General features: G+C 32.2%; 5 protein-coding genes across 6 annotated transcripts; 4 read left to right on the top strand and 1 right to left on the bottom strand.

The window, feature by feature from the left end:
* Window positions 1-1,587: 1,587 nt before the first annotated feature.
* On the bottom strand, window positions 1,588-3,683 carry LOC125591237. Its single transcript, XM_048765048.1, has 2 exons — window positions 2,013-3,683; window positions 1,588-1,930 (listed from the first exon to the last, which is right to left on the bottom strand). The coding sequence occupies exon 1, from the start codon at window positions 3,634-3,636 to the stop codon at window positions 2,560-2,562; it is 1,077 nt and encodes a 358-aa protein (XP_048621005.1). The 5' UTR covers window positions 3,637-3,683; the 3' UTR covers window positions 1,588-1,930; window positions 2,013-2,559.
* A 6,149-nt stretch (window positions 3,684-9,832) lies between these two features.
* LOC106414479 (transcription factor bHLH18-like) lies at window positions 9,833-13,251 on the top strand. The gene is made up of 4 exons (XM_022707515.2): window positions 9,833-11,477; window positions 11,620-12,099; window positions 12,258-12,635; window positions 12,934-13,251. Exons 1-4 carry the CDS (start codon window positions 11,430-11,432, stop codon window positions 12,997-12,999), a joined length of 972 nt encoding a protein of 323 aa, XP_022563236.1. The 5' UTR covers window positions 9,833-11,429; the 3' UTR covers window positions 13,000-13,251.
* Window positions 13,252-23,083: 9,832 nt separating this feature from the next.
* Window positions 23,084-28,575, top strand: LOC106415013 (putative ion channel POLLUX-like 2). Its single transcript, XM_048765047.1, has 22 exons — window positions 23,084-23,314; window positions 23,435-23,490; window positions 23,570-23,664; window positions 23,854-24,083; window positions 24,457-24,528; window positions 24,766-24,841; window positions 24,960-25,058; window positions 25,142-25,296; window positions 25,384-25,488; window positions 25,564-25,650; window positions 25,775-25,859; window positions 25,931-26,078; window positions 26,159-26,235; window positions 26,303-26,536; window positions 26,644-26,853; window positions 26,935-27,064; window positions 27,134-27,210; window positions 27,278-27,325; window positions 27,409-27,478; window positions 27,861-27,934; window positions 28,010-28,120; window positions 28,208-28,575. Exons 1-22 carry the CDS (start codon window positions 23,226-23,228, stop codon window positions 28,307-28,309), a joined length of 2,430 nt encoding a protein of 809 aa, XP_048621004.1. The 5' UTR covers window positions 23,084-23,225; the 3' UTR covers window positions 28,310-28,575.
* A 2,526-nt stretch (window positions 28,576-31,101) lies between these two features.
* LOC106415016 (transcription factor bHLH19-like) lies at window positions 31,102-34,231 on the top strand. The gene is made up of 3 exons (XM_013855615.3): window positions 31,102-32,018; window positions 32,180-32,560; window positions 32,901-34,231. The coding sequence occupies exons 1-3, from the start codon at window positions 31,599-31,601 to the stop codon at window positions 32,967-32,969; spliced, it is 870 nt and encodes a 289-aa protein (XP_013711069.1). The 5' UTR covers window positions 31,102-31,598; the 3' UTR covers window positions 32,970-34,231.
* Window positions 34,232-60,848: 26,617 nt separating this feature from the next.
* Window positions 60,849-62,955, top strand: LOC106412047 (transcription factor NAI1-like). Of its 2 annotated transcripts, none has more exons than XM_013852932.3 (4): window positions 60,849-60,979; window positions 61,129-61,613; window positions 61,947-62,360; window positions 62,655-62,955. In XM_013852932.3, the coding sequence occupies exons 2-4, from the start codon at window positions 61,134-61,136 to the stop codon at window positions 62,721-62,723; spliced, it is 963 nt and encodes a 320-aa protein (XP_013708386.1). In that variant the 5' UTR covers window positions 60,849-60,979; window positions 61,129-61,133; the 3' UTR covers window positions 62,724-62,955. The 2 variants fall into 2 exon arrangements, with proteins under 2 accessions (XP_013708386.1, XP_022564231.1); XM_022708510.2 differs by having other exon boundaries at window positions 60,850-60,979; window positions 61,112-61,613.
* The last annotated feature ends 7,369 nt before the right edge of the window (window positions 62,956-70,324 follow it).

Below are 70,324 nucleotides of genomic sequence, written 5' to 3'. Positions count from 1 at the left end.
GTCCAAGACATACTGTTTGCGGAAGTCGTCAACAGCTTGGTCGGTGATGCCTGACATATGAGGTGCTGGGTCTCCAAGAGCGTGCATCTCCAGAAACTTCATGCTGACGGGGCCGCAATCACCGGATCTGAAGTTGTTGTAGAGATCAGGTATGCGTTTCCAGACAAACTTTTTAACTCCACGGAACTGAGTAAGCACACACATAGCCACTTTCCTTACTAGATAAGGGAGTATGGTAACCAATGGTAGCATGAAGCGCTCGACACGACTATCTGCATACAAAGCGGGCAGAGGATCTAGGATCTCAATATACCCCATGTCAAGGTTGATGGCTAGGCCGACCCAATGTTTACAGTCCCAAAGCATCGGAGTGTAGATGGTGTGTACGTCCTCCATCCATTTCATCCCTTGGTGAAGAACAATGTCGACAATACGCTCATCCCACAGGAAGGTTGATCTCTTTCTGCAAGGAGCAAAATCGGGCCAAATGTCGGTGATATAAGCTGGTAAGAGGGGTGTGGTGAATGCGGACTTTTCAGTGAGAAGATGTGTTGAGTGTATGGCACCGAGCATGTGGATTAAAACTTCCATGTGCTGGATGAAATAAACAAGAATGTGTTATAAAGTTAGTGGTCGTAGGTACGTTGCGTATAGTTGAGAGGAATTAGAAAAGAGAGAATTCTTACGCGGGTGGAAGTCCATTGCTTTGGTTTAGCGAGGTCGAGAAGAAATTTGTTGGAGAAGTCAAAAGAAGACGGTGTGGAGTGGTAGCTGCAACATAAAGGTGTAAGGAATCAAATAGATTGGAAAACTGTAAATTGGGAAATAGCTTGGAAACTTACACGTCCATCTTAGTAGAGACTGTGTTGTAGAATAGATCCCACTCGAGACCTGGAAGTGGCGAGATGAGTGTAACCGCAGGGATTAATGGAGATTTGGACAATTCATTAGCAAGGTGGCTCTCCTCCAAAGAGGGAACGTGGCTCTCCACATCTTTTGTCGCCGTTAGGTCGACAACTCCATGGGCGTTTTGATCCTGAAAATGGCGACCATATTTGCTTCAACTATTTTAGAGAGAGCATCAAATCAATTCACATTATGTAGGGTGTGGTTTACCTTAAAAGGAAGAGAGGGTGGAGACTCGGTTACCTTAAAAGGAAGAGAGGGTGGAGACTCAGAGGAAGTTGTAGCTGTGAAAGCATTGACGGTAGTCGCATGAACAGCGAAGCCTGGCATAGTGTCATTGCTCTTAGTGGGTGATGTAAGTATTATCTTAGGCTGCGGTGACGGTAATAGGAGACTCCGAGGAATAGATGAATCGAAGATTGGTGGATCTGGATTGATGGGATCGTAAATCCTCACGCCATGATAGAGGATGTGATTAATCTCCGGGCTGTTGGGGTGATCACTCTTATCGTAGACTACTGAGTTGAGCTCATCCCAAGGAGGTTGCACGCTGACTGGTGTACGAGGTGGCCCGTCGTAGTCATTTGTATCATCGTTGGGGTGGGTGCACCTGACTAGGCTGAGGAGTTTTATTAAAAACCGGGGAGACTTGTCTGCTGTCATCGTTGTGGTCAGGAGATGTGTGGACACATGCGTTTATGTGGTTAGGTGAAACGTGGACACTCTGAATGTGGATTAAGTGGTCGCTCGTATGTGAGCTAGCAAGAGACAGATGACTGAGTGGAGGAGTGGCGTAAACGGGGGAGAGTTGACTAGGGTGAACATTGTGGTCGGGGGATGGGTGGGCACATGTGTTGTTGTGGTTAGGTGAAACGTGGACACTCTCTGTGTGGATGCAGTGGTCGGTTACAGGGGAACTAGCAAGATGATCATCTGCAGAATCGCGATGTAGCTGAGCTTCGTATTGACTGATTATAGGGGATGTCGTTTGAGGCATGTCATCTGTCTCCATTGGGGCATCATCCTGCAGCCAAAAATGAATTCTTTGTTAGTGGTGAAAACACAAAGCTATTTATGTGGCAAAAAGTGTGTTCTTTGCGATTCACCTGATTATGACTTGGTTCTGGAGTGTGGGGTGGTGTGTTGGACTGCTTGCGACGAGATAAAAGTTTGTTGAAAGATGATAGCCTTGCATGAGATCGCTTCTTCCTACGTTTCATCTCGCGTTTGAGCTGCTTCACTTGCGTTGAAAGTTGGATCACCATCTCTGTAAGTTGAACGTTGGTGAAGCTTTGGGTGGTTGAACCTGTAAAGTAGGAACTTATACGCCTTTGCTTCTTTGCAGACGGCTGTCTTGTTTGTAGAGATTGCTTAATAGTAGCAGCCTTCTTCTTGACACGGATCTTTGGCTTTTTGATGATAGGCTCAGATGTAACCCCGCCATGCCACATATGTTTGTTGAAGGAATGTTGACCAGCTATAAGTTGTTCCAAGTAGAGAACACTGTCGTCCTTCGCATCGTCTGGAAACATACCCCATCCTGGTTGTGGCTGACTTTCGATGGGTATAATAGGAGTGACTACCAGCTGAGAAAATTCAAAAGCATCTTAGTTTTGTAAAATTATTAGATTAAAAAATACATTTTGGAGTTATTTAATACAAAAGTTTTAGACTTACATTGGGGTCAAATTCGACGCGTCGGATGTGGATGGCATTGATTGACTTGTGCTGTGGTAGAGTACCATCTTCCAAGTCCATCAAGGTGAGGTTGTTTAATGGAGCCGGTATATAATCCAGAAGCAGGGGGATGGCACGAAATGCTACAAGCTGAAGTGAAAGTGGGAAGCCTTGTAATCTGAAACTGCCCTGCTTGAGCGTCTTGACAAGTGTAGCAACAGGATCTTCACATTTCTTGGGGACAAAACTCGGCGGTTTCATGCATGAGATGGTCTTGAGGAAAGACTCTCTACCCCATGGGAAAGCAAGAAAGGTTTTGAGGTTTTCAACCATCCTAACATAACGAGGAGTGGGGCGTGCTTCTTGTTTGTGAGCGATGAGAACGCCGTCGACGATTATAATGAGAGCAATCCGTATCTTTTTCCACCCATCCATATCTTTGTCGGTCTCAAGCATCCGACAAAGATCAGCAATCGTCACAAATTTTTTCTTCCCAAAAAGTCTCTTCCATACTCTATCTTTGCCGGCGACAATAGCTTTAGCGGTTTTGGGATTGTATCTTTCAGGGTATGAACCACAAGGGAGGCTCGTGACAGTGCCAAATTCCTCAAGACCATATCGGAAAGGAAAACCACCAAATGCGGACCAAAGCGTGTTCTTTGGAAGACAAACAAGCTGACGAGTGAGAAACGCGTGGATCAGCTTACACGACACATGGCATTGACGAGCAGGGAGGTCGAAGAGTTTCCCGAAACAGGACCTACGGATGGTTTCAAATTCCGGCGTGTCGCGAAGGACGTTGCGAATAAAAGGGAGTAGATCCGGAGAGGAATAGATGTTATGACGTCTGGTGGGGAACCGGTCCGTCGCGAAAAGTAGAGGAGGTAGACGGAGGTCCGGTGAAGATGGATCTACATATATAAAACAAATCAGATTCTGGGATTTTGGAAAAAACGAGAGCAACGGGAAGAGTGAAATACCTCCGACTTCGTATTGTTGTGGCGTTTCCTCGTCCTCCACTAAGACCTTCTTCTTTGACTTTGGTTTCCTCATGGTTCACGGCGGAGGCGAAGAGAGGGAGTGTTGACGGCTTAAGATTCGAGACGGAGAGTATGAGGCGGAGAAGAAGGAATTGAAGATAAATTAGGTTTTGTGATTTGGAAAAAAGAGGTAGTGTTGATACGCTTTTGATTTTTTTTTCAAAAAAAATTGATGACACCCTTGGTTAAAGGCAAACTCTGGTTGGATTAGTTTAGAGGGTATATGTGACATTGCAGGCAGATAAAGTGTGTCACATGACTATTGTGTCTGATTGTGTAATATGAAAGACAAAAAGTGTCTTAGAATGTAAAAATTTGAAAGAAAAAAAGGATTCCCGAGTCAGATATGTTGCTTATTTTATCCAAAAGTCTGTCTTATTGATTCCAAATTAAACCGGCCCTCATCCAAAAATCTAATATTGTCAACATAGTCAGTTTAGATTGAAGTTCACGATTAACTACATATATATAAACGCTATATTGAAGTTTAAAACTTAAAAACATACGTTAAAATTGATGCTTGCAGCTTACATGCATAAAAAGTTATTATGCTTTGACCGAACCTAACTATCAATCGTAACCTACTCCTTCCGTTCCAGTTCCAAAAACACGTTTTAAAATTTTCACGCTTTTTAATAAAATATATTAAAATTTAGTTATAAATGCATAGTTTTTTATAATTTTATATTTTCTATATTTTTAAATCAATAAAATTTTAAAAGATGCAATTAATATTCTTGAACTTCACAATTTCTCATTATTAATTGACAAAAATTACATTAAAAATATAAAATATGTATTTTTTTGAAACAAAAGTTTTCTCTAGAATATGAATATTTAAAAAACGGATGGAGTATAATTTTTTGAGTTTTAACTATATAGTTTTTCCCCCATAATTAAATTATATTTTTTTGGTTTGACTCTCTATTCATTTTCTTTGGATCCAACGCTACCTAGCTCTTGATAATAGACGCTAATCACCAACCTAACTACGCTTGGATGATAGGTTAATAAAAATTGATTATGACCAGTAGGTAGTAGGTACCAGGTACCACATGTTACTTTCTGTAAATATAAGATGAGAAATACAAATTGCAATATCTTTTTACTCACGTTACACCGTACAGATGGATCCATCATACTATTCCACCATGGAGATTTGACTCTTGAAGATAAAGTTGTGACTGGTAAATTCCAGCTCAAGACAGAATAAATAAAAAAGTAAAAATTGGAGTAAAACAAAATAGGTGGAAAGACGAAAGAGAATAGGAAGGTAGGAGTGTTTCAAAAAAATAGGAAATCAGGAGTAAAACATTTCTCTGACAAATATAAGAGTAAATTGTAATGTTTTTTCATCTTTTCTATAGTACACATAGTAAACATGACATGATGATTGTTTACCTGATTGGTAACTTTGTAGCTGAATATGGAGTAAATTAAATTTTAGAATAAAAATTTACTCTATAAATACCATTCAATTACACACAGAAATATGTTTATACCTTAGTTATGTGCACATATACATATACCCCCTTAAGGCTTCCTACAATGAATTAAATACTGTAATAACATACTTTTTTCGGAAAACCCTTAAGGCTTCCTACAATGAATTAAATACTGTAATAACATACTTTTTTTGTTTTCCAAAAGTAAAAAAAATTAGATTTTTTTCTTGTTCCACGTAGAATATATTTTATATTGTTAAGGTATCTTTTTATATTTTTGAAAAATATTAATTGAAAGTATTTGGATTGATTAAATTTCATTGGTAGAAAATTATTGAAAAATGTATAATAAAATAAAAAATAAATTAATTATAAATATTTATTAAATTTTTAATAAATATGTGTATTCTAAAAAATCTTACTTTTGAGAATGATTTATACTATTTGTATCTTGATTTCGAGATGCTTCCATCTTGGGGCGAGGTAATAAAGGGATCGATAAATTAGTTGACAAAAAAAAATTAGTTGTCTCTTACCTGTCATTTCTCAAATATTAGATTATCGCATTAACCCAAGTGTTTTTTATTTCATTTTGAAAGGCTGAGTACTCGAACAATTCCAATAAAACTTTATGCCTATATTTTAGGTATAACTAGTTTTCTTAACCCAATAGAAAACATGCTTCAATATTTAACGTACAGACCGTAAGAAGCTAATTGCAATGATAAAAGAACCTCATGCCTGGTCAAGCTTTGCGACGGAATTGGAAAGGATAGAGGCGCTACAGATATGCTTCCCGGATTTCAATATCATTCATGTTTCACGAGCGTGCAATCAGACTTTAAACTTTTTAGCTAAGACTGCTAGATCCTTCCGTAAAGAGTTACTTTATATTGATTGTTCTATTCTGGTCTGATTACCCAGACCACCTCAAATTTAAGCAATAGAATGATTTTTTGACGTTAAAAAAAAAACTAATGACTATATATGATTGGAGATAAATATCTTTTAGTCTGTATGTCGGTTCAAGTTTAGTTTATAATTTTCTGTAAAAACGACTCTTCAGATCAAAATTAAATTTTGAACCCTACGTATCTGCTAGATTAGAAAAAATCATAATATTTTATATAATAATCTAAAGTTTAGACAACAATTTTGGATTTTTATTTTCAGTTATCAATACTTCTTGTAATATTTTCTCTTTGTTTTAAAATTTAGACCATCTGAGACCCCTCTACCATCGTGTGTACTGTGTTTTAATCTTAACGCTGATGCTCTTTTTACAAGAAATCTACCTCTTACGAAATAAAAGAAACCTTAAAACAATATATATGCTGCATATAGAATACCACGGTTGTACGAGACACTATAAAAACCCATTAAAAGAGTTAGATGTGTCTCCTCGACAACTATTTACGACCATTTTATTTTCCTTGTTTTTCTTTATTAAACTAAGGTATCCTGAATTTATGAAAAAAAATCAGATTAATTCTCAAATAGAGGTGCATTCACAGATTAATTTTTTTTTTTAGATATTCAAATAAGATCCAAAGCAATGTTAAATATTCATGTGATCATACATATTTAATATTGTGGGTTTACTTCGAACTTGGATCACTTTATTTTCCTTGTTTATACCTAAATCTTTAGATAAGGCCATGCATATTATTGTTCACTTAATTAAACCTCTGAATATGGTTTATAAAGTAACATTTTCTTAAAGCAAAGAAAAGTAAATTTCTAATTGATGGGTGTGAAACTGAATTTGACTGTTAAATCCACCAAAAGGTTGTAACAATGCGATAATAACCAACAGTCCAATACTTTAGAAAGAAAAATCAAGGGGAGATCTTAGGTTGGTGCCATACTAAATTGTAAACAACAAAGAGAAAATTAATGAACTTTTAATGAACAACTAGATTTTGACCCGCGCTTTAGAAGCGCGGGTTTATTTTAGAATTAAATAAATTATTTTTACACAATTTTTTATATAAGATAAAATATCGGAAACCAAGAAACTGAACCGTACCATAAAAAAACAAAATTAAACTGAATTTCATATATAACCGAACGGATCGAATATCTCTAGAACCAAAAAACCAGGACAGAATCAAAAACTAAGAGTATCTAATTTTTTTACAATACAAATTATATACCAACAAATATTTGTTATATTTAATTTTGAAATAGCCAAATATCTAAAAATATTATTTATAAACCGACTTACCCAAAAAAATGAATTACCCAATTTTTTATTAGAAATATTAAAAATTATCTGAATTATTCGTATTTTTGTCCAAACAACCTGAATAACCCGATATTTAAACGAACCAACCCGAATTATCCAATATTTTTATTATAAATCTGAAATTACCAAAAACCATATCGAACTGGAAACAAATTGGACCCGAATTTATTTTGGATATTAACTGGTTCCTAACTTTGATACCCGAACCAAAGCAGAAACCAAAATAACTTAACTGAAACCGAACTATACTTTGTAAGTACCTTAAGAATTTCTAAATTTCTAGAAACACAACACCAAAAACCAAAAAAAAAAAAAACTGAAACCAAATGTTGATGACTAATAATGCACTACATTTAGATGGCGTGAAAAATTATGGTACTTTTACAAAGTATTTAACTCCTTTTAGTTGGGTATATATGTGGTTTATAGACGACTTAAGATATAAGCAGTGTTTTCATACACGATTTAACCCGCAGTCGAAACGGTAAATTTGGTAACCATATATAATATGGTTTCGATTTAATGAAAAAAACTTTTTAACTAAAAATGCAATAAAACCTAAAAACCCGCAATTAACCCGTGAACCGACACATGTTGATCCAGTAAAATCCCAGAAAAATGTGATTAAACTTTTCATATACTTTTTATTAGTATAAAAAATTAAATAAACTATTTGATTTGTCATATAAAGTAAATACATTGTATTTATGTTATACATTTTAGTTTATGAGTTTTGTAATGATCATATTAAAGTTACATTTGTGAGTTTTGAAATTAATATGAGATTTTAATAATTTTAGTTATATTATTATAATATAACTATGTAAATAGATGAAATCTCTTTTTTTAAGTGAAATAGGATTCTCTTACACTCTCAGATTTTATGTATATATATATATACACTAACGTGTGTTGTGCACTATTAGTCTATTATAAATGTATTTGTTAATGTCACACACTGAAGGTTAGCCAAATAAAAATGTCACACGGTTAAACCATTTTGTAACGGTTCCTCGTTTTAATGAATAATTATATATATGTCATAAGAATCAAAACAATCGGTAATGTTTTGTTTGAATTAATTGTAGGACCAAAATAATAATTAATAGTAATAAATAGGCCAAACAACTTTTTAAGTAGATTTATTAAAACTTCTTCCCTTTTAATAGTATTGATGATTGGACCCACCATTTGTTGTGGACGAGTGTAAAATCTTTGTTTATCTCTGATAATTAATTAAATAGAGAGCGTTGTTTACAAAAGCCCTTTACAAAATACATAAGATTTTAATTATTTGAATACATTCTTGTTGGCAAATGACAATACATTTCGAAAATAAATATGATATTATTAAGTCTTCTCGAAGATTTTCGTTATATTATTCCTATACCCTACATTAATTTTAGTATTCGACCAAAAAATGGGAATATTACCTAATCATAAGTCGGTGTTAAATTAACTATTAAAAATGGATGGTTAATCACAGTTGATATATGTAACAAAATAATAACAAATTATTTGATATTCTTTTGGCTTGTATTTGGTATGATTTTTTTTTTTTGAAAAAAAATTAATATGAATTTTTTTCTTAGAATTAAGTAGTGGGTCAAATCTCTTAGAATTTGGAACGTACATATATCAGTCACGAATTTGATTTTTTCTATGAAATTAATTATTACTATTTGGCTAATTTGGGTAGTGGTTAACATGGTGGATTAATGAAAGGTTCTCCTCACATTATTCAGACAATATTCAAAACTCGAATCAATCGTGTAACAGACATTCCTCTCTATACCACTAAATGTGTTTTCCTTAAGCTGACTGGATAGCCGATAAGGATATATCAAAAACAAATAACATAAACGGGAAAATCGTATTTTAAATTCTGAGAGTGTCACATTCTCGCACTTTAAACACTGAACGTTTTTGACTAGCATTTTAAACTTTGAAAGTGATATTTTTATCATAACAAACCTCCAATGAGGTTTACTTGTTTTTCAAGTCAACTAGGTGACCTGTACTGTTCATTTTGTGATAACGTGTCAGTTTTAGTTAAATAATAATAAAATACATAGAAAATTCGAAAAAATCGAATAAATCGAAAAATTCAAAAAAATCTAAAAATTAAAAAAGAATTAATAAGTTAATTATATTTCAAACTAACTTACAAAATTTTAGTTAAGGTCAAAAACATTTTAAGTGGTTTATGAGATTTTTTCTAGTTTCACAAAAAATTAATAAGTTAAGTATTAATAAAAAAAATTAAAAAAAAATCAAAAACCAAAAAATAGAATTTAGAATCACCATTAAAGTTATTATATTATATATATTTATTGGTTTAAAATTGGATTAACTTTCAATTTTTTGGTTTTTTTTTCAAATTTCCTATGTATTTTATTATTATTATTTTTTTAAAGAAAAAATCGACACATCATCACAAAATGAACAATACATGTCATTTAGTTGACTTGGAAAACAAGTAAACCTCATCCGAGGTTTGTTATGATAAAAATGTCATTTTCAAAGTTTAAAGTGCTAGTCAAAAACGTTTAGTGTTTAAAGTGCAAGAATGTGATACTTTCGGAGTTTAAAATACCATTTTTTCCTAACATAAACTAGTTATCTTTTGAAATACGTATGTATATCAAAGTTGTTTGTTTGGGAAGTTGGATTTATATTTATTTATTATGTTTAGTGGCAACAATAATATTTTCATGAACCATATGACTGGAAGATAAAGATTGGATAGCAAAGTTACAAACACGAAATATATAGTTCACAATCTAGCTGCCTCTCTTCAAGTCCTTAAAAATTCCATTCGCCATTTAAAGTTTCTTCTTTTAGTTTTGGTCCAACACTTTAACACTTACCTGTTTTTTTTTTATTTTAAGTTGTTTATCTACTACTCCCTCCGTTTTTAATATAAATCGTTCTAGAAAAATTTTTATGTTCTAAATTATATGACATTTTCGATTTTCTATGTAAAATTTATTAACATTTAATGTTATATGACCAATGATAATATACCTTCTATTTTATTATTGGTCGAGTTATGGTTAGGTAAATAATTAATGATGTTTTTGCTTAGAAAATATAAAAAATTAATGATTTCTTAATCTATGTGCACAATTCTGAAACTATTTATATTAAAAAACAGATGAAGTACTGAATACTGGAGTATTTAAAGCAATAACTTTTTTTCTGAATTTACGTGCAAGTGTATATAGAAACAAATACTATACAACCCAACTTTGTAGACTTTAAAGTACTAGAAATTATATTCTCTCCGTTACTTTCCGTTCCCGAAAGTAAGAATTTTTAGATCTTCTTCTTGTTTCACAAAGATAGATTTTCTATATTTTTAAGAAACATTAATTACAAATATTTGAATTGATTAGATTTAATTGGTGGAGAGTAATTGGAAAGTGTATAGAAAAATAAATAATAAATTAAACTGTTAATATTTATTATATTCTTAATAAACTTCAAATCTCTAGAAAATTTTATTTTCGGGAACGGATGTAGTATTTCATTCTTTGTGAAAAGAAAATATTTTATGCATATTATTGTCAATATAAGTCAACAAAAATTTAAAATATAGCAGTTTCCAATCTTATAAAATTCGCACAATTTATTCACTATATCTCTTACAATCGTATTTTCGATCTTAAATCTTCATATTTTGTAATAGATACACATTTGGTATTAAGATCTCTTACAGTGTTAAATATTAATTGTTTTTATTTAATTAACATTACCAGCTAATTATGTCTGATTGTATTTGATCCCCTTTCACACGTACGTACACATGATGACTTCAGAGTTCTATATATGTATCTATATCTTGGTCAGCCATTAGCAAACCCCAATATCTCTCTCTCCTCTCTCTCATAAGAAGGTACGCTTCAATTTCATTTTTTTTAGACAGCACTAATTTTTTCAAATTCTTTGAAGCTTTTAGACAAAACGTTTAGAATTCAAGAAAGTTGTTTTTTTTTTTTTTTGGTTCAAGAAAGTTGTTGTTCACATATTTTCATTTTCTTTGTTAGTTAATAATGTTCTTCTCATGCTTACCTATTTTCAGATTCTTGATTACTTAAGCAGCTAGCAAAAATGGCCACAACGATGAACGTATGGTCTACCAAATGGACCTCCGGATTGGTATGTTATACATATGCATACATACAGATCTATATGTGTCTCTTTTTTCATCTCATGATGTTGTATATCATTTATATTCATGTTATTTTCTCCTCTCTGATTGGCAAATTTTATGAATCTTAATTATTTGGTTTTTCTATAGGATATTGAAGAGTACAATATCATCCACCAATACCACATGAACTCACTCTTAGGAGATTTTCCACAATCTCTTTCATCTCTTGATGATACTACCACTTGTTATAACTTTGGTGCTTCTTGTAATGATGATTTGGTTGAAGAGAAACCTTCAAAGATCCTCAAGACCACTCACGAATCACCAAATTTACATCTTTATCCTTTTCCCAATTCTACTTCTCCACACCCTCAGCCATCTTCTAGAATTCTTTCTTTCGAAAAGACGGGATTAAAAGTTATGAACCACAAGTCTCCAAACTTAATATTTAGCCCCATGGAAAAAGTTGGATCAGCAGATCTGATAAGAAGAGAGACAAAGAAGGCTCAACCTTTAACTCGAAGCCCATCAAATGCTCAAGAACACATATTGGCCGAAAGAAAACGGAGAGAAAAACTTACTCAAAGATTTGTAGCTCTTTCCGCCCTAATTCCTGGTCTAAAGAAGGTACATATATATAAAATCTTTGTAAATCCTCTTTTTTTTTGTAACTAAAACATTCTTGATTAAATTTTATAAATCTCATTTGGAGTTTTATAAACTTTGACCGAGTCTAAATATGTTTACGTGCTATTGAAATATATTATTATATATGTGTGTTTTAGATGGACAAGGCTTCCGTGTTGGGAGATGCAATAAAGCATATAAAGTACCTCCAAGAGAGTGTGAACGAGTATGAAAAACAAAAGAAAGGAAGAACATTGGAATCAGTTGTTCTTGTGAATAAATCTCAGCTGGTTTTGGATGAGCTTCATAAATTATCACCATCTTTCTCAGATGGAAATCGTGACTACTCAAGCTCGAATCTTCCAGAGATCGAAGTTAGGGTTTCGGGAAAAGATGTTCTTATTAAAATCATATGCGAGAAGCAAAAGGGTAATTTGATCAAGATTATGGGTGAGATTGAGAAGCTTGGATTATCGATCACCAACAGCAGTCTCTTGCCATTTGGACCAACTTCCGACATCTCTATTATCGCTCAGGTAACTATATTCGCATATTAGTCATAAAGTTCTTTTCATACTGTATATATATATATATATATATATATATTAAACTCTAGCATGTATGTTTTAGAGGAAATAGGTTGAACTTGTTTATTTTGTGAATATATGACCAATAATTTCAGGAATCTGATTCTATAGAGCATTCATAGTTTGAGTTTATTTTTGATGATCATTATTGTGTTATGGCACAAACATGCTTCAAAATTAGTACAGTTTTAGACTTGAAAATCTCAGTAGTCAAAATATCTAAATAATATTGTGTAATATTTTGCAGAAGACAGGCGATTTTGATATGAAAGTTGAGGACGTTGTGAAGAGCTTGAGTTATGGTTTATCATAGTTCATGACAATGGTTTCACATTCTTCAGCGATTTCTCTTATCCAAGAAGCTAAAGTTGATTTTCTTCCATCAAAATGCTTTTTAGCTGATAAATTTGTTGTATGGATCCTAAGTCATTTGTAGAAACCTTGTTCTTGTTGTATAAGTTTCCCGAAGACACATATCATCAATGTTTAGTATACGGATTTTTGTTCGCAGCTACTTGATTGTTTCTTGCGTTGTAAAACATTCCGTTAGTTATTAAATGACATTTTCTTAGATATATAAGTTGAGCGTTTCACAGTTAACTAAACCTCTTTAGTTACAAAATTTTATATGATCATTAAATGCTGTAAAAATGGTTCAGTAATTTACGTAATACTAATTGTATTTTCCAAACTCTACAGCCAATAAGCATATATATATATATATATATATATATAGATAGATATATCAAGAATATGGGTTTCTATAGTTATGATATTCTAATCTGTAAGTGAAAAACTTATATAGATTTTCCGATTATTTAGCTAAAATTGCAAGATATTTCTACAGAAATTTGTGTATTGTTGGTTGTTCTATTTTGGTCTGGTTGCTCGGATCATTTCAAATCTGAGTAATAGAATAATTGTTTGATGTAAAAAAGAATCTATAAGTGAAAAACAACAAAAGAAATAATTATATGTTGTACAACGAGGTACAAAATTAAAAACTTTAAGTTAGGTAGATTAAATTTTAAAGTCAAAAGACAGACAACTTGAACCAAATCATTGAAGGAGTGTTTGAGGATCCTTTGTTGTTATTTTTGCAAGATGATTTGATTTATTTTAAGGCACTAGTGATCTTTCTAAAGGTATACTAAACTCGTCAGAAAATGTAATTAAAGTCTATCTTATCAATCCACATCATTTCCTAGTAATTTATTGAAAACACCAAAAACTTAATAGATTAAATTTTTAGTTATAGTTTTAAATAAATATGATAACATTCAGCCATTCTGAGAATGTACATATATATATATAATATACTAGAAAGTGTAGCAATTAAAATGAAGGAAAAAGTAAAACCATACAATAGTCATATAAATATTCAATACCTGATTTCAATTAAATTTGTTAGTAATATCAACTCATATGGCTTTATTCTCATCCTAAAGAAAATAAACATAAAAGATGAAAAGCAAAAGTAGGTTAACATAATTGCGATATTCCTTTTTTTTTTTTGGGTCTAAATGTTAAGGTTGCGATATTCCTTGAAAACAGGCTACCAAAGACGACAATGTATTGGTTATTAAATTGAATTGAAAACGTGGGATTTTTCTTTGTTCTTGGAAACCGTTTCAGGAGAAGGTTCCTTCAAAATATGTCAAATAAATGTGAAGACTGAATAGTGAATACCAATAGTGTTCAAAACGTCGTATAAACCTAACAACAATCTTAGTGTTTCAAAAAAAAAGAAAAACCTAACAACAATCTTAATTACATAATGTCCTGAATATTTGGAAGAGAAGGTTACATTTCTTTTGTCAACAGAGAAGATATATGTGACGTTTTCCCCTGCAACAACGCAAAGATGATTTTATCTTTTCAAAAGTGGTCGTATTTTTATTTTCCATAACTAGTACGAGTATTTGAAAGTTGCTTGATCCATTAACAAAAAGCATTTGTAATGTATTATTTTATTCCTTTTCAAAAGTGTAATCTCATTATAAAGTTGATAATTCTATTTTATTTTGGAGTGGAAAATATGATAATAATTTTTTTCATTATATTTATAAAGTAATTTTATTTTTATTCAGGTGTGGAGTAAAAGGTAAAATAAAATTTCAAAACATTTTATTTTAAACTTTATTTTGGAATACAAAATAGAACAGAGCTGAAGATGTTCTAATAATATTCAGACGTGAGATCAATATATATATATATATATATATATATATATTATCAATGTTAGTTAAGAATAGGCACAATTTTCTCGTATTCTTATTTAGTATGTTATTTGGTCTATATTTGATCCGTAAAGTCGGGTATTGATTTTACAAAGTGGAGTATCAAATAATCTATTTAAATTATTTGTAAATATTAATCAAATATCAAATATTAAAATAATAATAACTATTTGGCTTTGTTATTCGCTTTTATTAATGAAAAGATATATTTTTTTTCTCTCTCAATCATAATATAATAACTCGTTTATATTTCTATTTTCACCAGTGAATTAAACATAGGATATATATTTATATAAGCATGTTCGAGTTATCTCTTTCTTATATATTTTATTTATCTAATTGACTAAAACATAAGAAAGCAATAATATCCTTTATAAAGAAAATGTTATTTAGATTTGCATTTCAACAAATTATTAAATAACTTACTAATAATTATCAAGTAATTTACAAGTAATTCACAAGTAACAAATAACAAAATAAGTGACTTGCAATTCCGTTATTTTTGCCAAGTATTTGAAACTAGAAATACTTACTTTTAACAAATCAATTATAAATCCAAAATTTTATTATTCGTCTAAGTTAAATTGTATATCATTTATACCAAAAATACCAAGTACTCGGCTTGTACCTACTTCTAAATTATTAGTTGTACACATTGGAATTATGACGAGGAAAATGACGAAACTGGAAAGTCCCATGACAGTGAGAATAAGACAACGATGATTAACTTAATCCGATAAGTCTTCTATAAAAAGTTGAATTTCTTACAAACTTCAGTCAATTGCAAAACTAACCTATTTATTCGAAAATAATTTTCTCTGGGATTTTCAGTTTTTTTTTTCTTAATAAAAGAAAGTTAGAAGACTTCTATGGAAGTCTTTTTGATGGAGAACACATCTAGCAAAGTCTTCTGAAAGTCTTCCCGAAGTCTTCTGAAAATCTTTCCGAAGTCTTATGAAAGTCTTCACGAACAGATTTGAGAAAAAAATGATTTTATACCTTGAGCCTGTGAGATTACCTACTTTGCTTCTCCAAGCACCCATAACTTCACTACAAAAGCTACCAAGTCGTTAATGGCCACTAATCATGAGCTTCAATGTTTCTATGAACCTTACAAAGCTTGGAATCAAAATCTTAGTTTTTTGGATAAATTTAAAGAGAGAGTGAATCGAAACTTTGGTGCATTAAGAGTTTCAAATTGGTTGTTCATGGTGGTTAGTGTATTGATGGCAATGACAATATTGTAAATACTTTGTGAAAATGAGGATGATAAGGTAAAATAATCATTTTCAAAAAAAGAAAAAAAATGTAATAGCATTTTCGTGAATAATTCAAATTTCTAGGGTGAATAGAGAAAAAAAAAGTATAAAAAAACATGAGTTATTTTTGTGTTTGACTTGAAATTTTAGGTCAAATTTGAAAAAAGCCCATATTTTATTGATGATAGAAAATTAGTTTAGAATTATATGCTAATTATATTTTGATTAATTAATTAGTTACTAAATTGATAAATTAACAATTTATTAATTAAAATTTATCAATGTAAAACTAAAAAATTTGATATACAATAAACTATTATTTAGAAAATTATATATAGCCTAATAAATCATAATTAAAAACTATAGTTATATGTAGATACAAGCCCACTAAAATATAATTCTGTTGGAGCTGATTTTCTGATCAAATTTACGTCCACCACTTTTTTTTTTTTGTGAAACACGTCCACCACATTAACATCAGAAGAATGGCCGATATGCAAAATATATTTAAAATATAACAAACATCGTAAAATTCAAATGACTAATAATTGCAGAAATTGTTTATAATCTTTTGGTAATTTATAAATTATTTTTATTAAATGTCTACCTTTGGTACATAAAGTATTAACTTGGCAACTAGTATCCACCAAATTAACCTATTATTTAATTAAAAATTATTAACAAATCTTTTTCTACGATTTCGAATTTACTTCCAAATTATACTGTTTGTAAACGGTGGTAAGATATTTTTCAGTCTAAAAAAATTTAGGTCTTGGTTTGTTTTCCCACTAAACCAAAATTTACAAGATTTATGTTTTTCTAGGAGCAGAGGAGAAGCGAATTTCATTAACATTTATTTATGATATCAAGTTATTTTATATGTGTAAGTAAGTATGGAGATTGGTTGATTATCAAAATTATTTATGATATTTTCGGCGGCATATCCCGTCCACACCGCACCACCAACCGTACGTAAGGTCCGTAACCAAGCATACACATTTGTCGCACTTTCTATCATATTTTAAATAATATATATTATCACACAGATTTCGTGCATATATAAATATATCATCCAGAAACTTGCTTACAAAATCTCCATTTATATAACAATTAAACTTTGAAAATGTACTCAATTATGGCTTCATTTAAATAGGTACGTACCAATGTGTGATTATATTTCATTTCAACCGAGAAGATAGACATGTAGAGTGTAGACACATACATATCATAATAGTACGGAAAGAAGCTTCCATGACAATCATATTGTATGTCTGCACGCGTATTTCAGCTGCAAGGAAGCTATTACTTTTGGATATCAGGAGTAAAGTGCATTCAGGATATGAGATCAATGTATGGCAGGATCCATGGATTCCCTCAACACCAACAAGGCCGGTACGTCCCAGGGCCCCAGTAGTAAATCCGAAGATGATTGTAAGTAGCCTTATTAACTTTGAATCAAAAGAGTGGGACGCTCGACTACTGGCACAATATAGTAGATCAAGAGGACATACCGATGATTCTGAGTATGGCCATAAGCCCTACTCATCGACGGGATACCTTTTGTTGGAGCTACACCAAAAATGGCCAATACACTGTTAAGTCTGGATACTGGGTTGCTACAAATATATTGACAGCGGAGGAGGAAAAAGAAGTTATACGGCCTAGCATAACTGAACTCCAAGCATTTGCTTGGAAAGTGAATGCACCACAAAAGATTTGCCATCTTCTATGGCAATTAATCTCAGGGCAGGTAGCGGTAACAAGGAATCTAATACGTCGCAATATGCGATGTGATAATTACTGTCCAAGATGTGGAGAGCCAGATGAAAATGTTACTCACACGATCTTCGAATGCCCACCAGCATTAAAAGTATGGGCATTATCATCAACGCCGTCAAGTTCTGAAACCTTCCTTATATCAAATATGTACGCCAATATGGACTATCTATTTTGGAGAAATAATACTATTAGGAAGCCAGAAGATGATAGAGACTCTTATCCCTGGATAATCTGGTATATTTGGAAGGCAAAGAATGATAAGCTATTCAGGGGTATAGATAGGGATCCATTGGAATTAGTCAGATATGCAGAGAGTGAGTGCCAGGCTTGATACAACGCAAGAGATTCTATACCTATTCCTCCACATGCACCAATTGTTGAAGAAACACAAGCTTTAAGCTTGGATAATATTTGTATGGTGGATGGTTCATGGATCTCCACAAATCAATTCAGCAGCATTGCATGGGTTTGGAAGGATAACACGGAAAAGATCCAACTTATGGGGACACGGAACTTAAGAAGGCGTGAAACATCATTAATTACACTCGGAACTGGAAGCGCTAAAATGGACATTGGAGAGCATGCTTCAGCATTCAACCTGTCAAAGATTTGGGACATATTGCAAGGACCTGATTACAATGATAAAGGACCCCCGAGCTTGGCCAAACTTCTCAACGGAACTGGAGGTCATTCAAATTCTTCAGATGTGCTATTCGGACTTCAAGATCAGCTACGTGCCCAGAGCGCATAATGAAATTGCTGATTCTCTAACTAGGAATGCTCGTAATTTTCATAGATCGCTTTGCTTTATTGGTTGTTCTATTGCGGTCTAGTTATCCAGATCACTTCATGTTTGAGTAATAGAATAGCCGTTTGTTGCCACAAAAAAAATATATTGTTATTTTACTAGTAACGGTGTAATCACGTCTTTGAATATGTTTTCACATACAAAAAATGTAAAAAGATATTCCAAGCAGTTTCAGTTCGATTTTGTTCCTGTATGTATGTAATTTCTTACCGTATTCGTTCACAATGGTTGGGAGTTTTTTTTTGTTTTTTGGGTTGAAAGTTAATTATGAATCTAATAGACTGATGACGTCAGTGTCAAATATTTACAATAGGGCAAGCAGAGCAAATGGAGTTGGCCTGAAACAAATGTTAAATGGTCATTTAGAAAATAGACAGTACTTATGTACTTGGATTAGATGTTCACTTATAAATTTTAACCTCGTGATATTGAGAATACGTGTCTGATGGGAGTAAATAAGCCTAATATATACGATATGGTGTGTACTTATGTATTTGGATTAGATGTTCCCTTATAAAATTTAACCTCGTGATATTGAGAATACTGTGTACTTTATGTATGGTGTGTGTGCCAAAGACATTCCAACGTCCAAGTCCGCGCATCTCGGATTGTCTTCTAATAAAATTCCAAAATCAGTGACCAAACATTTTGTGATTCTCACATGGAGAATTTAAATAGGACATGAGTAATATATAAAAATTTGATCAATCTACTTATCACTAATTAATTTTAGGTTGAAAGCTTGTAACAAACCCGAATTTAACATGGTATCAAAGCCCGAATACACTCTTCCCAACTGAATTAAAATCGATCCGACACATTGAAAGAGGCACGATCAATCTTAAACCGATATGACCCAAATGGTCCGGCAGTCTGATCGAACTGAATTCTAGACGGTGATATTTTCGAGATTAATGGTTATAACAACCATCATCATCTGATGTGAGAATATAAGCTCAGAGATCGCAAAGCTGAAGAAAGTCTCCCAACATGTTCAAGGGAAAAGGTTGACTTAGGTGTGGTAAGAGGGACATCAGAAAAAGAAATGTCCGCGTAAAAACAAAAGCAAACCAATGGATTCTACTAATATAGTCACGTAAATCAAGGAGCTGATAATTCTTATTGCAAGTATCCATGATTCTAAGGATGAATCATTTTTGGACTCATGTTGTAGTTTCCATAAACTCTCCCAACAAAATTGTGTTGATTTGAAAGGATTCAAAGGAGAAAAAGTGTTGATGGGCAACAAAACATAGATAAATAAGGAAAATCAAGATATCAGACCGTGATTTCTTATAAAGTAAGGTACATGCCAACTATTAATCTAAATCTGGCCTATGACTGTCTCAACTATTTTGATAAACCATGTCAAACAATCAACATGAACTATGTAGAGCGTAAGTATATAATTTAACAATTTCAATTTTCAATGAATACATACAAACAACATCTATGATCTATGTTTATTGGTTTATATATGAGCAATTTTTAAAACCACTAGTTTAAAATTTTTGTTTCAAAAATATCATGATTTTCTAAAATAATATTTATTTATTTTTCAAGAATAATCAGTAGTAAAAAAATAATCCTAAAAGTAGACATTATAAATGCAAATCCAAAATTTTAATTATAAACTGTTAAATATATTTTGTGTGTCTTAAATTTTAGTAAAAAACCTATATTGATACTTTTTGGCCCTAACAGTTGCATTTTTAAAACCAAAGAAGAACTTTATTTTGTGGTATTGTAATAATGTTTCATTACATATTAATTAAGGTGTGTTTGTGTCATTAAAAACCGTGTAATGAATCACTTACATAGTCTGGACCCTTCCATAAGCAAAAAAAAAAGATACGCTATGTGATAAGGTGATCTAAGGATGTAACAATTTCACATAAAATTAGATAAGATTTTCCTTATCCGAACGTGTCTTTGTAGTTGATGCGAAAGCCATCATTATTGTATTTAAAATTTCCGGAATCAAGAGGAGACCTCCTATGTTATCTGGAATTCCCATATAGCATCGGCTGAGGTTGATTAGATCCACCAAAACACTATGATCTTAACCATTCATTAATGTCTGTTACAGCAATCTCCGAAGTTGTACGAGCTGATGTTGCTTGTTTCTTAAAAATGGATGAATTCTTTGGAGTTTTGAAAATATTAAATAACAAACGAAATTTAGAAATATAATATTTTCAGGCTGATATATCCTGTGATATATATATATATCGTCGATATTTTTTTCCAAATTATTGTAGTTTATATCGACTTATATTGGACAACAATAAGCTTTTGTGATTTGGTTGTGAGGATATCTAAAAGATATTAAATCAAGTTCGGGAATATAATATTTTTTCCCAGTTAAAAAAAAAATAATATTTTTTCATACACCAACAAAGTTAGTTAGCAAAAAAAAACACACAAAAAAGTTCAGCCATAAGATGTAAAACATTATCCTTTGGCTCTAAAGCGTTTGTGCCCACATGGAAGTCCATTTCAAGATTTTGATCGTCACATGTCAATAACAAATATGACAACTTACAAAAACAAGCCAAGATAATATGGTACATAAAAGATATTTTGGTGAAAGTATGCACATAAAAGATATTTTTATACGTATTATAATACTTTTTTTTTTTTTGATCAAACCAAAGTTGCATTTATCTTAAAAGAGTTTAAATTCCATTAGAGGAGGATACAACAAGGCTACAAAGAGCCAACCAAAATGATAAACTGATAAAATAAAAGATAGAATTGATACAAATCACAAAAAGAAACCATAATAATCGCATGACAACGATTTCATAAGCTTCTTGAATAACTGTACCAAGTGTAATCCAAAAGATCACAGACACTGCATCAACAGCAGAGGAGAGCATTAGCTGGGAGGAAAATCCTTTCAGTACCAGCAACTCTTGAGCTTCCAATTCACTCCACACAAGAGGAAATATTGGGAAGATACACAACTCCAAATAGGAGACAACCGGGAAAACAATATTCGTCAAGATCATATTCAATAGGTAACATATGTCACTAGGTTTTTCTTCCAGCTGCCACAAAGAAGAGAAACACAAGATAACAGCACCAAAGACCAGACTGAATACAATGAATGACCTACATACTGCAGGAAGAAATCGCTCCAAGGCGACAAAGATAGAACCGACGGAAACTCTGTCCATCGAAACATTAACAACTAAAACCATTGACCCCAAGTTCAAAGTCCCCCATACAACTCGCGTTCCAACCAATTCAACAGAATAAAAGCAAGAGGAGAGAGGGAAGCTATGATGAACCTGGAGGACTGTAACAGGAGGGTGGGGTGGAAGGTCGGGACAAGATCTGAGAATAGACCCTTCAACGACCTGACAAGGAGACGACCTGCACACAACAGGAAATAAGCGTCCACAGGGGAAGGGAGAGTCACTGGAGGGCACAAGAGGGACGACGTCTGGAGGGTCTGGAGGTTCCGGTGGAGCGACGGGAGAGAGAGCTTCAAGCGGAGGATACTCGTACGGCGACGGATCTGGAGGAGGTCTGGAAAACGACGAAGGAGGAGCGTTCACCATAAGGGCCATGGAGGAGGAGCAGAGCTGCTTCAAAGGGAGTCTGAAGGAGCGACGGAGCTGGAACGGAGGAGATCCATCCGAAACGGCGCACCTCGGGATACGGGTCCGAGAGAAAATTTAGGGCGACTTTTTTTATACGTATTATAATACATATAAGTATATATCAGTATATGTACATAAAATCGAGAAAGGGATGTCGAAGAAAGATACAAAAAGTAAGTAGGATAGTGATGAAGCAAATATTGAAAGCGTGATTGATTTGGTATGATAACCGAAATTGTGGTTTCTATAGTGAGAGTCAGTCAGTCAAATGATGACAAAGCTTTTATTTAATAAATTTAACCCCGAACATATGTACAAAAACACTAACGATTTATTCAGAAACTCAGTTAAGCCTTTCACCTAAAACCATTAATCAATAACAATGACATACAAAACATAAATTGATGTTATGCATTCAATTATAAAAATATATATTACGAAAACCACAACTATTAAAATCAACCCTTAAATTCTTATTGATAAAAAAACAAATTTCAATAAAAACAACAACACACTAGAGTTTTTAGTATCAATTTAGATGATAATATGAATTAATTTGTAAGTAAGCATCAGAAAGCGCATTTTACCAAGTGTAAATAGTCCTACTGGTAGTTGATCTTTCTCCAAAGGAAAGAAACGTTCAGAACCAATGAATGGGTTCAAAACTTCAAATGCTTATCTAAATACGCTCATGTCTTCGGTTAATTTTTTTATTTTATCCAAATAACCGAAAATAAAAATAAAAAATGGCCATTTTCCCTCGGATAAAAAAATGTAGAGTTTAAATCATAGTCTTTTAAAACCATGGGAGCAAAATCAAAGGAAGAGAGAAGATAAATCAAATGGTGGCTGTTCAGTTGTTTAGCTGGAAGACATTGATTCTTCTACCTTCACAAGCTTCAAGACATGATGGTTTCACTTCTTTTAACAGGTTTTAAATTTGTTTTCTTCTTTTTCTTCGTCTTATAGTTTCAACTTTCTGAAAAACAATTGCTTCCATGCTGGTGCCTGTGTGTTTACAAGATATATCTCTCAAAATTCTTTGTTGCAGAAGATTGAGTTTGCACTCTCTGCCTTCAAGTAGAATTGATTCTTTTAGATCCCGGGGTGAGGAGGCTCTGAAACTGAAACATATTCCACGTCTCAATGTCCCTCTCAACAAGGACTCATACTTTCATTATTACAGGAACCTTCAGAGTCAAATGTCAAAAGACAGGAGACAGAGAGTCGTCTAGTTTCAACTTGAATCTACCTAATGATTTCAAATCCAAAATCCATAAGGTGAAGAAGCTAAACCATGTCTAGTGTTCAATGCTTCATGTCATGTCTTTGTCTTTTTGTGTTCAATGCTTTAGCTTTCTTGTTAAATTATCAAGAAGAAAATCTCCATATCCAAAAAAAAAAATCCATATACATATATATATATATGCTTTATGGTATAATCTTTCTTAATATATATATATATTGCAGAGTCTCCAATATAAACTTGTACTAGGATGCATCCCACTGTATGTGATGTCGAGAATTGTGCAAAAGATCATCCATGAGCTTCCACGCCACATTCAGAACTCAGTAGGGGTTGGCTTGCCTTTTGCTTGTGCATCAAACTCTCTAAATAAACCTTCTTTAAGTGGTATCAAATGGAGTCTTGCAAGGTTCTTTTTCCTGTTCAATATTCGGCTCGAGAAGAACGTTGCTACGTATGTGTTTCCTCAACCATTACTTCTATAATCTGTGAGATTTAGTTGAAGCATCTCCCTTGGTTTAGTATATTTGTATGTACAAATGGTACTAATAGAGTTTGTTGAAATGTTATATAGATAATGTTAATGTGAGCTGGACTAACCGAAATAACTACTTTTAACAGAATACCAGACTCTGTTTCAGTTACTAACTAAAGAAAACATTTTGTTTTACTTTTACATAGTCAGGATCGCAAAATGTAATACATAGATTTTTGCTGACTATTATTGTCAGTTTCACTGTGCTTAGGATAAGCATTATATTCATAATTAGTTTGTATTTTCTTTCTTTCTTTGTGAATATTGACATTCACTCTGATGGCTATATAAGGTCCCTGGTGGTGCTTGTGATAGCATGCCTATCGTTTGTCATGATCGGAGGAATCCTATTTTTCAAATTCAGGTAACCTACCATATGGTTTTTGTCAACAGTTCACATATACTAGACTATATTTTCCATTCTGTGGTTTTGATATATTCTGGAATTTACCACTTTCTAACATGGTTTCAATAGTGCTTATGAGACTTTTCGAAGTCTTTTTTGTCTTGATTTAAAGTATTTATAGGCTTATTACTTCGATCAGATCTATCCAGGTTTCATGTACAACCTTCAATGCTATTGCCTTTTTGTTTTGTGAAGGAAAGAGGATCAATCCTTCGAAGACTGCCTCTGGGATGCTTGGGCATGCCTTGTTTGTGCTGATTCACATCTAGAGGTTCAAGATTTATCTTCTTTAACGTCTCCAAAATATATTGATTATAACTTATGCTATGGAGTTCTTCTATGCAACTAAAAGGCCTTATGATGTTTTTTCTGGAAAAAAAAAACTGCAGCAAAAGTCGCGTGTTGAGAAAGTCATTGGATTTGTCCTAGCCATTTGGGGGATATTGTTTTATTCTCAGCTTTTAAGCACCATGACAGAACAACTTCGGGTATATAAGTTCTTGAGATAGACACTTAGATACTATTGAGAAATTAAAGTTGCAAGTTCCTTGATGGATTTGTCTCTGAGCAGGATAATATGCAAAGGCTAAGAGAAGGTGCACAGATTCAAGTCATAGACACTGATCATATCATCATTTGTGGAATCAGCAGTCATCTTCCTTTCATACTAAAGCAACTCAACAGTCATCATCAGCATGCTGTCCGCTTAGGTACTGCCACAGCTAGGTAAGTTTGTTCACTCTATATATATATATATCTTCCAAGTGATAGTAACTTTTGTCTGATTAGTTTCCTTGTTACATGATCTTACAGTAAGCAGACACTTGTGCTTCTGTCTGATACTCCAAGGGATCAGATGGAAAAACTAGCTGATGAATTCAACACAGATTTTAATCATATTGACATACTTACAAAGAGGTAAAGTAGTCAGCTGATCTTGTTGGCTTGCAGTTTATCTTATACAGAGCTGATTGTATGCTTCAACCAGTGCAGTTGTAATCTTAAAATGACGAAATCATTTGAGAGGGCTTCCGCCTCTACGGCCCGTGCCATCATCATACTACCAACCAAAAGTGATGGGTAAGGACATTTTTTTGAAGTGTCAGAAAGTAACATGTGACTGAGGAAAATATAAAGAATCTATACCAATGATCTAATGTACTTTGTAAAAGAGTAATCAAACAAGTTAAACATTGTATTTCAGGTACCACATTGATACAGAAGCATTTCTTTCTGTATTAGCCCTACAACCTATACGAAGAATCGAATCCATCCCAACTATTGTAGAGGTAAATTAGCCTACTGAAGATGATATATTGTTGTTTTATTCTGTTAATAGTGCTTGTGGAAATGAATGTAGGTATCAAGCTCTAGTATGCATGATCTCCTCAAGTCCATTTCAGGAATGAAAGTTGAACCGGTTGAAAATATTACCTCTAAGTTGTTTGTCCAATGTTCACGTCAAAAAGACCTCATAAAGATCTACAGACACCTACTCAATTACTCAAGTACAGTCCTGCTTACATTGTTTTGGTTTTTTTTTTTTGTATTCAAGATCTAATGCTAATACAAAGTTTAATGATTGCAGAAAATGTATTTAATCTTTCTAGTTTCCCAAATCTAGCTGGGATGAAGTATAGACAGATAAGACTTGGGTGCCAGGAGGTATGAATTGACTATATCATTGATATTTTGGTCTTTTACCAACTTAATGTATTATTGTTCTTTTTAGGTTGTGGTCTGTGGTCTTTTTCGAGATGGTAAAGTGAATTTCCACCCGGACGATGACGAAAAGCTCATGGAAACAGACAAAGTATTGTTCATTGCACCTCTCAGTTGGAGAAAGAAGCAACTTTTATCTAAAGACATTGAAATTGAGAACATTTCAGTAGATGATGAGCACGAAACTCGTAAGCAATCACGGCCAGAAAAGATTATAAAGCGTTCTAAGATGTTCTTATCAAAGGTCTGACTCTCAAAACTGCCCTCCCTCACCACACAATGCTTGGACAATATAATATTCTTGAAATTTTGAGAGTTTTGCCTTTTCATTTCTATGGTTTTGGGACATAGGGATCATCAGATTCCGTGGAAGGACCAAGAGAAACTATACTTCTACTTGGTTGGCGTGAGGATGTTGTAGATATGATTGAAGAGTTTGATAACTATCTTGGTCCAGGAAGTTCATTGGAAATATTGTCTGATGTATCAATAGAGGACAGAGGAAGAGTGAGTGATGGTATCGGTTCAGGGAAAATCAAGAACATACAAGTTTCCCATAGGGTAAAATATCAATTTTTAGCTGCATGTAACAAGAAGATAGCTTCAAAATTTATTTGATATGTCTTTTGAATTCTTCTGCAGGTTGGGAATCCGATGAACTATGATACATTAAAGGAAACTATAATGCATATGCAAACTAAATACCGAAAAGACGAAGAACCTATTCCTCTGTCTATCCTTGTAATATCTGATAAAGAATGGCTTCTTGGAGGTAATCAAGAACATACAAGTTTGAAGTAGTGTCTTCTTGATGCTAACAAATATTGTTCTGTCCTTTTAGATCCATCTAGAGCAGACACACAATCCGCTTACTCTCTTCTTCTTGCTGAAAGCATCTGCAACAAGCTTGGAGTAAATGTAATCTACTGATTTTTTTCATTACATCCTAATGCAATCTTTGCTAAAAGGGATTTTGTTTCTCTAGGTACAAAATCTTGCCTCTGAAATCGTTGATTCGAAACTCGGCAAGCAGGTAATCAGTTGAAATGGTTTTGCATCTGTTACGGATTAAGCTCATTTAGCTGAAAACATTATACAAATTAAAAACATTTGCAGATAACAAGAATCAAACCGTCTCTAACTTACATAGCAGTAGAGGAAGTGATGAGCCTTGTAACAGCACAAGGTTATATACATTTCATTCTTGTGTGTTTTAACTAACCAAAGTCCAAACAATTTGATAAGAACAAGTATGTTTATTGAAGAGTATCCTCCCAACCACCCACTCTTAATCTCCACACCCGGAGAGTTAAGTCATTTACACACCAATCTATGAATGAATCTTTCTGTTGACTCTAGAGACCTTTTATAGTTCAAGGTCTTCTTTATCCAATATCTGTAACAAACTCATTTTGAATATACTACTAGTTGACTAAGTCAACTCACTTCACACTTCAGTCTTCTCTTCTTTACTGTATAACTTCTCTATTCACTGCTCTCTTCCTTCTCGTAGTGTATACTCGTAGTGGCATATCACAATAGCAATACTATTCTTCTTTTATATTCAGTTGCTGGAAACAGCGAATTGAACGAGGTGTGGAAGGACATTCTAAACGCAGAAGGCGATGAGATTTACATAAAGGTGAAAAAACACGTCTCTTCTTCCCTAAAAAAATATTGTAGTTCTGAAAATAACTAATGTACTTGAGACACACAGGACATTGAGCTATACATGAAAGATGGAGAGAACCCTTCATTCACTGAGCTAACAGAGCGAGCATGGTTAAGGAGAGAAGTCGCTATAGGCTACATAAAAGGCGGTAAAAAGGTGAATCTGAAACAAAAAAATAAAACATATTTCTTTCCACTAACATTTATGTAACTGTTTGTTTTATATAATTTGTGGTGTTGCAAGGTAATCAATCCAGTTCCAAAGACAGAACCTATCTCACTCGAAATGACAGACTCGTTGATTGTTATATCGGAGCTTGAAGGAGACCAACCCATCACACTATGATGTATCCACTCTCTTATATATCTTATGGTTTCTTACTCACCAGCGATATTGGACAAGGAGACTCAACTCACAATTAGCATGCTTCAAACAAGGAAGATTTTAATTCTTTCTTTGCCACCAAATAATTTCACTCTTTGTAATAATGTCTCCAAGACTCAAACTTCATTTATGTCTACATATGTTATCAACGCAATGGGGCCATGATGTATGTAATGTAAAATGGTTTTTGTTCCTCCCACTAATTCAGTTTTAATATTTTATCGTTAGATTTTTTCTACAAAAAAATTATCTGAAAATTTAGAAGATGTGAATATCAAAAACATACAAGAATGCAAATAAATGGTGTGAATGTCATAATGACAATGGTCACAAAATGAAGAGTGCAGCTCATTAAAAATAGGGGAGGTCAACAAGTTGAATAAAAAAGGACACCTCAGATAATTCCTCTCGGAGAGCCATGAAACTGATGAATAACAAAGAAGAAAACAATTAGCTTGTTCGAATTACTTATACTTGTCACGCACAGATATGCTAAGAAGAGAACCATAGGTGCCAAAAATGGTGCTAGTTTTTCTTAGCCCGTGGCGTCAAGTACATCGTGTAATCTTAGCTTACGCTCGGTTCTAATCTTTCTTAGACAAAATCTGGTGAAAGTACAAGGGGAGTCTAGTGATCAGATTGGTGATTCAGAAGCGAACCTTACTTTTGTGGTTGTCAGTGGATTCACCAATACCATCATCTAAGACCTTCTCTATGAAAAGTGTCATCTCTCCTGCTATAAAGCAGATGAAGTTGTCAAAATCTCTAACCGTTTTGTTATCTTGTGGAGCGGTTCGTACAGGACCTGAAGATGCAACGGATTTCGTTTCGACGATATTCCAAGGTGTAGATTGGCTATCAACGTCACTATTTAATGTGACTAAGTTTCAACTATCAGGCTTTGCCATGAACTTTATTTCAACGCATTCAAGCCTTACTCAGAATTCGCCATCAATTTATCCTAGAGGTTTCTCTACTCTTATCATTTATGTTGTATTTTCTCTTGTAATGTTGGTAGAACCAGGATTATTCCTGCTTGAAAGTGTAGTCCGAATGTTTTAAGTATTAGCGAAAGTAGTGTTACAATAATAATAAAAAAAGATTGCCTACGCTTTATCATTAAACAGCATTGAGTGATAAGCATAATTTTTTCTAATTATCAAGTTTATTATCTAATCAAGTTTTAATTTATAGAATGTACTGTAGTTATATATACATACCCCATTGATTTTACCATTTATAGTTGCAAATAATTTCTTGTAGAGCTCTCGAATAATAAATAATACAAACTCTTTTATATTTGATGATAATATATAAAATATATTATTTTACAAATAGTTAACCAATTCCTGAATAACCATCACTTCGGTTTAAAAATCTTAATTTGAAGATTTTCAGCTCAGTTTAATCGGGTTTACTCCAAATTCATCACCTCATATGGAAAAACCTCCTATTTTTTCTTATAAGACCATGTAATGGAGGTGTTGAAAACCTTCCAATGAGGTTGTTGAAACATTGTGTCTATCTACGTGGATTCAACAAGTTGTTGTAAGGTTTCAACTGTTGAAAAAAAATTGTGGTCCCGCGCTGCCACATGTCACTTCATGATTGGGCAAAAAAATTTATCATTGACTATGTAGATTTCTTTTGATTTTTATTTTCACTCAATAATTTGAAAGCATTTATTATATAATAAAACATTTTCTAAAAATATTAAAACTATATTAAAATTTAAGATTTTTTTTATCTATAAATAGAAACTATTCTCATTTCATTTGGATACTAGAAAAAAACGTCATTTTTCATTATAATCAACTATTTTAATGTTTTAACCTTGTTAAATGGATCTCAATAATAATCTTTATACGTTATTTTAGTTTTTAAAGTTATTGATATATAATTTTTATGTTTTAAAAAATAAATATATAAATTAAAAATAATAGGATAGGGTGTTGAATTTTTTAAAACAAATCATTGTAGAGAGTTAAAAAGAAATGAATGTTGAATAAATGAGATGAAAGAAAGAAGATCGGATGTGAAATTTTAAAAAGGGAAAAATAGGGTGTTGATAACGAAATGAGAGTTGAAACCATGTACGTGGCCTAACATTTGGACAAAATTTCAACATTCACTCATTAGCTCAGTCAGCAGAACATGGACCTTACACTATATGGAGTCATGGACTATACGTGTTTTAAGCATGTGTTCATATTTATGAAAATAAGATCAAAACCAAATCTATTATTAAAATTCGACATATATGTTTTCAAAATACTGATGCCGTTTTTTTTTCCTTGCTCGTTGACGCAGCAAACATGGTGATGATGTCGGACCTTTTTTTTTTAACACCAAACTTATATTAAAAAGCTCAGAGAGCATAAAAGTTTACAACTGAAACAGAAGATCCCGTAGACATGTTCAACGGTAGAATGAAACTAGAAAGCATTACAAAACAACTAAAGATAGAATTATCTAGGGGCGAATCATACTCAGCGAAACAAAGAAACCCAAAGGGAAGCTCCACTTTTGTTCCATGGCGATTGCTCGAAAGAACAATTGATAGCCGAAAACGACGTTGATACACCTATAAGAAGATGTTGGAATGCTGAATGGCAAGAACCTTAGGTGAGAAGCTCCAGAACCGTAGGCAATATTAAAAGTATGAAGTCCTATCTGACTTGATATGGCGATGAAACAAGCACAATCAATTTTAAACCCAACAAAACTTATCAAAGAGACTAGGTGAATCTCAGGCTCTAACTTTGCCTCCAAAGAGGCGCCTAGGATGAAGTTTGATGACTGAGCTGATGGTTTAATTGGGTCCAAACTTCGGAACTCAACATTACCGTATCGAGCTCAATAATTTGTAACCGAAAGAAACCTAAGCATACAGTCATCACACTCGTTCAACCAGGACGTGTGTGAGCGAACATCGGATCTCGGACCTCTAGAAGCCAACAAATTATACGAAAGAAGACTTCTAATTTCGACCATAATTATTTACATAGGACATTAACGTCACGTGTTATGCATTATACACCAATCTGGTCAACGTTATTACGGAGTGGAGAAAGAAAAAAACAAAGCCGCGTCTGTTGTCAATATATAAAGTATAGCACCTGGAAACACTTTCTTCTCATGAACCTTTTTGGACAAATAACACAATACATATCTCTAGATTTGTGTTTAAAATCTTTTCTTTATCAGGAAATATTTTATTTTTTCTACATCGGTCTTTCTCAATTCGGACATGGATGAAGACTTCTTCTTAACCGACTTCTCACTCGAAGACATTGATTTCGATTTTAATATTTATGAAGAAACTAATGTATCGCCTGTTGAAGCGAGCATACATACAGAAAGAGCTCAGTTTATTGAGCATCAAGTTCCTCTTAATTACCTCAATGAGAAACCGAAGCCTGTGGTGAAGATCAATAACAAGCCACGAGTGATTTCTTTTGATTTTTCTAGTAATGTTTCTTCTTCTCCAGCTAGGGAAGATATCATTATGGATCAATTGGCCAGACGTGGAACCAAAAGAAAATCATGTTCTCCTGCCAAAAGATCTCCAGTTTTCGCCAAAGAACATGTTATAGCCGAGAGAAAGCGTCGTGAGAAGCTTTCCGAAAAATTCATTGCCCTCTCAGCACTTCTTCCTGGTCTTAAGAAGGTACTATCTGATACCAAATTTAAAATTTCTAATGTAATTGACAGTTTAGTGCAAAAATAATAATATAATTGATAATTATTTTTAAATTCCACAGTGAAAATGTAATTTTATAAGTTATTGTCAATTGATTTTGAGATAATTCAACATCTTTGTTTTTTCAGGCGGACAAGATTACGGTTCTTGATGACGCAATTTCACGTTTGAAACAACTCCAAGAACAAATAAGAAAGCTCAAGGAAGAGAAAGAAGCAACAAGACATATGGAATCCATGATTCTTGTGAAGAAATCTAAAGTGTTTTTCGACGAAGGAACTTTCCTATCATCATCTTCTTCTTCAGATCATGAACAGTTTGGTCAACCGTTGCCAGAAATAGAGGCTAAAGTATCCCAAAAAGAAGTTCTAATCCGAATCCACTGCGAGAAAAGCAAAGGGAGCATGATTGACATACTAAACACGATCGAGAATTTTCAACTGCGTGTCGAAAATAGTATTGTATTGCCATTCGGGGACTCGATTCTTGACATCACCATCCTTGCACAGGTAATCATTCAATAACAATTCTCATTTGCAATTGATATATATTGAATATCAAAGGGAATATTTTATCACTCATTTATATTGATGTTTATATGAAATATTACTAAATACTGATAATTAACAAATGGAGAAATATTCTCAAATAGTTCCAAATCAAACTTTTTGACACAAAATAAAACACAAGGGTAAAAATCACAAAATAGTACAACTCCATTTATAATTTCAAGATTAATGATTTCTTTTGTTTAATAAATGTTATTTTCTGTTTTTTTTTCACATTGTGTGCTATTCTGTGACAAAATACAGTGTTATTGATGAGAATTTGACTAAATTTTAATTGCAGATGGGGAAAGACTTTTCAGTAAGTGCACTTGAGGATTTTGTAAGGAACCTGAGACTCGCAATGGTTTAAGCCTTCTTTGAAGTTTCAGTATCTGTAGAGACTGAAACGACACCATTTTCTTGGATTTGCTGTCGTTTTCATTATAGGATTTTTTTTCACACATGCACTACTACCACGTGTGTTCGGTGCTTGATGTATTTCGTAGCGAAGTTCTTGTCTCAATCAGTGGTTGAGACTAAAGGGGATAACAACGACCGTTGATCATTAATGTAAATTGATATCTTGTTGAATATTAATTTTCCCATTTGTTAATCAAAAGAGGCAAAAAAAGTGAAGCAAAAAATATCTAGGCCATCTTTTTCTTCTTCTTTCAAACACAACTTTTTCATTAACTTCAACTTGCTTGATTACAAATAATAGAGGAAATTGTCCATTCTCTTTGATTGAAACCATAAACTATAACAGCATAAGATAAAAAAAGATAAATCTTCAAAAGAAGAAGATGACATCGAACTCAAGACGGTGCTTGAATGCGTCATTGTAGCTTTCACCACATGGTCGGACATCATAGAAACACCTTAAATTGTGACGTTGACATCAAATCCGCACCTCGGAAACTCGTCGAAATGAATCCCGCTGCATCTTCAGGCCCCAAACGGACCGCTCCACAAGATAGCAAGATGGTTATAGATATGGACGAACACCTCCGCAACATTGGAGGAAAAGCACTCCATCTATTAATTTATCGGAAGATCAAAGATTACAAGGAAAAAACCAATGAAATAAGAAAATGAATTTGGCAAGAACAAAGTAAATCTATGTTAACTCTAATTCGGTGTGTTCGTAAATGTTTTTATTTTCTCTTTTCGAGCTTTTTTATAGTTGAACTCGCTAACTTTTTTCTTCTTTTTCTTTAGCCGATGTGGTTTTCTTTGCCTGCATATTTCTCTATTGGGCTCGGCGTTATGCATCCTTCAAAGTATGTGTTTTTTTTTTCCGAGTTGCCATCTCGGCTTGCAAGGGTTACGATTTCGGTTAAACCAGAAATTTGATTTAGTATGAACCGATGTTCAGGTTAAATGTCAAACCCTTTTTCCGGTTTCCTGGGAAGTGGAATTGTTTCCTCCTCGAAATGCAAAATGTTGAGGTTTCTTTGTGCATGTTATGTTCAAATTCGATTAGGATTGCTTAGACTTATGCATACTTTGTGTAGGTGATTCAATCGTCAAAAATCATGTAAGACAACGAGATTTTATTCACCATGTGTTCACCGTAAGGTTACTCATATAGGAGGGAATCAGTGTCCCTCAACTGCATCCACTGTAAGGTCTGGAGCTAAGTTCTCTCTCTCTCTCTCTCTCTCTCTCTCTCTCTCTCTCTCTCTCTCTCTCTCTCTCTCTCTCTCTCTCTCTCTCTCTCTCTCTCTCTCTTTCTCTCTCTCTCGAGCAAATGTAATTGTTATAGTTATAACAAACTAATTTTATCTTGTTGCAAAATGCAACACTTCATTGCTCTCAGCATGGGCTGTGACTCAGCTTTGGGCTGTGACTCAGCTTTTAAGAGAATAGAGATTTGGTATTCAACGTCCACTTGAAGTTTGGCTGACCTAAATCCACAATCTCAACCTAGTAGACATAACTCTTACTTCTTCTCTCTTCAAGAAAAAACCCTAACCTCCATTCTCTCTCTTCTCCTCTCTCTGTGTCTACCTTCCACTTGTCTGCAAACCCTCAAATATATAGTGCAGCTCTTCCAGTTCAAAGATTCTTTCTTTTGCCAACTATCAGGTATCCTCAAACTTCATTGTTTTTTATTTCAACCTAAACCTTAGATGTTCCTTTAACAAACTAACCCTTTTTCTTTTCCTTGTTGACCGTGAAGAGACTCATCATCCCCAAGACACTTAAACCTCTGCATGTTTCCAATCTATTCAGACGATCTCAGATCTGACTCAAAGGTCTCAACTTTCCTCAGTCCCTCCACCTACTGAACACTAAGAAGGTAACTAGCTGAACCATTATCTTTGTTTTACTCTGAATCTATATTCAGACGTAAAGAACCTGTTCAACTATTAACTCTTGTTTCTTTTACTATTTCAGAAGCTGATGCAACTCCACATGAAACCAACATCATGAGTCTTACACCTTACACCAATATTGGGTAGTAACTTAACCTCTTCTCTTGTTGATTATTTATTTTTCGATTTGGAGCAATAGCATAACGATCTGATCTTTCTTTCCTTTTATTTTGCAAGGTAATTATTATCAACGAGGTTGTTACCCATAGCCCATCCTCCTTATAGCACACATTCACCAGATCTGAGCATAGCTGGAACTCATACCCATGTAAAGCCTTTGTTAAAAAAGTTGCAGGATTTTTGCTAACATGAATCTTGTGTTGAGTTATATCGCCTTGAGATACAATATGAATAAAATCATACTTTGTAGCAACATGTTTAGTAACTTCGTGAAACACATAGTTCTTTGCAAGGTGCAAAACACTCAATGAATCGCGATGTAGTTTAGCAATTCTTGTTTGAGTACCCAATACTTCAGAAATACCTTTTAACCAAATACCTTATTTGGTTGCTGAGGAGAGTGTCGTCTACTCTGCCTCAGTGGCCAATAGTGCTACTAATGACTGTAAATGTGATCTCTATGACACTGTATTTCCTCACACCTTGAAAACGTATCCTCAATGCTCTTCTTTTGTCTAAATTAGTAACATAATTAGAATCACAAAACCCTTCAATAACATAACTTGAACCTTTAACAAATATTAGACTTGATTAGACTCCCCTCTCAAATATTATTGAATTCACTTCACAGCTAACCAATGATCCATTTCCGTTTTTGACATGAATCTGCTAACAACTATCATGTATTTCCCCACACCTTGAAAAGATATCTTGTAATGGACCTTCTTGTAATTGAACTTCAATAACAAAATTTGAACCTTTAACAAAAGTAAAACTAGCTTTCAATTTCCCTATCAGATATCTTAGAATCCACTTAACATCTGACCAATGATCCATTCTCAGTTTTGACATGAATATGCTAACAATCCCTACTGCATATGCTAAGTTGGGTCTAGACATATATTAGACTACCTACAACACTAGCATATGGTATTGATTCCATTTGTTTAACCACTTCTAAAGTTGATGCCATAGTTAACTTTTCAATTTGAAATGAGAAGTGGAGTATTTACATGTTTATCGTCTTCCATGCCAAAGCTTTTAAGAAAATTTGCAACTTAACTTTCATGTGATAGGTGTTCCAAAAAAAAAAAAAAACTTTCATGTGATAACCCCAGAATGTCATTCTTTCTGTCACATTTAATATTCATTCTTAAAATCCTTGATGCTCTTCCCAAATATTTCATTTCAAATTTCATGTTCAAGCTGTCTTTCGTTTTTGTATTCTCTACCAAATTTCTTGATATAACAGAAGGTAGATGGCTTGACTTATATTCAAATTCCTCGTGTAAACACATGAATCAAAGTTGCTTTTCAAAAAAAAATTCCCTTTTCACAAAACTATCATATTTAATTTCATTGCCTAGGAGACTGTTTCAAACCATATTTAGATTATTATAAAAGACACACTTTATTCTTATCTCTGGTTTAACAAACCCTTAAGGCTGATATACCGCTATGTATAGCCGCCACATGCTCCATCGACTCCAAACCCTCCATTCATCACATTTTGCTTGTTTTCCTTCTCCAAATGGCTTTATTCACCTAAGTACTTGCTCCAAAGGTTTTACAAAGCAAATTCGTATGCTGAGACTCTAAATTCACATTCACTTAAATGTAAGCTAACTAGAAGGAAAACGTGGGAAATTGAATTTATTTATTATGATCTAACTTCTCAAAACTTTCAACTAATTTATCTTTGATTCAGCCAATTTAAATTTATTTATCATATTTGATCTAACTTCTCAAAAAATATTTTAAAATTATGTATTATGAATTTTCAAATTAGTAATTTTGTTTTAAAAAAAAATCAATGAATAAAGAAAAATGTTAAAAACCAACTATAGGAAAATGGGCATTAGGATATGGAAAGAAAAGATTGATGATAGACTGGTAGGCATAAATGATTATGGATTCAAAATAAAGCAATTAACTTAATAAAAGTGGTCGAGTATTGAATTATTAATACGTCGTCCGTCCACCTAATCTTGATTTCATTCACATTTCTTGATTTTCGATCTTACATCGTTGCAAGGTCAACCTTATCCCATTCTTCGTAATTATAGATCAGATTGACACACGTGGGATATCTCTATTAAATACTTATCCTCAGTCTCCTCTGGTATCGATAAAGGCAAACCACAAGAATCACGTGTACAATATAAGACGTGGAAAATCCTCTACCTTTTTTGTTTGCCGTTTGAACTTAAGTTTACTTTGCGTGTAAAAGTCGTCCAAAGGAGATGGCAAACGAAGACATGTCTTGTTGGGATCATGTGTATTATATACTACAACGCTCTCGGTTTCTTGGAAAAGAACCTATTTATATGCTCAAATTAATCTTAACAAGACTTTACAATTTTAGAGGTGCAATGTATTATTTAGGGATCATATTCGCATAGATTCATATTATTCAATAGACTTTTTGTTTCGAGTTAAAATGGACAAGTAAATAGCACTAAATAAAATGGTCTGTAAACAATTAGGAAAGGCACTGGATTCAAAGAAACTCGTCCGTAAATCAGAATTTTGCAGATCAACAATTGCCAAAAGTTTATGAAAAATAGTTCTAGAACTCAAATCACACCGATCAACTCTCCTTGTAGAGATAATCTATGTTTAGATCATACAGTTCCAAATCTATTTGCGATTTCAGTCAATTAAGACAAGCGATAAGATCATGTTTGATAAGTTCATGAAATCCCTAAACAAAATCTCTTTGAAAATAGATATTTAGCTCATCAAGATTAATTCAGGCATTCAATAATGCTTTTGCATCAATTAATTATCTTAAGATCTAAATTTCATAGATGCCAATTCAAATCTAGCATTAAGAATCATCAAGATGAAGAATATAAATAATCTTAACAATTCAATTTAATAATTATTCACTTCTTTGAAGAACCCTATATCTAACCAAATGATTTATTCATAAATGATCAATGAAACATAAATCATAATTTGAATAAATTGCATAAATAAATCTAATAAAGAGATAAATGAGTTTGAAAGCTTCTCTATGAAAGAATCATGACTTGTCTCTCCAAAGCTCTATAAGATAAAAACGAATTATCGCCTAAACAATGGCTTTAGAATAGTTAGTATAGGGTAAAAACACGAATTGACTCCTTTATAAATAATGAAATTTTTTTGGACCAAACTACAATTTTTTAAAACTTCATTAAAGATTCGTTGGTTGCTAGGTCAGGTTGGGTGTCGACCCACACTACCTTGAGTCGATTGAAACTAGGTTGAAAGTTAACACCGAGTTCAATTTTTCAGCTCCATTTCTCTTCATGTTCTAATTTTCTTGAGGATTTCCAAACTTGTCTAAACGTATTTGAACCAGCAAAGATTCTAAAACCGACTCGAATAATATACTCCATATGTTTCTTAATGTATGTAGTTTTATCCAAAAGCACAAAGATTAAAAAAAGCTATTATTTAAAAAAAATATTATTTAATATATAGATAAAATGATTTAACCGACCATAAATAAGTATATTTAGTTTGATTGGTCGCACTATACCCAATAAATATAAAAGTTATCTAGAAATACGAAGACTACTTGCATTTTGAAAAAAAAAAAATTCTTAAAACTACTTACAAAATGAAATGGAGGAAATAATAGAGACTTTAAAATAGGATTTATATCATGGTAAAAATCCCATAGAAACCATGATATATCACTTATCTTCTTCGAGAAAATTCTTTCTAGAAGAGGGTCCAGCTGTTGCCCTAAAGAAACCTCCCAGGTCCGATTCCCTAGGAGAGCCGCCTCCATGGATCTTCATCGCTTCACCAATCAACCTTCTCCTCTCTGAGGCTTCAGCTCCTCTCCTCCATGACTTCGAAGGTCATAGCTGCTCCACCGTCATGGTCCAGACCTCCTCCCGACCCTCCGCCGCAAAAGCTTCCTCTGCTTGGTTCTCTCTCTCCGCTTGAACCGCTGGAACCACCCGGCCCCTCGGACCCTCCAGACGCATCTCTCGTCTGTTATTCTTTGGTTCATCTTTACCTCGCCTCTCCTCCGCCGCCTCTCCTCCGCCTTTTCCATCTCGCTGTTCTTTTGTGTCTTTCTTGCATCTGGTTTGTCCATGAGTCTCTTATGTTGTTGGGTTTCTTAACTTCTTTCACCGTCGCTAGCTGCGAGAGATGGTGTCTCTGCAGTCTCTTAATACTTTGGCTCTTGTGTAGCCCTTGCCCATCTCTTATGACTTCACTAGTTCCAGATCTGTTTTCTACGGCATGGAGTTCTTCTCGCGGAGATGGCTCTTGTCAAACCTCAGATCTGAAGACGTTACGTCGTGCGTTACCTTTCTCGTTTCTTAGGACGATGACCATTCTCCCTTCGGGGAAGATTTACTCTACCTGGTTCTGGTCGATGAACCTCCTCTCCGATGATCAACTGACCCCTTCTCTGTTCACCACAACCACCGCTTGTATCGGCTCTTTCTGACCACAATGACCAATGGCTCAGCTTTGACTCCCGCAAATCTCTATGGGTCCATCACGGTAATGCTGGAGTCTACAAGTTTTGCTGGGAATTAAGGTATGTTCCTTCGGATATTGGGGTCAAGCCTATCTTACTGTTCACTGGTGTGGAGGAGTCAAGTTCTTTAATGTCCAATTCATTTCAGGAGATTTCTCATTTCACTCCTTTGGCCATCACTATCCACGTCCATCAGGTCTTAAACATGCTATATTCACTGCTCTCATGCTCTTACCTGTCTTACTACATATGTTGTGGATTTGAAGATGGAAATCCCATCAAGTGAAGCTTACGTATCGGGCATAGTTGGATTGTCTTATATTGTATAATGCAGTCGACAGTGTTTTTACACCGATGTCAAGTAAATTTCATCATCAACCGGTATCTCCGACAAGTACAAATATTCATGCCCGTCTCATTAAAAGTTTAGCTCGGAGCCATTCAGTGCTTGAAGATTGCAGTCACGTAGCCTTACAACAAAAGGCTAATCAAACCTCTTCATGCTGTGGGGCCATGAGAGATCGTTTTCCCCCTTCCCTCTCTACTGCGTTCTCTATTCCAATCCTTACACGGGATTTCATCAAGCGCACATACAAAGACCAGTTTCCTCCTTTTTGGAGAGACCACTTTCACACTTTCCTCCATTCTAGGGAGAACTCTTCCATCAACCTTCTCGTTAGAGAAAGTCTTTCAACGCTCAGCTGTACAAGCATCAGGAGCTACACGTTTTCTTCATTCGCATATATTGGCAGAAGATCAGATCGACTTGCAGTCGATCAGCTTAGAAGCCCTTTTGAAGAAGCTTCCGGTTTTTATCTACAGTTCAAACCGTTTAACCTATCCTTTTAATGCTTTAATGTTCGTTTAAGTAACAAGTGAGTTTCACTTTCTAGCAATGAGGCCTCTGCTTATAATCATCAGTTGAGTTTAATATAATCTTTGGTGTCACAAAAATAAACTTCCTTCTAGAAAATCTCTGAGATAACCACTCGGGGTTTGTAGACGTGGAGAAACTCTTAAAAGTCTGCACCTTGGCTGCATGTTTCATAAAAATCTAAGTATATGAATGTTATATGCCAACAAATTTAAAAGCTTGATACAAAATTTTAATATTTTACCCCAAAAAAAGTTTGGATTTGTCAAACGAAATTTAATTATATATGTTAGATTAATATATTATACTAGTTGATGTCATGCACCTTGTATGGACTAATATATATGTATATATACACCTAACAGTTCTTAATTCTAATGTTTATTTTTATTAAAATTATTAAATTAGATACAACTTTAAATTAATATTATAAATAGATAACTTCAATATTCATATTGGTAATCAGTGTATTAAGTTATGTTCTTTGTTTCACAGTTTTATGTATGTGATGTGAATTTTGGATCAAAAAATTATCTATTGTAATAATCAAATTAGGAAATTTGGATTTGAAATTAAACTTGTATTTGGATTGAAAACAAATCCGGTGGTATTGAAAGTATTATAAACAATTACAACTCGTGAAACGTCAACAAAATAATAATAGCCTAGGAGTGTTCAATCCGGTAAAACTGAACTATTTGAAATCGAACTGAACTGAAATAGAGACAATAGTTTGGATTTTTTTAGTACCGAAGAAACCGAATAGATGGTATTTTAAAAAACATCAGTATATAGATCTGGTTTAGTACGTATATTAACCGATCAACCGAAGAAACTGATTAACTAAAATATATTAACATACTTATATATATATATATTATAATAATTTGTATTTGGATCAATATTTCCTATATGAATCAGAGAAACTGGTTATAAGCCATTAAAATTATAAACTAAATATAAGATAAATGTAATAATTATGATATTATTGGTATATATTGTTAATATCAATTGTTAATATCTACTTATTAATTAAATGTTCTAAATATCATAATAATTATATATTAAAATATATTTTTAGACAATAATAGTATATATATTTTTTACATATTAATTAAACTAATGATTTATCCTAAAATTATGGAAAATATGATAAATAAGTAAGTTCATTAAAATTATGGAGAATATAATAAATAAACAAAATTATTTCTCAAATAATAGTTTAGATAGCACGTGTACGGTGCCTCCGTGACAAATAAACTGATTATCAACCAGAAAATTTTCAATAGCCTTGCCAATCAAAAATATACCTGTGTACGTGTCACATAAGTACAGATTACTGTATTTAAATAGAAATCATACAGATATTCAAACAATTACATGGATACAAACAAAAAAAATGACTAGATATAACTTTTCTAGCCAAATAATTTCAGTATCATGCAGAAAAGTCAAAACCAACTCGAGCCCTTTGTGTCTGCCACTTTATGTATTTAAGAAAGTACTATATCTTTTAAACAAAAGAAAAAGAAAAAAAAAGAAAGTGCTATATATATATATATATATATATATATATATATAGTTTTAGGTATTCTTCTATTTTGGGTCTATTTGATGAACTGGAGTTTATCTAAACAAGTTTTAGCTAATTAAGTTGGCTATAATATCATTTTCTTGTGAACTTTTTTTCTTGTGAACGGCAATAATATCATTCTAACTATTTAATATAGTTGATTTTCCAAAGAATTTTAGTTTTGTTTAAGATGAGATGATATTCTCAATTCTCAACACAAATGTTATTAACTTTTTATATTATTAATGACTATTTATATTTAGAGTTTGTTTTACTATGGATAAATTATATAGATAAAAATTATATGATGTTAACTTCCCTCTCTTTCAAAATGTTACACATTTTAGAAATTTTAGAAATATTAAAAAATATCTTAAATTTTAATCATAAATGTATTATTTATATTTAACCATTTTCCATAACTTTTAGACAATTGATATCTTGCATATTCACATTGTTTTATCCATTTATTCATGTGCATTTTCATCATATAGATTAGGATTAAGCCATGTCTAGGTTGCATTTTGCATACATATGTCTCCATTAGGTATTGGAGTACCACATGGAGTTCCTGGAGACATTTGGGTACATTTGGAGCTCAAGGGAGGTGATTAGAGGTGATTAGAGTGATCATTGGACGAGCAATGCATGGGAGCGACCTACCGGAGCGACGCCATGAACTCGCTCGCCATCTACGCTTCGGAGCGACCTCCTAGAGCGACAAGGCGAAGTCGCTCCAGCTCCTAGAGCGACCTCACCGCAGCGACACCCAGAGGTCGCTCGGGTTGTGTCGATTTGAGAGCGACGAACAAGCCGGGAGCGACCTCCTAGAGCGACACCCTAAGGTCGCTCGCATCTATGGTTTCTGAGAAAGCCGGGAGCGACATCTTCGGAGCGACATAGCCAGGTCGCTCGCGAGGAAACGACCCGGGAGCGACCTCTCGCAGCGACGTGCCGAGGTCGCTCCGCGTCTATTTATTTGGCGAATTTATGATTTCTTAAGGGCCTTTTGGTCATTTCATTATGCACGTTTTTACTTTTCAAAAACCTACGTTTTAAACATCTTGGGTAGCCACCAGAGGCTGATTATCTTTTGTTCTTAAGAAAAACCACAAAAACTCTCTTGAGAAGTTCATCTCTTGGATTTTGATTGTTATGTTCTTGTGTTCTTGTTGATTTCTTATCTATTTCTCTACATGATTAATCTGAAATCCAATATGGGTTTAAGAGGAATCATGGAGATTAGTGAGTAATCACCTTTTGAATTCATGGGTTAGGGAGATTAAGGGTGATTAGGTTAGTTCTAGGATGTTTTAGTGTAGATCATTCTTGTTCCTTGCTAGTAGAGTATTTCTAATGCATCTTCTGAGTTGGCCACTCAAAAGTTGATCAATAGGCATTTCCCACCCGAAAGGTGTTTGATGAAATGCCTGAAACAACTCTCCTAGGCTTTTAGTATACTTTGCCAAAGACATTTGTTGTTAAAGGTGCTAAGATAGCTAATAGACTTGTTAGTAATGATTGCTTTCATATTATTCAACCAAAGACATTTGATGTTTGAGATATGTTAGCAAATGAGCATTCATCTAGACATAGAGCTTGCTTAGAATTGTGTATAGGCTTAAGGTAGATAGTTTGATTGATCATTTGTCATCCTTAGTTCGAAACGTGATCACCCAAGGTCTAATCCCTATGCCCATGAGTTCTCTTTTCCCTTAGTCAAGAAAGTATCATTCTGTTATTGCTTTCTAGTTTTAGTCATAGCTTAAAACTCATCTAAATCATTGGTTGCACTTAGATTAAGTGAGTACTTGTATTCTCAGTGCTTTGATATCCCTCAGAACTGGTTCGACAATCACTATACTACAACATTTGTCTTAGAAGCCTTGAAAACTCCTAATATCAACAATCACAATTGAATTTCTTTGAAGTTTACAATTTACAATTATGATTTTCTAAAAATGCATTGAAAATATAAAAATTATATATATTTTAAATAATATTTTTCTAAAACATGAATCTTTTTGAAACAGAGCATTTAAAAAAAAAGCCGTTTTAACCTTAAATATTAAGTTTTAGAACAGTAATTTATGTACTAATGCAATCTTTAAATGGTTTTAAAACGAGATTGGATACATATTTCTCATCAGTTACCACAATTATCATTTTAAATTAATTTTAATCGGCTATGTTAAATTCAGATTTGTCTTGTATTTCTAATTTAAAACCAATTGTCGGTATAAGTGAATGGGTCATATCTCATTCACTAACACTCTCCTTCACACTCAAGCATGGGCAATTGTTGGAACAACATCCACAAAGTGGTCCAACGTCGAATGGCTTTGATACCATGTTAAATTCAAACTTATTATGAAATTCTAATTTAAAATAAATTAGCGATATGTGGATTGACCTACTTTATACACTACAGAAAAACATATGGATTGCATCACATAAATGGTATCAGAACAATAAGTGATAGTAGTTTGAATTGTTTATTAACAAATGATACAAAATATGTGTTTATAACATCAGTTACAATAAATGATGTTTTATTAATTTAGTTAGCATCATTTGAGTGAAATTGATACAAAACTATATTCATTTACATCATTTTTGAAAAAAATGATACAAAATATAAATTTACATCATTTAAATAATTGATACACATACAACTTTTTGTTAGTATTATTTTTAGAAATGATACAAAGTTAACATCATTTAAATAAAAGAGGCAAATATTGCATCAATAAAGAAATGATATTTACACAATTCAGTTAAAATAAATTTGTAGTTCTTGGTAGTTACGTCAAAAACATTTAGGTCAAAATTCATTTTTATTAATATAAAATATGTCATAAAATAGATTTATATGTAATAATTAATATATTATTTTGACATTACTTATAATAACTAACTAGATTTTCACCCGCGCTTTCGAAGCGCGGGTTATTTTGGATTATATATTTTTTGAAATAAAATAGTATATTCTAATTATTATATATTGTTATGTTAAAAGTTGTATTATATTGAAGAATATTTTTTCTAAATTATATAATTTTGAATTAGTTTATTTGAGATTTTGTATGTACACACTTTTATGTAATTCTCTCTTATGTTTGAGCATTTTACTCATACCCGAAAACTGAACCGAAACCGACTAAAAAAATACAGATTTGGATTTGGTTCGGATCCAGAGCAAAGTAACTATTGGATATTTTTTGGACCCGCATGTGTTTGTCGAGTCCATGTCTTACCCAAGACCCGATCGCGTATCCAAAAATACCCAAAATATTGTGTGTATATTAGTTATATTTGAGAATTTCAATTGAATAATTTTAGTTATCAGGTTTGTGTTTTCGGTTATAGTTTCGGGTTTTAGGTATAATTTCAAAATTTAAAATATAATATTAGGTATTTTTTGGTTCCTCGGATCAGATTTCAGGTAAAATTTTGGATCTTTTTGGATATTTGAATATTTTGGGTATTTGTTTGAGTATTCGGGTATGTCTTTGTGTTGTGTGTTTTTCGGCTTTTCAAATATTTTTGGGATTTTGGGTATTTCAAGTCTTTTTCGGGTATTAGATATCCGAACCGATCCGGATCCATTATGTATCCAAAAAGTACATGTGTTTCACGGGTATTTGAATTATGCATTTGTAGCGGAAAAGAACCAATCCGAACCTAAAATTTTCAAAATTAGGTCTAAATACATAAATTATTATATGAATATGTCTGAATATAATTTTTGTTTTGGTTATGTATTGGCCATCGATTAAGATTATAATATAGACATTATGATTCACGTGAATTAATAGTGTATTATATGTTAACCATATGACTTAGTAAAATAAAGGTAATACTAAATAAGAATGATATTCTAAGGATATAATCGTAGATTTTTATAGATAATATTCTAATTAAGGATATTAATGATACTCTAGATCAGAATCTTACATATAGGAGCTAATACTATTAGGAGATATTTAGAAAAATTATTTAGTTGGTCTAGGTAAATTAATGAAAGGGTGCAACAACCTTGTCTAAGTAGATTTTTTAAAACTCATTCTCTTTTATTAGTATAGATTAGTTAATTATTTTGTAACTATCTATCTGGTACTTCATTCATTAACGTCTATCTATTGCAATAACAATATAAACAAATCTAATTTCTATTACAACTGAAAACAAGGTGAACATTTTTGAAAATGATTTTATAATAAAATGATTTGAACAAAAAAAAAAGATTTTATAATAAAATGCTTTAATTATAAAGATCTATTATGGATAATTTTACCTTTATGAAGTTTGCAATTGAAAACTTTCACAGTTCATATATGAGATTCAACTAATATTTGATAAACTTACCTTAACTTTGAAAACAAGCTTTCAAAAAAAAAACTTACCTTAACTGATTTAAACTAGGGCTTATTTGTGTAATAGCTATATTTGAGAGATAAATTAGGTGAGTAACATTGATTTTGACATAATTCAATGTGAGATATTTGTATCCCATTTTATCCGGTTTTGCCTTGTCGATTAAAAGGTTTTCAGTTGCAAGTGAGAAAGTAGGTAACGTCCTTTTCTTGGTGAAGTCATCTATGTATACATTTATTAACACATAGATATGCACCGAGTATTCTATTCCATATCACCGAAATAGTATAAGATTATAACTCCATCTACAACCTTTAAATACTAAACTTATCCCAACTCTAGTTATCCCTAATCCCACCACAACCCCTAAATATTACACCCTAAGATCTAATCAATAAACCATAAACCCAAGTATAAACCCTAAATCCAAATATAAACTCTAAACCCAAATATAATAGAACAAAATAAATAACATAGTACATATTGGTGAAATTATGAAATGTATGGGATTGCATGTAAGAAGTTAATGTTGACCCCAATCATATCCCTTCATCTTCTAAATACTAAACCCTAATCTCTAATCAATATACCCTAACCCAAATATCAAAATTTTAAAAGTACATATAATATTATGTAATACTAAATTACATTATGTAATATTAAACTATACATGTAAAGATAGTTAGAATTTAAGAAAATTACAAATTATATTTCTAAACAAAATAGAGAACTTTTTATTAACCAACAATTGGAATGGAACGATAAACAATATAGTAACAGAATAGAACGCATAACAAAATATATATTTCCATTTTATATGCATAGAATAGAATACAATCACAAAAGTTGTTCATCGTCTCTCAGTGCACATACAACAAAAATTTCTTGTAAATTCAGATATGTACATGTTCTGGTGTCCTTGCTACTGTCGATTTTGGAATCTGAAAAGCATCTCCTTTCCGTCACCGACAAAGCTTCCTAAACCGGTTTCTTCCTCCACAAAACTTTCCGGGAGCGTAGTCTGTAACGTCTTCTTCGCTCAAATCTGTTTTGGAAAAATCTATTTATTTTTCCAAATATCAGCAATAAAAAAATTATTTTGTGAAAGTGTGTGAACAATAAAGAGCCACGTTTTATCTTTCACAATCAATAATTATTAATTAAATTTTTTTTCTTTGCATGTTGTGCCGGTGAAAAAAAAAGGCTAATACAGTATTATTATATAAATGTAATAGTGTATATGGAAATGTTAGGAAAATTGGTTACTCTGTGAATTAATTTTTTTTTTTCATGTACAGCCCAATTTCCCTTTAAACTAATCCTATATTAGTGTAGAATCTTTTTGTAAAAAAAAGAAGCTAATAGGAGTACCAAACTCGTTCAAAATTGAAGACAGAAGGTCACATAAATCACGTGTTTCATATATCACGTGTTTCATATATCACGTGGTCAACATCACCTTCTATTGTCATCGTCATTAGCAACTTTTGTAAGATAATCAATCGTTCCACTGCCACAATTAAAAAAAAAAAAGATAATCAATCGTCGTTTTGCCAGCAAATCATATAAAGCAAAAGCATTTGTAACCATTCATATTTTAAAGTGTCTTTTGCAAATATGACTTAAAACTTGAAGTTAAATATAAAATTAATTCATGATTTTTTTTTTTTTTGAAAATGCATATTTTACTCACAATATTGTCATTGCCATCAATACACCAACCACCATGAACAACTAATTTGAAGCTCTTAATGCACCTAAAAATCGATTTACACTCTTTCTTTATCAATTCTTATGAACCAAAAACATCTGTTTACTTTCTCTCCATATTCATCCAAGAAAAACCCAAGATTTTGATTATAAAAATGTTATGGTTCATAGAGCCATTGAAGCTTACGATTCTTGGTGGGTAACTTTTGTTTGAGATTCTGGCTGCTTGGAGAAGACTTTTGTGTGCTAAACAAGTTATCTCACTGGTTAAAACTATGAAATTAGTTTTTTTTCCAGATCTGTTCATCCAGACGACTTCCGGATAAGTCATCTGGTCGTAGACGACTTACATGAAAGTCTTCTGGTCAATGCAGAGGTTAATTTTGCAATTGACTTTTAAATGTGTTTTTTTAGACGACTTACATGGAAGTCGTCCATCTTTGTTTGTTAAAAAAAAAAATCGAGACGACTTCCATGTAAGTCGTCTAAGGTAAACGGGTTAGTTTTGCATTTGACCGGATTGTGTCAGAAATTTGACTTTTCCTAGACGACTTACATGAGAAAATTAAAAAAATCAATATTTTGTAAGTCGTCTCAGGTTAGTTTTGCAATTGAAAAATAAAACAAAAAAACAAATTTTGTCTAGATGACTTACACGGAAGTCGTCCATCAGACGACATCCACGAAAGTCGTCCATGATTTTATTCCGAGATTCTGGTCAAACCTTGCTTATCTTGGACGACTTCCATGTAAGTCGTCGGACGGACGACTTCCGTGTAAGTCGTCTAGAAAAAAATAATTTTTTTATTTTATTTTTCAATTGCAAAACTAACCTGAGAATCTCGTCTAGGTATAATAAAATATTGATTTTTTAATTTTCTACTGGACCATGTAAGTCGTCTAGGAAAAGTCAAATTTCTGACACAATCCGGTCAAATGCAAAACTAACCCATTTTCCCTAGACGACTTACATGGAAGTCGTCTCGATTTTTTTTTTTTAACAAACAAAGGTGGATGACTTCCATGTAAGTCGTCTAGGTTGAAAATCAATTGTAAAACTAACCTAAATAGACGACTTCCTAGAAGTCTACGAGACGACCTCTGTGGAAGTCGTCTGCGTCAATATTTAATAAACTTTCATTTTCTCTAAAACTATAAAGATTTTTTATTTTATTTTTGTTAATTCATGTATATTAGTCAATATTGGGGCTACTGAATGAAATTTATAACTTAATCGGTGATATTTATAAGGTTACCAATAGTCATGCTTACTAAAGTTTCTAGCTAATTGAGAAGACTTTTGTGGAAGTCTTCTACGTTAGTTTTTGTAAATTTGTTAAGTAACTTTAAGATATGTTTATTTAATTTTCAAAAGTGTTAAGTAACTTCAAGAATATCAAGTAACATGGTTTAATGTGTCTTCTCAAATCATAAGATATATTTTTTACTTATGTATCTAATGAAAGTGTTATAGCTTTGATCTTATGTAATGTTTTATCTTTTGTGAATATGACTGTAATTTCACAAGGCTTTTGGGTTACTTTTGCATTTAATTCAAGTTTGGGTATACTTTTGTAATCAAAATCAAGTTTTGAGTCATATTTGGAAAATCTCTTATTTTAAAAGCGTTCGGTTATAGGTACGTAGTTTTTTTATCATCCTTCAGAAATATTTAATAGAAAAAAATATTTTGATTCATGTAAAAGCTTTTGGAATTAGTTGGGAGAAAAACGTCCTGAGAGATGGAGGTATATATATGGCTTCGTTTTAGAAGCATTCACATATTGAACACCAAGTAGTCAAGCAGATCAACTACCCAACAACAAAAAAACATGTAATACTCCTACTTATCGACCAGATATTTATCTAAATAATATCATTTTTAGTTTATATAGGCAAGGGCCTTCAAGTATTTCGTTCGAGTTTGGATTGGTTTTTATCAAGTCTAAATCCATTTGATCTTAGAAACTTGGATTCATATAGATATTTATAAAAATTTATTTCCTTTTCAGTTGTTCTGTCAGTTCCGAATCGGTTCATTCCAAACATTTTATACATATCTATCTTATTAAAGTAAAAAAAATTTTAGGAAGCGTTTGGAAACATAGATAACAGTAAAAAAAATATAATATTGTTTGGAAACATGGATAACATTATCTTAAGTAAAAGGATTAATGGGTTTATGTTATTAATTTTTTTTAAGAAGTTCATTATACTATGAAAAACTATATATTTGGACCAGCTTAAAAATATACGAAAAATAGCTCAAGCTAATTACCTAAAAATATCTTTTGTCAAAAATAATCATAAAACAAACTTTATATGCATATTTCAAATCAAAATATTAATTTAAAATTGATTTATATCAAAATTGATTCAAAAATATACATATATTCAGAAAATTGATTTTTACTAAAATATTTTCCAATAACCATTATAAAAAATGTTTTAAATATATATAAGAAAAATACAAAACAAAGTCTAATTTCAAACACCAACTTAAATTATGGTTATTATATTTCACATTAATTTTTAAAATATATAATATATATGATTATTTATATAATATTACGTATAAAATATGATTAATTATATGAGTATTTATATGATGGTACATATAAAATACATTAATTATCTGATGACACATATATAATATATAATAGTGACATAAAAAATAAATAACAACATATTTTTGATAAAAATAATATATGAAATATTATATTATACTTATAAGAAAAACAAAATAACATTTAATAGAAAATATATAACACTGTCTACTTACAACAAATATATATTTATATAAAAGATAAAGTAAACACTCGTGCAAGTGCACGGATTAAAATCTAGTAAATACTTAAAAATCATGTATTATTCCATTCGGGATTGGATTGGTTCTCTAAAACCCATCAAAATCGGCTCGATTTTACAAAAATCAACTATTATTAATTAAAATTTAACATGTTAACGTCTAACATTTATAGTTTCATAATATTTTAATGACACAACACCATGAAGATTAAAAACAAAAATTCATCACAACTTAATTACAAATAAAAATTTAGGAAAGAGAACATATGGATCATAATGTTGGACATTAACACATGGATCATAGTAGTACTCTTTCCTAAATTTTTATTTGTGGAATAGTGGAGAAAGTTTAAAAACACAAGGCCTAACTAATATTTAAAATCCAACTAATTTTCTCTCTCGTTTAGTGATCTCATCATTTAGTCACGATACTTTTGCCAGCGTGGGTATTTCTTAACCCAAAAATCTACTTGAACAGTTCAAAGTTTAAAGTACCTCAAACTGTAAAAGGAAATACTAAAAGTATGTCATAATGTAAAGCTTTCTGAAATTTTTTTGTAGCGATGACATAGATATCATTTACCAAGTTTTATATGTAGTTTCGAATAATTAATATGAATGAGACGACTGATTGTCAAAAAATATTCGATTCGTCCTGGAATTCTAGATATTATTCAAGATTTTGGTTCAGAATTATCGGTTCACAATAAAATAATGACACAATCAATTTGTGTGGATGTGGTTGTTTCTCAACTTAGATTGATGTGTAAGGTACAGACTGGCGTTGGGTCGATCATTTATAAATTCACAAGATGAGCTTTATCATTATCTCTGAGGAACTGGATTCGACCATTGTGTTTTATGTATACGTATACATACGTGTCAAATGTGTAAGTGTTTTTCGATGAAATTTTTCACTAACAAAAAAAACGGTATACGTAGAAATGGAGAACCACATGTAAAGTAGATGCAATACATGTTCAATTCATATGTTTTCTGGTGTAAAAAAAAAAATCTTGCGAGGATAATAAGGATTTCAATATATTACTATAACTAGGATGCTGGCCTCGCGCAAGCGCGGAGATTTAGTTGTAATTTGTAAATGATGTTTTGGTAAGTGATAGTGAACCAATAGACAAAGTTACAATATCTCAAATTATACCTTAAGCAAAAGTTACGTAAAGAATACATCATAACATTTGAAATCAATAAAACTTTGATTATTGTTTATTTTCATAACTTTTTCTAAAGTGGAATTGGAACATCGAGTTTTTGATACATCAAATGAGAAGCCAAAATCTATAATATAACAACAACATGAAACATTTCATGATAAAAAAACATCTATGTAAGCCAAACTTAAGATCTCATTAACCTTATCCATTTTGTTTCCAGAACACTGCTTGTAAGCAACAAAAGTTGCTTTGGACTGGTAACTACTGATAGTTCCTAATATGTACAGAACATGATCATGATCTGAGTGTTTTTGTTATAGCTTCACGTAGCATTAACCAATTATATTGTAGCTTCTATGTTAACCCTTTGTCAAATCTGAATGAAGTTTCCAATGATACCAACAACTGTGAGTTTTTGTATCATACTTGACCTTTTAATGAGACAGCTAGAAGCCTAGAAGACAAAAAAAAAAATCAAATTTAATAATTGAAAATGTGTGAGAAAAACCTTTGCAAGACCAAAAAGGCACAGATGGAGGGATGAGTCAAAGAGAGAACACTAAGCTTTCTTCACAGCAATCAAACATGATCACATTTAGACTTAACCACTTACCAAGCAAATCAGATAAAACTATAGCCTTGTATGCCGCATTCCCCATCTCTATCTCCTCTAACGCTTTCTCCTTCCTCTCCTTACTCTCTTTTTCTTCTCCAAACTCTGACTCATGTTCATGCTCCGTTTTTTTTTTCTTCTTTACCTCAGGCTCCTTCCTTGGAGGCACAACTATCTTATCCTCCTGATCCACCGCTGCTTCACCTGACTAAGTTCTAAAATTAACATTTAAAAAAAATCCAATTAAAGTTTTGAGATTTTGACGGTGTCTATGGATCTCCTACCAAATATTTACGAAATCAGACATTACCTTGAAGAATCTGTCGTTAGTTTCTCCTACATCTCCAGCCATTGGAAAGCATCACCAAATGGATCCGAGACGAAATGGATCCGAGACCGCGTGTGGACTCCATCCAAAACCTTCATTGTCTGCCAAACATGATTGTACTGCTTTGATCGATGTCAAGCCCACTCGTATAAACGTTGACGACGTCCTAGAGCTGATTCAAACAAAGGCAAATATGTTTTTGCCATGATAAGGGTATGGATTTTACGATCTGAGGGAAGAGTGATAAGGGTATAAATAGGGATCTAGATATCATCGAGCCGGAGGGGGGATGTGGAGGGTCCGTGGGGATCTTGAATGGAGGATTTATGGGAGAACATTGAAGTACCAGCACTCTCATCGGAGGCGTTATGCGGGAGGAGTTGGGGGGAGAGGAAGAGATCGATACGGCGAATAGGGTTAGGGAGGATGAGTGATTTTTTTAAGAGAAACGAGATCGAGACGACGATATAACACGACCCGTATCAAGACCGGCTCTGGATTGGGCTGCGAAATGGTTTAAATGGGCTGGGAAGGTAACTTAACTTTTTTATTCCAAGCCCAGTCTGCAATGACCTGGCAGATTGATTGGTGGGAAATATTTCTGCCCATGTGGCACCCCTTAGAAGCTCCAAAATTAGCCCTTTTTATATAGTAGTGATCCTTTAGGGAAGTTGTTCATTTATTTGTGAATTATCATAAAACTAAGCATTTAGTACCTAAGATGATGATGATGATAATAATAATAATAATAATAATAATAATAATAATAATAATAATAATAATAATAATAATAATAATAATAATCTCTGTTTCAAAATAATTAGTTTTTAAAGTTTTTACCGATTAATTAAATACAAATGTTATTCAATTTATCTCGTTTACCTAAAAATAATAATAACTACAGCTAATTTAACCAATAAAAATTATATTCCAGAATACAAATGATTTTAAACATGAACTTTCATTTACTGTTTACATAGAAATGTAACAATATTAGTTAAAGTGAAAAAAAAAACTAAAACATTGCTTAAACTGAAACGAAAGAGTAATAATAATAATATGTGTAAGATGTAACGTGGCGAGTGCAAGTGCGGATTACGCAACTCATGAGTGTAATAAAACTAAATCTAAAAATCGTTTGCAAATGGAGTATCATCAGTATTCCTAAAATATGTAAGGTTAATTCGTTAATTTTGTTTGTTAATCCGATTATTTTTATCTTATATGTTGTTAATGTTTTAACCCTTTTAGGTTATCCTAATCTTTTAATATACATATAAGCTTAAGAGTTTGCATACATTTACTTATTTACAACATATTTAAAGTGGCTATTTTGAAAATTCAGAAACAATTAGAGCGTATCAAAGCAAAGAGATATAAAGATTTGATATAGGAGATGAAAGGCATGAAGGAGGTGTGGACAGCAAATACGTAGGTCTGCACAGCGTCATAATTTCTTTTAACAAATTAGTTGACCCAACATCATATCATGAAAGTGCTAACCAAAATATGCATGAAGTCCACAGCGGCTTTAGTCTAACGGTTTACAAATCGCTAGTCTAAAACACTAAACATTTATATCTGTATGATCCCCAGGACGGAAAGGCCTACAAGATGTCAGAGTTGAAGCCAATTAGTTTGTGTAATGTAGGGTACAAGATTATTTCTAAGGTCTTATGCCAGCGCTTGAAATTATGTTTTCCATGGTTAATATCGGAGACACAATCAGCATTTGTGCCAGGAAGGTTGATTTCGGATAATATTCTTATTGCTCAGGAAATGTTTCATGGACTGCGGACTAATAAGGCTTGTCAAAGTAAATATATGGCGATTAAGACGGATATGAGCAAAGCGTATGATCGGGTGGAGTGGGGTTTTATTCAAGCGTTACTCCTCAGGATGGGTTTTGATCCGCATTGGGTTAAATTAATTATGGAATGTATATAATCAGTTCAATATCATGTTTTATTGAATGGGCAGCCGTGTGGACATATAGTTCCTCAAAGAGGTTTACGGCAGGGGGATCCCTTATCCCTTTATCTATTTATCATGTGTACTGAGGCTTTGATTGCAAATATTAAGAAGGCTGAAAGGAGTAATCAATTCACGGGAATGAAGGTTGCCAGAGCTTGCCCTTCGATTTCTCATCTGTTGTTCGCAGACGATAGTCTTTTTTTCTGTAAGGCACAGAAGGAAGAATGTCACACTATCCTTAGGATTTTGAAGGAATATGAGGTGGTCTCGGGCCAACTGATTAATTTTCAGAAATCTTCGATTCAATTTGGACATAAGATTGAGGAGTCCACTAGACAGGAGTTGAGAGACATCCTAGGGATACAGAATTTAGGAGGGATGAGATCATATCTGGGTCTGCCGGAGAGTCTTGGGGGATCCAAGATACAAGTTTTTGGATTTGTTCAGGACCGTTTGAATAATAGGGTGAATGGATGGACGTTTAAATTTTTTTCTAAAGGTGGAAAGGAAGTAATCATTAAATCAGTAGTCACGGCTTTGCCTAACCATGTGATGTCAGTTTATCGGTTACCAAAGGCAACGGTGAAGAAATTGACGAGTGCGGTATCAAAATTTTGGTGGAGCCCAGGGGAAAATACAAGGGGTATGCACTGGAAGTCATGGGACAAAATATGTACAAATAAGGACGAAGGAGGTCTGGGTTTTAAGGACATAACTGATTTCAATACGACTATGCTTGGAAAGCAATTGTGGAGGCTGATAGAGAAGCCTTCAACTCTTTTTGCTAGAGTTTTTAAAGGACGGTACTATAGGAATGCCTCACCGCTAGAACCGATCCGTTCATACTCCCCGTCGTATGGTTGGAGGAGTATTGTATCTGCTAGATCTCTGGTTAGCAAAGGACTAATCAAAAGGGTGGGAATGGGGTCCTCTATCTCTGTATGGAGTGATCCATGGCTCCCAACCACTCGCCCGAGACCAACAAAAAAAATCAACATGACACTTATCAGGACCTCACAGTGGACTCTTTGATAGATCCAATTTCACGAACTTGGAAGTCGCAAGTAATTCGGGATTTGGTGGATCCCTAGGATGCTCAAATTATTGAAAGTATTCCTTTGAGTAAGACTCAGATGGTGGATAGGAATGGATGGCACTTCACATATAATGGGAAATATTCAGTTAAATCAGGATATCAGTTAGAACGGGTCTATCCGGACAAGGCAAAACCATCAGTGTTTTATGGTCCCACAGTGGATATTCTGAAAGCGTTCTGCTGGGAGGTGAGATGCCCTCCGAAGATTAAGCACTTTTTATGGCAAATGGTATCCGGATGTATAGCTGTTAAGAAGAATTTGCAAGCAAGAGGAATGAAGGGAGATATTTGTTGTGTTAGATGTGGAGCTGAGGAGGAATCAATAAACCATGTATTTTTTGAGTGCCCTCCTGCGCGTCAAGTTTGGGCTTTGTCAAAGATACCGTCTAACCCAACCTACTTCCCCATTAGTTCTCTATTTACGAATATGGATCATCTTTTTTGGAGGGTACTCCTGAAAATGGAAGATCATCAGTTTGCGTGGATATTATGATATATTTGGAAAGGAAGGAATAATAAGGTTTTTAGTAATTTGGATATTGACCCAAGAGATATACTTACGCTTGCAGAAACTGAATCAACACTTTGGGCTGAGGCTCAGGTGATGAAGACTAAGCAGGTACCACAACAGACTGAGGTTTTGAATCGTCAGCCTCGGGTTGGTCATTGGTGCTTTATAGATGGTTCCTGGAAAGATAAAGAACCTTATTCAGGTCAAGGATGGTATAGCATACTCGAGGGCTTTCAGGGATTGATGGGTGCAAGGAATTCTAGGGCATGTATTTCACCTCTTCATGCAGAGATGGAAGCACTGATATGGGCTATGAAATGTATGAGGAATTTACATCAGTTTCAGGTTACTTTTGCTACAGATTGTTCTCAATTGGTGAAGATGGTTTCGGAATCAGAGGAATGGCCGGCGTTTGAGAGTTATCTGCACGACATAAAGCTACTGAAGACACGTTTTACTAGCTCAGAGATTATTCATGTATCCCGGACGGAAAATCAAAAGGCGGATAGTCTAGCACGATGTGCCAGAAAAAAATCGTCTTTCGTCGTTCACATGGATGCGGAGTTACCAGATTGGTTCGCAAAGTCTATATGAGTCTGTTTGTTGATGAAAAAAAAAAAAAAAAAAAAAACATTTATACGTTGACCAACCGTTGACCACTTTTACTCAAATTTTCTAAATTGGACATATGATGTTGGGTCAACTAATTTGTTAGAAAAAAAATTATGAAAAGTTTATAAACCTAATTTACTAAAAATGATCATGTCTTCTTACCTCTTACATTTTTAATTTTTGGTGAAATTTCAAATTTATTAACTTAAATTTATAATCATTTACTGTTGGTAGACAGAGAGTGAAATAAAGAAAAAATATATAATGTTTTATCTATCAACTGCCATAAATAAGATACCAACGTTTGAATAATCTTTCAAAAGCCATTTCTCAAAAAAAAATAAAAAAAAAAATAATAATAATAATAATAATAATAATAATCTTTCAAGTTTTGATGTTGTGGAGTATGCAGAGATAAGATGCGATTTCGAATGACTTTGACGATAGCTCTGCGCATTTGATCAGGTGTGAATTTCTCTAAATTTATATCTTAAGATTCTCTAAGCGTATACAATTTTCTTGATTTATTTTTCTTTTTTGTTAACTCTTGGCTACTTGATTATGCAAATTACCATCCACGGCCGTTCCGGAGATTTGTCATATCCGGTAGGTACGTTCGCATGACCCTCGTGCTAAACGTCCTCTCCCCACTGGTGCATCGCAAATTCGAAAGTATAGACAAAAAGTAAAAGATTAAAAAATTGTAAATCTTACACAACTAACTATAGGTCTTTGCATCGGTCCACACAAATATGAGAAATAATGTGGATGTTATAATGTCACAATTATTAAAAAATCATTGTTATTTATTAATTATTGTCCAGACAGATTCAACGGGAGCCTCGTATTATTGGCTATTGCAAAAACAAGTAGGAGTTTATATAGTCTTTAATTTTTCTTACAGAAATTATATAATAGTCATCATTATTCAAACTCTATGGATTCAAAAAAATCGAACTCGTCTAGATTGAACACTTCTAATTTTAACAGCTAAAAGTTTCAGTTACTGTTTGTATGTATATTTTATCACTCAACCATATTTCATATGCTTTTTTATACACATTACTAGGTGTTTTCGTGCACCATGTGCAGAAATAAAGTTTTAAAATTATATTTATAAATAATTTTTTGTTAATTTTTTTTGGCTTTATTTACATTTAAAATAAGATAAAATATTAATTTTATTTACATTTATATTTAATAATATATATATATATATGTATGTATCTTGGAAATATTTTTATTTATTTATTTTGGTTGATATATATTAATTAAAATTCTATAAAATTAAGGAAACGTTTTGTTATGTATAATTAACAAAACATAAAATTAAATAATATTTATAAAATTTGTAAAATTTGTAAATATTAAAAAGAAATAATCATAATATGATTAGAAAATAATTTTTTTTTTAAAAATGCATAAATTTTAAAAGATTTGTTTTAGTAATAAAAATTATAAAATTATTTAAATAAAATTAAATAATATTTTCGAAAATTATTATATATTACTATATTTCTAACTTTACTATTTATTGTTATATTAATGATAATTTATAAGTTATTACCTTATTCTAAAAACTTACCAATATTATAAAAAATACATTAAATGTAAATGTCCATGTCACAATTAGTCCAAGCCATGTCATTTTTATTAGTATGACATGTCATTATTTTACTTTCAAAATTAATATGGTGGTGACATATGTCAAAATAACTTGGTAAATAATATATAGGGGATATATGATTCTTCCGCCATGCTTTACCAAAGTCGTAGACCCTCAAAAAAATATCTCAAGTTAGATACATTTATTGTTTGATCAAAAAGAAAAGTGATACATTTATTATATGAAGCTACGACTCCCTCCATTTCACTTTATTTGTCGTTTTAGACTTATGCACACGGATTAAGAAAACGTTTAATTTTGTACATTTTCAAAATAAAAATATCATTACCTGTACACCTAACCATATTTCAACCAGTGAAAAAGTAAACAGAAGAATCTTATTAATGAATGTTGCATTGAAATCATAAAACGACACTTATTTTGAAACGAAAATTTTCCTCCAGAACGACATTTAAATTGAAACGGAGGGAGTAGTATAAAAAAGTCAAACGATTAATGTTAGTTTTCCAATGTCAGATCTCATCGCATCTGTAGCTGCTAAAATCTCTACGCATTAGTTCCAAGTTCATCCAAAACGATATATAGTACCCACTTTTAATTGTGAATCAATTTGGTAGATACCGTGTCATAATACGTGTTAAACGATCGCTAGACGGTACATATGAGTCTCTAGTGTCTAGTGCCTCAAAGCATCGGGGGATATATATAGTGTGCAATCATTATATAAAAAATATAGTTACATGACATTAAAAGTAATATAATATATTAATTTTTAGAAAAATTAAGAGAAATATAGTTTCATGTATACATGATTAGGGCCTATACGTGATGTTAACTTATAAAAATAATTAATGTTTAATACATTACGATAGATAAACATATAAATTTAAATTTATTTCAAAAAAATAAATAATTAGCAGTTTTAAATACATAAGATAAATAGTAAAAATAATATCTATATATAACTAGACTAGTATTTTAATTTTGAATATAAATGGTTGAGATCTGTTTAGATGTTCGCAATCGGATAATATCCACTTAAATGTTATTATATACGTCTATTCATTTAAATTCATATAATATATTCTATAACATAAAATTATTAAGCGTGACTATTTAGTCGCCGCCTAAACATCTACATATACTGCATTTTATAACACTAAATTAAAAAGGTGAAAGATAAATTAAAGTATATAGCAATTTATAGACTTTCTAATTATGTAAATAACTACAATGACGAAAGTAACTTTTGTGACTCTTTTTGATATAATATGTTATTGTACTTTATTTTCTTTTGATGAAAGTTTATCGGATGAGATTACAAGCAAACTAAATAATTTATTTTCTTTGTTTAATAATAAACTTTAAAATAAAATTAAAATACCAAAATAATCCTACTTTAATAAACATTTTATAAAAATTTATTAGATATAGTAATTGTTTAAATTAATATAGACAATATGGGTAAAAATATAAAGTTGGATTGAAAATACAAAACAACAATCTTTGTAAAATAAATAAAAATCTCAAAACTACTATTTTCGTAGAATATAAAGTATATTTAAACGTAAAAAAAAAACAAGAAACAAAATTATCTATCTCATAACGTGACCATTAATAAAATCATCTATTCAACAAAAAGATCACAAAAATGGATTTTCAAAAAAAATATTTATTATATCTATTTCTTCTTCAGATATACAAATCAACTTTTTACAATTAAATATACATATTTTTTGCAAAAAAACAAGATCTCTCGATAGTTGTTTATCAAAAACAAAAAGCAAAATCTACCAAATTGGGTAACCGGTTGCTCCATATTGTGGTATTTTGGACATGCGACTCGTCAGCCAATTTCATAAAAAACTATACATTTGTTTTAACCCACATGCTCATTTCAAGCCGATATTATATAGTACTAACTAATAAAAAAATAATCAAACACTATCATTACTCAAATCAATACATGCACAAACATTATGAAAGCCGCGTCGAGTCCAAAACCACTATAAAGAGTTCACTAGTCCACATCCACATCCACATTCACATTCACATTCTCATTCAGATAACAAAACAAAGACATAATACTTACTCCCAAAAAATAAAATAAAAGTAAGTATATGCTTTCTTCTAAGCTTGTTTTTTTCTTTTGTTTCTTATCCAGATTCTATACTTTGCTTGCTTGATTTCTGATATCAAGAAAATAAAGTTATTCTTGAAAAAAGACTTAATAATAAGTTAAAGTTTTTGTGATTCCTCAGGCAATATGGAAGATTCAAGCTTTACGGATTTGATGCTGGACACTGACGAGTACTTGATTGATGATTGGGAATCCGATTTCCCGGTGGTACCAGGAGAAACTATGGATCATCAGAACCCGGAACCGGGTTCTGGATCCGAATCCGGGTTCATGTTGATACCCGAGAGACCTACAAAGCAACTGAAAGTCAACTCAACATCTTCTTCTCCATCATCATCTTCTTCTTCTGGTTCGCTCACAACGCCGCAAGTGATCTCGTTCGGGGCTCCAGACCCGAAGATGAACTTGGTCGAGACATCTTTTAACTTCTCCAACCAAGCAAACATGAATCAGAATGCTGGGTCCAAAAGAAAAGAGTGTGGTAATAATGGAGGAAAAAGAGAGCCACATCTATTGAAAGAACATGTTTTGGCTGAACGTAAACGTCGACAAAAGCTCAACGAACGTTTGATTGCTCTCTCTGCTCTTCTTCCTGGCCTCAAAAAGGTCAGAAACCATGTCTTTGTTTTGTTTAGCCCTCAATTATTTATTTTACATATTTATTTAATTTTTTAATATTAGTTTAATTAAATATCTTAAGCAAAGTTCCTTTAACAATTCTAAGCATAAGATCCAAACTTAAATAGAAGAATAAATTTATACTTGCGTCTGCGTTTGCATTTTATAAACCTTTCTTTTTCAAATCTTAAAATGTTTTCTTTTATTTAATTTTCCTCGTAAACAGTTAAATGTTTAAATCTTTGGTGGGTCATGCTCGTCAAATCTTGAATGCGATGTCTTTTAAGGATGATCATAAACACAATCTTTATAATTAATTAGGCTGATAAAGCAAGCGTTCTTGAAGACGCGATTAAACATTTGAAACAACTTCAAGAACGCGTAAAGAAGCTGGAGGAAGAGCGAGTTGGAACCAAGAAAATGGACCAATCGGTTATATTGGTAAAGAGATCTCAAGTGTATGTGGAAGATGATTCTTCATCTTATTCTTCTACGTGTTCAGCAGCTTCTCCTCCGTCTTCTTCTTTAGATGAAGTTTCCATCTTGAAGCAGACAATGCCTATGATCGAAGCACGAGTTTCAGACAGAGATTTGCTGATTAGGATCCATTGTGAAAAAAACAAAGGGTGTTTAGTTAAGATCTTGAGTTCACTGGAGAAGTTTCGTCTTGAAGTAGTCAATAGTTTTACTTTACCCTTTGGAAGTAAAACTCTCGTTATCACCATTCTCTCTAAGGTAAAACCTATATATTTTATATTCTTTTTATTTCATAATAGAAATTTTAGTTATTATTATTCAATTTTTTTAAATAAAATATCATACAAAAAATTAAATATTTAGCTAAATCATAACACATAAAATATTTAATGATTAAATACAAAAGTTACATAGAAAATATGAAACTAACTTACATTTTAAAACATCTATATATATTATATAGAATAACTTATATTATGAAAAGTGTATGTACTATATTGAGTTTTGTATCCAAAAGTGTATTTTAAAAAAAAATCTGTAATACATTTGCAGATGGACAACAAATTTTCTCGACCTATTGAAGATGTTGTGAAGAACATAAGACTTGCGTTAGCGGAATAGTATTGGGCAAAACCGTTACGTTGGTCATCAAAAAGAAACCCGTTACGTTGAGTTGGATAATAAAAGCAGAGAGAGGCATGAGATATGGGATTTGTTGAGTTGTAATAGCTGGATTAGTGTTTGTGTCTGTGTACCCAGTGATGGATGTATCATTGGTTTGATTTGATAATGATGATCGAAGCTTTTTTTTAATTGGCTTCTGAGGAACAAGATATCTCAGCTTGATTATGAATTTAGAACGAAGCTTTAAAATCAAAAAGCATTAATATGACTTATTATTAATGACCTATCTAGATACTTGTCCACGTCTGACCCAGAAAAAGACAGAAAAATTAGGTGGTCCACATATTCTAAAATTGGTTTAAGTTTGGATATCATCTTATGATTTTTATTAATATACATGACATTAAGTGAATTTATGGGATTAATATTCTTAGGGAAGGGACAGACAGGATATCCAGAATATTTGGATAAGGATCAGTCAAATTTGTGAAATTATTACTCATATACAAATCTTAGGATTTTGAAAATTAGAATTTGGATATCTGAACACTCACTGATATCTAAATCCAAATTATATATATTTTTTAATTAAAACTAACAAATCAACAATTTTTATTTCTTAAAAAAAAATATTTTGAAAATAAAATATAATAAAATATTAAAAGTTAAGGAAACTAAAACTTTATTATTTATATATGCAATATTGTATATATTTCAATTAAAGTACTTTAAAAGTAATAATAGTTTCAAATGCTAGTTTGAACATCCAAATTTAAAATTTCACTATTTGGATATACATGATCCGTTCTGAACCTGGATTCCCCTCCCTCCGATATCCATATTTTGGATAAATATTTGGTTTGTATATATGCAATATTACGTGTTCACGTGATAAAAAACCAAGCCCAATGTGCCATCTATTTTGAACATTATACATGAACAAAGCTACTCGAAAATAGAACACATCATTCGTTATTTAGTGTTTACAGGGTGCTTGACCTGGAGTCTAAAATTTTTGGCGTTTTTTATAAACTTCAAAAGTTTTGAATTTTGAAACTAAATCTCTTCTGTGTCCGTTGATAATACTGTTTGAAAGGCGTAATTATCATTTTCAGATAAAAACTCTAAAGAACCACTAAACCACCACCTAGACATCTCTTTTTTCTTTTTTTGCTGATTGAGTTTTCTTCTAATTTAATCTATGGTTCGTCTGCAATTTTGCAGGTAATTATATTATATGAAGAAATATATATTATGTTTATACTGTTATAATTTTTGAATAATAGTTAAAATTTTAAAATTTTAATTTTTAATTTCAAATAATTGGTTAATCAAAAATTTCAGTATATATTTTTAGAAGATCAGTGAGATTTTAGTTCAACAACGTAAACCTTAGTCATTACAAATATTTTTCTTACAGAAAAGAAATATTATAATTAATTTAGATAATTGGATTTAAAATTACTTTATATTTTATTTTAACACGTGAAAAAATCGGGAATACTCTAACTTTCAAGAAATAAAAAATAGAGTTTTTTTATGTAGGACCAATACAATGATCAGATGATTTTATCTTGAAGATATTTTGTAAACGTTTTTGTGTGGACTTTAGAAAGCATAAAAAGCTCTAATAATTTTTTATCTACAAATCTAATTATTTTATATAAGAATATATAACCATTAAAAAAAATTTCAATAAAAAAAGTTAAAGTATTTTATTTAATTATATATAAATAATTGATAAAGAAAAATAAATTGATAAAACATATACATTATTTTTCCGATGCTATAATTATTTACCATAAACCATTATTTGTACTATTACATGTGTTATTTGGTAATTTATATTATATAGTTCGATAGTTACCTTTTATTTTTAGATCTGATTGAAATAAATAACTAATAAACATCAACAACCAATCGAATTATAACTATTTTCTAAAACTTAACCTATTAACAATACATAAGAAAAAATCAAATAAGTGACTTCTCAATTTATACATAGTATGATTTATCTCTTTAAAACCAATGATAAATTTGGTTAATGCAAACATGAAAATATGTATTAGGAAAATAGTAGTCTAAATAATTTCTCTCATAATTTTGTCAAATCACAAATCACACTTTCTTACTCATTTTTATTTAGTGTTTAACATAAAACTTAAATGAGTTAAACAAACAATTCATTCCTTTAAAACATACCCGTTTTAATTAAATCTGATTAATTAATAAAAAATAATTTTAAAAATTTTAAATAACAAATGTTGTTATTTTAGGCATATATACTTAATATTAATGCGAGATCCTATATTATATCAAAATAAAATATTTTAATTTGTGTGCATGTTTCTTAAAATTTTATTATTGTACATTTCTAAAATTTATTATACCGCAAAATATACATCTCATTATTTTTAAATAATTTATCTGACTTGCAATTTACATTATATTTTCTATCTTTGACTTTAACAATTGTAGAACATGTCATTTTATCGATCTTTCTTACTCAATTTATCACAATGTCTTAAAAACACATAAAACTAATTAGTTCACATTTATAGTAACGCAAAAAATACATGCATCTCGACAAACAAATAAAATTAAATACATAAAAATATAAAAGAACCAAGAACGTAACAAACATATTTTATTATTCTTCCCTCCGGTTTTTTATTTATGTCTCCTTAATTTTTTTACTATTCAAAATAAACATGCTAATTTTATTAACTCTAGGAAAAGCATGTTAAAAATATTTTGATTAATTTAATTTTAAATGATTTACTATATAATAATTTTAAATGAATTACCATATATTATAATTTTAAGTGACTTACCATATAATAATTTAATTCATCTGTTTATATTAATAGATTAATTAAATAATATTTCTTGATTAATATAATTTAAATGACTTATCATATAAGTTTTATGTTTTGAAATATAAAAATATTTTAATCATTTCTAAAAGTGATAAGTTATCTATGATATCACATTGTCATTTAAAAATGATGAGATTTTTTTTTAAAATTATATATTTGACAGTTTTGCATTCATTTGAAACATTTTAGAATATATATATAGTGAATGAGTGAGTTTAATTAATATTATTAAGTTTACATTTATTAGTTTTCTGGAATCTATGATTTATTGTATTCACTACTAATATAAATATATTAAAAACCTTTTTTATAATTGTTTCTGTAGTATCATATGTATTTAATTGTATATTATCAATTTATATAATTTAATTTATGATATTAAATTGTTTCTATAAATAAATTATATTAATTCATCTATATTTAAGATGTTTAATTGTATGTTTGGAAATATATATTAGATTAGGTAATTCTAGAGTTAGTTTCGTTTTAAAAACTTTAATTAAATAAATAAAAAAATTAAAAACCATCAACCAATCAAATTATAACAATTAATTGGAAAGCTCTCCTATGAGCGACACGTCAGCAAAAATCACTTAAGTGACTTCTCAATTAATATATATGGGGGTTATAATATTGAGTTTTTGCTCTATCCTCATCGCGCTTCGTCAGCGTTTTGTGGGCCCCACTTTTAAAAAGTGTGAACAAAAGTGTCGAGCCTATGGCTCGAACCCGGGTTATTGAGATATAAACACCAACATTTATACCACTAAACTAAAAGATACTTTGTACATTGATGGCCAAAACTAATATATATTTATGAAGGTGGAAACCCTTGATTCTTCGGTTTTCTCTGTGGGCCGGGCCTACAAGTGTATTATGAGTTTCATTTTTAAATGTGATTAATCACGTTATATGAAAAAACAACAATTATAGTTTTTCTATATTGTAAACTGTTTAACATGAGTTAGAGTTCTTTTCATCATTGTCTCAGACAAGTTCGAGTTAAAGAGTTGCGCCGTGTGTTAGTTCGTAATCTATTTTTTCACCGGTGAACTCTTCATCTCCCCAAAACTCATTGATTCATCTTAGCTCTTTTGTAAACTCTATATATATGATTCTCATCTTGATGAACCCAATATGCATCTCCACAAAACTCATTGATTCCTCTTAGCTTTAACCATCTTCTAGAAAATGTCTCTCTCTGCCTCTCCAGTTCCTCAAACCGGCGTCCCCGGCATCCGTCACTCAACCTTCGAGTCTCTCCGTCTTGGTCGTAGTGGTTAGAGCATAGCCTCTAACCTCCTCGCTTCTGGAATTCCCTGAACTTCAAGAAAGACAGTGAGTTTATGGGAATCACGGTTCTCTTCCTTGATGAAAAGGTAAGTTAATCTTCGATTTGTCATACTTATTTAATATAATTATTTTTAATTGATTTCTTGATTCTTTGTTGAATAATATTATTTGCAGATTCCGTGATTCATGGGTTTATTCCTGCCGGATGTGCTAATCATTACATGCCATCTTTGAAAGCCGGTTCCATTGTGAAAGTTGATCGTTTTGAGGTTGCTAGGTGCTCAAGCATGTACAATATTACTGATCATCCATTCCTCATTCGTTTCATCTCACCAACTATTATTGATGAAGTCATCACGGATGCTCCTGAGATCAATCTCCAGTCATAATTAGATTGTTCGACAATTTCCAAATGATTGCGAACAAAAACCTAGAACTCCCAGGTATATTATCATATTGCATCTGGGTATATATTATGTTTGTATATCATAACTGATATTTAAACTCACAGATGTGGTTGGACAAATCCGTTCTGTCCAGTGCTCTGACCTTACCATAGAAATAACTCGAGTCGTTATCCGTCTCCTCATTGATCTATAAGAAACAATCAACACACAATTCCCTTTATATTTTTATCTATATTGTGCTAACATCAATAATCAAAAATATTTCCTACCCAAAATCTGTGGTCGTCTATTTATCTCCCTTACTTATCTAACTAATTTTACACAGACCTTTATTTTACAGCTTAAAAGAAACCACAACAACTCAAACAATCAAAACACCAAAAACTAGAATTCCAAAAAAGATGAATCATTAATGATCACCTCTTTTTTTTGTCTAATCTTAGAAATAAACTTCAAAACAAATATATCAAACCAATCACCTCAACTAAAACTCAACGACACATACATCGAGTCAGCTAAACAAATACAAACTACACGGCTAGCTATTTAGCAATTTACAAACTTACTTTCGCAATGAAGAAGACAAAGACGACAACCAAGATCAGTGAAATTACCTAAACAAAAAAAGCAGAGCAAGTTACGAACTCTAATAAATACAACTAACAATGATTTCTGTTCACATATTACCCATCAAATAAAAGATAAACAAACACAGCCACACCAGGAGATACAAGAGACAATCCCGACATACACAAAGGCGACAACAACATCTCCACCTGCTCACTCCTCTTGTCTTATAAAAATAACTTACATGCCCAATGTCAAAAGGCCAATGATATTGTCTTCTTATGAGAAATACATAAATTCGTTTAAAACCCATTAAGGTCCAAATACTCAGAACTGTCATTCATTTTATAATTATTTCTACAAGTCTTCATGTATTTGTTTTAAAGGTCTGGTAAGAGCAACACGTTTAAAAATAAAATAAAAACATATAACAAACATAATAAGGATAATAAAAATTATTACTTAATACACACAACTAAACTGGAGAAAAAATATCCAGAAACAAAATGCACTCTCAACAACTTTAATATAATTTATGTACTCTCAATAGTACAAGAAACAAATTAAAAAGACAAACAAACAATAAGTTTCAATGACACAACAAACAACACCACAAACTATTTCTAACACAGTTTAGTCTTTCATAAGTGGAGAACAATGCATACACAGTTCATTATCACAACTCTAACCCTATAACAATAAAAAAAACTTGAAAAACAACTCAAAACGCAAAATTCAAAACTAAAATAACCCTAGCAAATATTGAGATGAAACAAGAACTCTGTCCACAAGTCCGCGCTTGCGCGGGAGAAATGCCCCTAGTATTTAGAAATCCTAACTATTTATTTTATCATTAATCATAGAAAGTGAGAAGTAGCTACTTAAATCATTCCTAAGAAGAAGAAAAATTATATGTAGTCAGTCACAACATCATTATAATCTGAAGCAAAAAATTTTACATGTATGCGTGAAATGTTACCAAAATTATGCACATTTTGGAAAATTGATACTCCTGCACGTTTTACATGTGCGGGACTAGATCTAGTATGTTTTAAACTTCTGGTCTATAAAATGGTTCATATATAACCATTAAAACTTTTGAAGTACCTCTTGTACTATCTAGGTCTTTTTTAGATAGACTGCAACTTATCATCTCAGTTACTTAAAGTATTGATTGGCCTAGTGATAGTGCAAGAGGGTTAGTTCTTTTGTGATGTAACTTCAAACCACATTTGGTAAAGAGTGTTATTTTTTTTTTGCCGACTTGGGTTACTGGAGGAGATTATAAGGATGGGACTAGAGAAGGCAAGACTACTCTGAAGATGCAAGTGGAGTTTATAGATGTCAATAGTCTTCCGTGACTAACTAGGCGACAAAGTCACTGGTGCTGGATGCATTAGTCGTTACTACATAAGGCATGCAGAGTAGTGGGTTACCATGTGGATGCAAGATATGCTGAGATGGAGAAGGATAAACTGAGGGTTTATGTTTTGACGTAGTCGTTGAAGTAGTTGCTGAGGCAATGTGTGTCAGAGAATGAACCAGGAGGCATGCAGAGTGGTAGAGACCATGTGGACGCAAGATGCTGAGCTGGCGTGGGATAAACTTGAGGAGCAAGTTTATACCGTGGAAAGAAGGCAAGAGATTAACTTGGGGAGCAAGTTTATGCCTTAAGGAATATGTGCATTTCAAGAAAAGGAAAGTGTACTTATTGATATGGAAGTTGTCCATATTCATGTTCCTTGGAGAATAGGATTTCAGAAACGTGAAGATCACTATAAAAGAGCTACGGAGTCGTGTGTGTTCCATAAGAAAATGGCTATTATTATAGAGGAAGAGTGAAAATCCCTTAGGGGTGTTCTTGGGTCGTGCTGAAGCTGATGCTGAAGTACTGACGACAGAGAGACAAGTTTGGGTAGATCAAGAATCTTTCAGTAGCAGTTGTTCAGGTGTTAACAGGCTGTGTAAAGCTGATAAGCAAGTCTTGTAATAGATTGTTTAGGCGATTTCTAATAAAGCAATAGTTGGTTGCTTGTATCTATTTTGTCTCTTGATTTATCTTCTGCATTACTCAATTGTGGTGTCATATTAGCACTAACAATTGGTATCAGAGCGGGTCACCTAAGTTACTGGTGTGATCCTGAAGGTGAAGATGTACACGATTGTTCTATGCAGAAGACAATAATGTTGAAGGATGGCTGGTGTGGTCATTGGAAGGTGTGCATGAAGCTGTTGGTTCGAGGAATCAATGATGTTGCGTGGATAGCTATGAAAAATGGGTGGGAGGAGCCTATCATATTTACAGCAGAGGGGAAGAAGCCCAAGCCTAAGGAGCCAAGACAAGGAGTGGTTCGAGAGGTAGTTCAAGAAGTAGTTCGGCGGATGCGTTAGAGCCTGATGCAGTACGCATGAAGAAGCAGACGGGTGTGTCTGTGATGTTTGTATTGACATC

Source organism: Brassica napus, chromosome C8, assembly GCF_020379485.1.
Source record: "Brassica napus cultivar Da-Ae chromosome C8, Da-Ae, whole genome shotgun sequence".
Classification (NCBI taxonomy): domain Eukaryota; kingdom Viridiplantae; phylum Streptophyta; class Magnoliopsida; order Brassicales; family Brassicaceae; genus Brassica; species Brassica napus.
The sequence above is the reverse complement of the archived record's forward strand: the minus strand, read 5'-3'. Positions and strand labels throughout refer to the sequence as shown.

Coding starts and splice junctions, on each gene's coding strand:
- LOC106414479 (XM_022707515.2), top strand. CDS start 11,430: ATGGCCACAACGATGAACGTATGGTCTACCAAATGGACCTCCGGATTG. Junction 12,100..12,257: donor TAATTCCTGGTCTAAAGAAG/GTACATATATAT, acceptor TGTGTGTTTTAG/ATGGACAAGGCTTCCGTGTT. Junction 12,636..12,933: donor ACATCTCTATTATCGCTCAG/GTAACTATATTC, acceptor AATATTTTGCAG/AAGACAGGCGATTTTGATAT.
- LOC125591237 (XM_048765048.1), bottom strand. CDS start 3,636: ATGAGGAAACCAAAGTCAAAGAAGAAGGTCTTAGTGGAGGACGAGGAA.
- LOC106415013 (XM_048765047.1), top strand. CDS start 23,226: ATGGTGGCTGTTCAGTTGTTTAGCTGGAAGACATTGATTCTTCTACCT. Junction 24,842..24,959: donor GTGCTGATTCACATCTAGAG/GTTCAAGATTTA, acceptor AAAAAACTGCAG/CAAAAGTCGCGTGTTGAGAA. Junction 25,297..25,383: donor TTAGGTACTGCCACAGCTAG/GTAAGTTTGTTC, acceptor ATGATCTTACAG/TAAGCAGACACTTGTGCTTC.
- LOC106415016 (XM_013855615.3), top strand. CDS start 31,599: ATGGATGAAGACTTCTTCTTAACCGACTTCTCACTCGAAGACATTGAT. Junction 32,019..32,179: donor TTCTTCCTGGTCTTAAGAAG/GTACTATCTGAT, acceptor TTGTTTTTTCAG/GCGGACAAGATTACGGTTCT. Junction 32,561..32,900: donor ACATCACCATCCTTGCACAG/GTAATCATTCAA, acceptor TTTTAATTGCAG/ATGGGGAAAGACTTTTCAGT.
- LOC106412047 (XM_013852932.3), top strand. CDS start 61,134: ATGGAAGATTCAAGCTTTACGGATTTGATGCTGGACACTGACGAGTAC. Junction 61,614..61,946: donor TTCTTCCTGGCCTCAAAAAG/GTCAGAAACCAT, acceptor ATAATTAATTAG/GCTGATAAAGCAAGCGTTCT. Junction 62,361..62,654: donor TTATCACCATTCTCTCTAAG/GTAAAACCTATA, acceptor ATACATTTGCAG/ATGGACAACAAATTTTCTCG.